The sequence below is a fragment of the Sebastes fasciatus genome, chromosome 1 (assembly GCF_043250625.1).
Source record: "Sebastes fasciatus isolate fSebFas1 chromosome 1, fSebFas1.pri, whole genome shotgun sequence".
NCBI classification, from domain to species: Eukaryota; Metazoa; Chordata; class Actinopteri; order Perciformes; family Sebastidae; genus Sebastes; species Sebastes fasciatus.
The window spans coordinates 15,240,389-15,292,277 of NC_133795.1; the positions used below are offsets into that span (position 1 = coordinate 15,240,389).

General features: G+C 39.6%; 4 protein-coding genes across 6 annotated transcripts; 1 reads left to right on the plus strand and 3 right to left on the minus strand.

Annotated features, from left to right (window-relative positions):
• The first annotated feature begins 297 nt into the window (after nt 1-297).
• LOC141765785 (transmembrane protein 198-like) lies at nt 298-16,706 on the plus strand. Of its 3 annotated transcripts, none has more exons than XM_074632025.1 (5): nt 298-739; nt 13,132-13,373; nt 14,147-14,722; nt 15,358-15,447; nt 15,694-15,978. In XM_074632025.1, the coding sequence occupies exons 2-5, from the start codon at nt 13,220-13,222 to the stop codon at nt 15,744-15,746; spliced, it is 873 nt and encodes a 290-aa protein (XP_074488126.1). In that variant the 5' UTR covers nt 298-739; nt 13,132-13,219; the 3' UTR covers nt 15,747-15,978. The 3 variants fall into 3 exon arrangements, with proteins under 3 accessions (XP_074488126.1, XP_074488136.1, XP_074488116.1); XM_074632035.1 differs by having other exon boundaries at nt 15,358-15,435; XM_074632015.1 differs by having other exon boundaries at nt 299-739; nt 15,358-15,506; nt 15,694-16,706.
• Nucleotides 16,707-16,955: 249 nt separating this feature from the next.
• Nucleotides 16,956-22,470, minus strand: mmp19 (matrix metallopeptidase 19). Its single transcript, XM_074632004.1, has 9 exons — nt 22,294-22,470; nt 22,061-22,146; nt 21,776-21,906; nt 20,649-20,861; nt 20,308-20,553; nt 19,989-20,114; nt 18,132-18,296; nt 17,914-18,041; nt 16,956-17,804 (listed from the first exon to the last, which is right to left on the minus strand). Exons 1-9 carry the CDS (start codon nt 22,384-22,386, stop codon nt 17,574-17,576), a joined length of 1,419 nt encoding a protein of 472 aa, XP_074488105.1. The 5' UTR covers nt 22,387-22,470; the 3' UTR covers nt 16,956-17,573.
• A 5,836-nt stretch (nt 22,471-28,306) lies between these two features.
• Nucleotides 28,307-39,248, minus strand: suox (sulfite oxidase). The gene is made up of 5 exons (XM_074632047.1): nt 39,072-39,248; nt 34,123-34,193; nt 33,601-33,775; nt 31,928-32,200; nt 28,307-30,480 (listed from the first exon to the last, which is right to left on the minus strand). Exons 2-5 carry the CDS (start codon nt 34,179-34,181, stop codon nt 29,260-29,262), a joined length of 1,728 nt encoding a protein of 575 aa, XP_074488148.1. The 5' UTR covers nt 34,182-34,193; nt 39,072-39,248; the 3' UTR covers nt 28,307-29,259.
• Nucleotides 39,249-44,186: 4,938 nt separating this feature from the next.
• mcrs1 (microspherule protein 1) lies at nt 44,187-51,199 on the minus strand. Its single transcript, XM_074632058.1, has 14 exons — nt 50,964-51,199; nt 49,065-49,219; nt 48,796-48,934; nt 48,525-48,689; nt 48,298-48,407; nt 48,086-48,194; nt 47,834-47,972; nt 47,189-47,264; nt 47,038-47,066; nt 46,826-46,918; nt 46,639-46,721; nt 46,407-46,494; nt 44,703-44,830; nt 44,187-44,614 (listed from the first exon to the last, which is right to left on the minus strand). The coding sequence occupies exons 2-14, from the start codon at nt 49,217-49,219 to the stop codon at nt 44,528-44,530; spliced, it is 1,401 nt and encodes a 466-aa protein (XP_074488159.1). The 5' UTR covers nt 50,964-51,199; the 3' UTR covers nt 44,187-44,527.
• Nucleotides 51,200-51,889: the final 690 nt, after the last annotated feature.

A 51,889-nucleotide genomic window follows, 5' to 3' on the forward strand; every position in this document is an offset into this window, starting at 1 on the left:
ACTACAGGAGCTCAGGTATAGCTAGCTAGCTCATTGTAGCTAGGGCCTCATCTGTTGCTAGGTTGCTATGCCCCCCTCGCGCTCGCCCCTCCTCTCCCTCCGGGTTCCAACGGCCCAACTGACGAGTAGACGGAGCAGAAAGAGAGAGAGAGAGAGAGAGAGAGAGAGAGAGAGAGAGAGGGAGAGAGGGATTGCCTCGGAGGGAAACTTTTCCTCCATTGTGTTTTTTTAAGTGCCGTTTACTTCAGCGGAGAGAGAAAGAAGAGAGGGGAGGTGTGCGTGTGTGTGTGAGGGAGGATCGTTCAGATTTTCCAGAGGGAGAGAGAGAGAGGAGGACTTGGAGTAGTTTGGAGTCACAAGAGGAACTTCAACGGTTAATTTATCCAAAGTTGTGTGACTGACTGAGACTGAGGCAGAATGGAAACTAGCTAACTAACCTTCACTATCTGTTGTCTCTAGTCGCTGCTTTACATACATTTACATGAGGTAGAGGCAGAGGTAGTAGGAACTAAACGGTGCCGTTGTTGTTTGTCGGTTTAATGCAGGCTGTGAGTTTTTAAAAGAGCCTAGAGGAGGAGAAGTTGGGAGAGAACCGGTTTTCCCTGGTACCCTACCGACGCTTTGTGTTACTGAGTGTTACTCAGTGTTACTGAGTGTTAGTGGTGGTGGAGGGGTGTTTTTCCTGTTTGACAGAGCCGATTGTCAAAGGAGAAGTTACAACACACACACAGGCTCATCGGTAAGTTTCTTTAAATCACTTTCATTTAAAAATAATGTGTTGCAGATGTCTAGCTACATCATTCTCCTTTTAAAGTCTGTGTCTGTTATTCTCTGTGGACATTTTAATTCAGTTAACTGTTGCTGTATCCTTGGCAACAATAACTACTGTACTTCAATACCGATGATAATTGATTATAGTTTTGAGCCCAGTCCATCTCAGATCCCTGACTGATGATCAGAGCCAAAATCTACAGCTGGAAATGTTTGTAATAACACGTAGCATGAAGCTTGTTGGCTGCTTCCATGACTGCTCCCCCATTTTTCTTTTTTTTAAAGCATTTTACACTTGAGGCACATAAATTCATCCTTCAGTCTTTCAGGGACAAAGACATAATGATCCAGGATAACATTTACACCATAAAATCCTCCAGTACTGACTAACAACTCTTAAGTTAGTTATGTGAAAGTGGTGCTATAGAGGAAGATGGTTAAGTGGCCTGCATCTCTTAAAAATATGAATACTGATTTGATTCATTTAAATTCAGTTATATGTTAAGTATAACATAACACAGACACCAAAAAATCCTCCAGTAGGCTACTGACTAACAACTCTTAAGTTAGTTATGTGAAAGTGGTGCTATAGAGGAAGATGGTAAAGTGGCCTGCAGCTCTTAAATATATAAATACTGATTTGATTCATTTAAATTCAGTTATATGTTATGTATAACATAACACAGACACCAAAAAATCCTCCAGTACTGACTAACAACTCTAGGTTTTAAGTTAGTTATGTGAAAGTGGTGCTAGAGGAAGATAAGTGGCTTGCAGCTCTTAAAAATATCAAAAATCAATACTGATTTGATTCATTTAAATTCAGTTATATGTTATGTATAACATAGCACAGATCGTTTGACTCATCTGAAGACTTAGAGAAGCAGAACTTCTTTATTCTTTATATTCACCCATAGTGTCTGCATATGGAAACATAAGGCAAACATTTCTGTCCCTTTATGGCCCACATAGCGTGCAAGAAGCCCTGTGGTTCTGCTGTGTGATCGAGGCCTGGGAGTGCCTCTTGGGTTTTTTGGGCCTGTGATGACCGCCTACAGGTCCTATCTTTACTGGGGAGTGCAGTCTGTAGTTACACCCCCTCAGTGCACCCCCCCATCTACTTGACCTACTCTTGTCAGCATGCACCAGATGGTTTTGCCCCGTTTGAAAAGGCCGAGAGGAAGCCCTTCCCTGCTTTTGGGGGAAAGAGAGAAGGCAGGAAAAGGAGACATGAAGAGCAGGGCTTGATGAAAGTTACACTGCACATGCTGTTTTGCACGGTGCCTTTTAATTAGAGCGGACTCAAGGGTCTCATTTTGGTCTCGTCTTTGCTGTCACAATATGCTAACACTGCATGCTGACTTATCTTCAACTATTAAAAACACAAAAACGTTATTGAAAAAGCCTTCAGGAGAGAGTGTGCACAGTACTAGAGCAGCTGACCCACACAGCTATAGGCAGGAATTCCCATTTTATGAGGACAAGCTTTAATTTGAAGTTTGGGTAATTACTGTGTTTGGATCGGCTTTCTTCTTTAAACAGAAGCAGTCTTTTTTTCCACCCTAAGACAACATGGCCGTAGACTAAGGTTTATTCTTCTAATTAAGGTATTGGCTGGTTGGCCATCTCTGTATCATCCGTTCCAAACTTGGTCATCCGTTGGTTAACTCTATGTTTTGTAGTATAAAGTAAAAATGAAATGAACAATTCTTACTTTTTAGTTTACATAATTAAACAAATGTCTTTGGATAAAGCTACATGAGAGCCCGAAGTAGAAATTTGGGGAATTTGTAGTTTTACTTTCAGCAGTTGTGCCAGCTGAAAAAGACAGACTTCATTGTTTTCTATGCTTAGTGGTACTTTAAAACACAATTATTATTACTATTATTTAGGTGAGTTTACCTCAGAAGTCTTAAGAGTTGCTGGGTTAGCACTCCAGCTCTGTTAGCATATTGTCCATGTGCACTGCACATGGACAAATCTATAAACACTGAGGAGTGACTCTAAGCTTGTCATGATGAATAATAAGTGTTACGAAAGAGCTGTGCTGTATAATCTGTGCAAGACTCATTGCTGTGGTTAATCTAGGATAATAACTCTAATAATCTTCTAGGATAGTGGATCATTTCCTGTTTTATGTCTTTGTTGTTTTTAATGTAGTAAAAGGTAGCTCATTCAATACATCTTTAAATTATCCAACCATAGACGTAATTGCTTTTATCATCAAATGCAGTTTAACCTGTCTTCCTGTATTACTTTGTAAATGACAAGCCCAACTAAAAGAAGCTTAACATGGCTTTAGTTTGTAGTTAGACTCAGCGATGGAAGGATTTGGAGACTCCTGGGAGCAAGAAAAGCCCCATTGTCACATGGAAACCACACAAAAACTGATACCATATCATTTTTGAAACGTCCATCCATATGCTACTTATAGCACTTAAAACATTGGTTATAGTTATGACATGAGAGGGGTGTTGAGTTGGCTTGCAAAATGAAGGACGCACTGGATATTTTAGGCTCGTGAGATCGCTGTAGGAGGTACAATTATTGTCGAGTGGAATTTGACAAAGAGGGTTAAATGGCTGCTCTAAATCATAGAGCTGCAGACATATATAGACACCGCATGGAGGTCTGAACTGCTACTGTGTTCTGACCATGGATGTATAATAAGACCTGGATACGACGCTGCTGCTCAACCTTGATTCCAATTTTTTCCAGTGGTATTGCGATGAAAAATCCCCCTGTGGCCCAAAAAAGCGTTTTCCGCAAAGACCAGCATTGTAAAATGGAGACGACAGTAAAACTGTTGACAGGAAAACTCAAATTGCAAACAAGGTCTATTATGACTCTTTCTATTATGAATTTAGATCCATGCAGTTTCATATTTGTAAAACTTGCTTTGAGCAGAGAAAAGCGATTTAAACAACTGTGACGTCACATCACAATGTAAAGTCTATGCCAGCGGGAGAAACACTACTGCACATATTCAGTGGGCCGCATACCACGGAAGTAAACGCGGAAGCTAGTAAACTTTTTTGGCGCCATCCTGGGATCTGGTATCCAGTTCTGATTATACATCCATGGTTCTGACTGACTCCCCTTTCTGCTGTTACAGCAAACCTATCTACAAAGTATCAGAACTCAATCAGTGGCCCGATGTAGTGGCCATTTGTCTGACAAAAAATCAAACTTAAATCAAAGGGCCACTGATGCACCATGGGTATGTGGATTACAAAGGCAAAAGAGTCCATTATCCATGCAAAATGTATGTATTTATTTAACCAAAAAGCAAGCAAACGAACACAAAGAAAACATGGATGTCGTTGCCTCTTTTGTTCTGGTAAAAAAAAACATAAGCCCACCCAGGTGCATGCTGGTCCTATACCTGCCTACCTATCTTTATTGTCGCATGTGCCCACAGTTTTACCCAATTCATAAACAAAAGAAACCAAAATACTAATTACGCAAAAAACGAAATATACCAAACAAGAAAATAATTACACTAAACAAATAACTAGCAAAAGAGAACACTATCAAAAAGCAAATGTAGATAAACATGTAGAATAATCAATCAAATAATACTACTTATTATTAGTAAAACAACTACTAAATACTAACAACAAATAAATAGCTCCTACACCCAATTGATTTTACTTCAGCAGTCTGCCTAAGCAACTCTGTTTCTTGAACACCACCTCTCTTTAATAAGAGCTAAACAAAGTTTCAATATACGCTATAATAATATCATCATACCCCACTGACATGTCCCCAGCTCAACTTCATACAGAACACATCTCGAACTGGTCAGACGTTGTCTTGCTCAAGGACTCTACGCCAACCTAGCGTTCATCAGAAGCATACATTATCTCATACACACAAAGTGCCACACTGTCATGCTCTCGCTAACATATGGATATCAGACTCCACCGCACCGCCTACTAAATGCTGCTCTCCACCACAAACCCTAATAGAGCGTTGTGGAGCTGCCCCTCCTTGCTGCACACACTGTACGCTCCTTCCACTGCTGCTGGATCACAACTTCAACTTACTGCAGCGTTTACTCGGTGTATGGATATTAGTCCTAACTATGTTAATGACCATGTGTATTTCTGATGTAAAGGCTACATGCACATGCACCAACGACATGTGACTTTCTTCAAAAGGCTCCTCATTGTGTTTCTGATCTTTTTGCATGCCTCTCTATAAGTAGCTTTCAAGTTGAAAGGCCTCTATTGTTTGGACTAAAGTCAGGCATGAGAGTAAGAGATTATGAGGGGAAAAGAAGTTAGATACTACTAATGATAAGCAGCCACAAGTGACCGTTATTGGGGTCATCCGTGGCCAGAGGGCAAATTATTTGGCAGTGAGAATTATATAGGAGAAATAGGAGACTTCAGTTTAAGTCCTACAGCTGCCAGTGAGATTGTGACTGACAGGTTGTCACTTGAAAATCTGCCAATTTTGTCTATAAAGCTATTAAGTGCAATCAGATATTGCAAAATGATGTGAATTTTTATAACTCTGCGTAGTGATCAAGATGTTGCAACTCTAACTGTGTTGTGTGCAAAAAATAAGTTGGTTGGCCTGAATCGAGACAGCTTTAAGAGGCAAATAGTTTGAATACAATTTTACAATTTTGGAAACTCTTTGGTCATGAATATGTGGAATGTGAGGACTAAAGTGAACCATCTTTTCTTTTTCTTTTTTTGGTTCAAGAAAGATCCAAGTAGGGCGGCTGGTTAGCTCAGTCGGTAGAGCGAGCGCCCATGTATTGCCAAGGCTGTGTCCTAGCAAGCGGTGGACCAGGGTTCGAATCCGGCCTGTGGTCCTTTCCGCATGTCATTCCTCTCTCTCCCCCTTTCCAACACTCTATCCACTGTCCTATCAATAAAAAATGCTTGAAAAATCTCTCCAAAAAAAAGAAAGATCCAAGTGCACATTTTTGTGTCACATCTTGTCAGAGAGTTGCATTAAAGTAGTTACATCCCAGATCTGCGCGGGGGGAAATGAGCCTTTTTGACACTATTCCTGATCACACTCCTTAAAAAAATGGCACCTCAGTGATATGATAAGAACTGCAAAGCTGTTAATACAGTTGTGAATGCACCCACAATGCAATGAGGGTGCACTGGGATACAGTTGACAGTCAAGACACATGCAAAGGTTGTTAGAGACGCATGTCCACATGAGTATTGTGCATGCAAATGTATCCCATGGGTGACGTATATTCAACTTTGTAGTGTGCGCATAGCACAATAGAGCTTTTCAAACACAGCTGAATTGCCTATGGCACTCACTCTAAGGTTTTGAAGCGAGGGCTCAAGTTAAGGTACCAAATATCTATCGCAATGCTCTAATTTTATAGCTATATTTATTTATTTGTGTGTATGTGTGTGTGTGAGTATTTTGTTTTTCAGCTGTAAGGAAGTGTGAGTGGGGAAGGATAAATCTGGATTAAAAAACAAAAGGTCTGAACAGGAGCGTGACAGTAGAGGCGTGTGGCACTGGCGGGTATTTATTTGTCGATATAAAGTCTGTATAGATTTGTACATTTGCATCATATTGGTTTGAATATGGCTGCATGGAGCTCAGACTGAGAGTGTATCATTATGAATTTACAAAACTTCTGAACATTCAAATTCTGGGAAAAAACGTGTAAACTGACTGTCATGTGGTGCTTTGTTCATTATGTAAGTCGTTACAGCACACCAAGCACAAACTCTGTGCTGAAATAGTTCCAGTCACGTAAGCAGAGACACAATAGCACGTGTTATGTAGATTAGCCTGCGAACCAGACAGATTACAAGCTTGTTTTCATCATATTGCGAGGTTGCCTTTTCTGCTGTTTCCTAAGAACGAGCAAATTGCCCAGGTCCTGCTGTTTGTGTTGACAGTGCTAACATTCGTAGCAGTGCTAGGCAGCTGCATCGTGTTTCCCAGTCCCAGATTCTCATTTGAGGCAGTGTTGTTGTTGAGGTGAAGTGATGTTTCAGTGTTGGGGATCCAACGTTTTGTTCCTGTCTGCTCCGTGTCACAAACACAAGGGTCAGTTCCTGCTGAAAGCTGATGTTCCACTTCCTCATCTGGTCCTGAGCTTCCTGCTACGGAGAGACAGGAAGCTCAATAGCGGCCCATAGGATGACTTGCTCAATATGATTTTAGAGTGAATGCAAATGTTATTGTGACAATGAGCGTAAAAGTATCCATGTTTATCCCGTTTTATGCTTAGCACAATATGGCATCCGTTTTAATAACCCCGCACCATGACAGTTAGCTTTATTCCCATGGTTCCTGTCATCTAGACCCCATCAGTCTCTCAGCTGGTTGGGGTGTTCAGCTGAAGGTGCCATGATTTATGGCTGCAACTGCACCGGTACATCTCACATCCTTGGTGTCTTCCAAGTGAAGTTGTCAGACAGCCAGGTCATAACACTGCAGGTCTTCAGCTTCTCAGCTGGCCCTGGCCATCAAGTTGGAGGAGCACTCGCAGAATCCTTGGCTGTGATCACACCCACCCACCCCTTCATTAAACACACCCAGATTAGCTATGTGGGGAACTTGTAGTCAGCCCTGCCTGTTTCTCAGCAGCTGAGCACTGAGGTCTGCTCTACTCAGCCCCCCTGCAGTGTTTGTTCAGGAGGAGTATACTCCTGGGCAAGTATTTGTTTGAGGGGCAACATAATATTCCTATAGCTCATCTGCAGCTGATGCTTATTGTGTGTTTATGCACAGTTCCCACCTACTGCCTCTTCAGTAAACGTAAGTGATACCTTTTTGTCTTTTTTTGCCATTGGAGTCCAAGGAAAGGGGTTTGGCACTTTTCAAACCTCTACTGGTCAAGCTCCACCAACTATGGGATGGATTTCCATAAGATTTCATACAGACATTTATGGTCCCCAGAGGATGAATCCTACTGACTTTGGTCATTGGTTGACTTTTTAGTTTTTGATGGACTGTCATGAAATTTACTACAGATATTTAAGGTCCCACAAGGACAAATTCTAATAACTTTGTTGATCCTCTGACTTTTCATCTAGCACTAATTTTGTCCAATCCTTTGCTTTTTGACCAAAAACCTGAAAAACAGACATTACCAGCCGTCTCAACAGTACTTTGTGTTTAGTGCTAATTAGAAAATTTTAGTATGCTAATGGTGTCTTCAAATGGGGTCGTGTTTACCGTGTTCACGAGAAGAGTCCATACAAACGCCCCTCTCTTGTGGTATTCACGACCTTGTAACTGTGAAACTTTCTGAAAGCTCAGACCTTACAAGTTGTGATGTGTTTGTTGACGTTATCAGAAATGGCCGCGTCCATGAAAGTACATTTTTCGGTGCATAATAAGTTAATATATTGTAATCGAAGTCGTATATTGTTTATCTTCGGAATTTTATAATAGGTCTGAGGAAAATGTTGATATTCCCAACGGCCTCATCTTCTTCCTCTGTCATTTTGCATTTGCATTTCCTGCATTGTGTTACCCACTTGTTAGCTTGCTAAATTGTTAGTGTACGGCTGTAGACTCTTATTCTTGTTGACTTGTATTGAATTAGTTGCCAGGCGCCTTTAGCTTATCGAAAATTCAGCTGGGAGGAAGCATTAGGAGGTTTTTGGGGGCCTCCAGAGAGCTCAGTCATTAAGATAGATAGTTGTGTTTCTAGTTAGGACCCCCTCCCTCCATCACTCACCAGCCCTCTGAAGGCAAATACTTGGCACCCATCTTACAGCAAACACTCGGGATCTACCAGTCTCCTTGGTGCTCTCAGCCATCTTTATGCAGTCTCCCTTTTTGGTCCGCATGGTTTCCTCTGAGTGCCACTAGAGGTCACAGCATGGGCCTCAGAGTCTTTGTTTTGCCCCATAATGGCTCTATTCTCCCACAGCAGCAAGGACTTCCAAGCCTGCTAGACATAGGACACCATTGTGACTCACGGAGGGGTAACATGAGGCAGACCACAGAGACATGGCTGTGCGTTTAGAGTTAAGTAAATTACTGTTAAAGTGGTGTTGAAATATTAAACTAGTTCACACATAGTGCTGGCGTTACTGTTAAACCCCAAAGAGTTGTTTTACCAGTTGCAATATAAGATTTAACAGTAGCCAAATATTCTATGTGGTAGAAGGGAGGAGACTGGACTTGTTGACTTATTATTTTCTATTAGCACTGATGACTTATTATCATGGTTTTACTTAATTCAATAAGCCAACCAGATAACATTCATTCTAAGTCCTGGCTCACTAGAAGCAACAGAGGAAGTTGTGGGAAGATCTTGTTAGTGTCCAATTACAGAGAAGATGACCCTGATGAAGGCCACAAGCTGAAACACGTTAAAGTTGTTCTATATACTACAAGACAGGTGTTGCTGGAGTCTTGACCTCTTCACACTTTTTCCCTTCTCCATGCATCTTGGAAGTAGATGAAGTTCTGCCAGAAACCCCCATTCTGCTTCTATAGTGTCCAATTACAGCAATTACTGTAAAAAAAAAAATAAGCTACTGTGTAATGTGATGTGTTACTATTTTATCTAGTTCCTACAAAATGTAGGTACAACGCTGTATTCAGATTTGACATGCTGTATGTAAGGACAAGACACATCACATCACTTTTTTTCTCTTACGTTGAAAGATAAAACTACAGAATAATTAGATTAACTTGAAAGAGACCCTTTTTTTCACTGAAGTGGTGTAGATTAAGTTAATTATCTTTGTATACCCAGTAACATACGCTGTGTCTGCTTTCTATTACAAAATATTTCGTAATTGCAATATCAACTTGCGTAATAAACACATCGCGAAAGACTATGATATTGCACTCTGGGAGTTTTTTTAGTTAGTTGAAAGAGAGTATCAATGAAAAAAGTGCACTTTAAAATGCAACTATCAATCTTATATTGTGTCTTTTGTGTTCAGTTCAATGTTCAATATAACAATGTTTGAAATAATTTCCTTAAATTCTTTTAACTCAACAGACAATTTGTTGTATTTTAGTAGAATACTGAAAACAACAGGAAGGCAGAACTAAGGACACTTGGACACATCTGCTTATTTATCGCAAGTAATATCGTTATCGCGATATTCAACAACGTTATCGTATATCGCATATTTTTCTCATATCGTGCAGCCCTACTACAAAAGTACATGAGGTAGTTTGTTAGAGGAATGTGTAGCAGAAGATGACCTTAGACACTCATTTTTATTTCACATTTCTCACAAGAAAAAAAGCAAACAGTAAAAGGTCACAGAGCAGGTGAACAGGGGAAGCAGTCACAAAAAGCTTTACAAATGAAACTCCCTGTAGGAAGCTGGCTGGTGCAGGTGTTTCATATCCAAAACAACCAGGTCGCTTAATGCTGCATTCATGTCATATAGGACAAAGGCAGACGGGGGTAAAATGCTCTGGGGCAAACCAACATCAGTCAGAAGTAAACTATCTCTACTGAAGTTTGTTGGTTAATTTTTAAAACAAATGTGTTTTTTTATGTACACGTAAACATTTTAACAGTTCCACATTGCAACTCCTCTTCTTCTCATTAGACTGCATCAACACCAACTTGGAGAACCAGATCAGAGTAATGTGACAAAAGCCGATAACACTGAGCTTCCTGTGTCTGTCAATCCATTTTTTAGCTATTTATGCTGGTCAGGGTCAAATGGGGCTGGAGTCCTTGTTTATTGAGCAAAGGGAAGCCAATCTATCACAAAACATCTTTTTAAATTTTAGAGTTTAATCTGAGTGTTTTACGACATAGAGGTAAGATATTTAGAGAATATGAGAATTTCAAATGGAAAGCCCCACAGCCAGCCGTCATATTCAAACCCTTCTTGCTTCACCGCTGAGTTTTATATTATCCTGCGATACGGTTTGGTTCTTCATTTTAAGTCAGCTGAGGCTGATGTGAAGATTATAGTCTGTGATTGTACACAGAGATCTCTCCAGCAGTGCTCATTTTGTTTGAAAAGTTACATTTTATTTTGCGTTTGACTCATTCTATCCAGTTTACTTTTTGTCTTTCTATAGTCAACAAATTGTAAAACAGTTTTCCTCACATTCACTTTAGGCATTTTTTTCCAAACTTTACTTTAGCTGATATCAGGATAGTTTGCACATAAGTTCATCTATGAGATTCACAAGTCACATTTTATAAGCAAAAACGTTTGTTACAGAGTATTGAAAATGATAAATCGGTAGTCATTATGGTTTGTGGTGCGTTTATTAGAATTGTATATATATTCACATTACTGCACCAACATCAAAAAATGTACATAAGTAATGTACATATTATCGCAATTTCAGCTTTTTACAAAAATCCTCGAAATTGTAAGTTACTCTATAATGTAACCTACCAAAGTCTCCAGATTTGAACTGGCCACATACACATATTGGACATATTGCTCCTAAATTTTGTGTCTTGTCTTTCAGTGAAGAAATTAGATATTGCAGTTGTCACTGATGGAAAGCAAAAAGAGGGAAAGAGGGAGAGAGGGATAGGTACTGAAAAACTGCGAATGACTAAAGAAGAAAAGAAAACTTTCCAATGGGCTCTCACTTTTTCCATGTAAAGTAATACATAGACAGGAGGACATACCCATCAAGGCCTGACTAATGAGGCATATTTCAGTGTAAAAGAGGAAATAGATTTAAGGTGTGGAAAGTTCCAGTTAAAGAAGAGACTAGGTCGTGGATAGACGGGACGGAAAGAGAAAGATCTGCCAAGTAGCACAGAATAAAGGCAGGAGTGACTGTTCCCGACTGTTTGTCTTGAGTAGAAAACGTGAGTGAGCTGTAATCGGATCTCAGCTGTGGTGAGATCATACAGGAGGCCTGCCAGCAGCCTCAGAAAGAGCAGTCCACCCATAAGCCTTTAGCCCCACTGCAGCCCTCTATGGGCCTGCCAGCTTAAATATCATATATAATTTTCCAAGAGTACTAGTTGGTCCTAGAAATTACAGAGGTAAAATGAGAAAGAACTACTAAAAAGTGTTTTTAAGGATCCATTTTTGCATACAATTTGCATAAAAAAGGTGGGCTTCATACCATAGTATATAAGCTGAATCAGAATCAGAATCAGAAAGGTGTTTATTGCCAGGTGTAAGGGGTATACACGAGGAATTTTCTTTGGCTTATTGGTGCGAGGCAAACAGTATAATAACAAAGAATAGATAAACGTTAGAATAAAATAAGAATAAAAAATGTACAATTTACAAAATAAGCTATAAAATAAACATGGTATAAACAGATAGTGCAAATATTGTCGGTGTGCAAACAAAACAATCAGGTATCAGAGGGAGAGAGAGGGAGAGAGAGGGATACTGTAGGGGGTGGTATTGAGAGTGTATGAGAGAGGAGGAGAGTCAGTGTCGGGGTAGGGGGGTAGGGGGGGGGGGCCGTAGTGTGTGTGTGAGGGAGAGACAGTCACAGGGGGGCGGATGGGTTGTTGGAGAGCCCCACTGCCATGGGGAAAAAACTGTTTTTGTGGCGTGAGGTTTTGGTCCTGATGGACCTTAACCTCCTGCCAGATGGTAAAGTCTGAAAGAGATGGTGCTTGTTAGTATAGCTTGTTGCTATCCTGTGAAAACTTTGTATTGCTGAATTCGGTGATGTTTGGTGATTAAAGTATTACTTATTCCTTTATGAATTGGAAAAATGTTCCTACTTCTTATGCTAAATAAACCACTTCACAGAGCTGTAAACAGGTTTGCTGTTCTTAGCTAATGAAAAGTCAACATTATGGAGATACATGATTTTCACAGGACGTAACATCTGCTGCTCTGCAGTAATTTTGGACATAGATACTGTGTCAACTAGTTGTTATCATAATAAATGTATCAATTAACTGTATGTGTGTGTATTTTTAATAAGCAAGGGTGCAAAGTAGGGTAACATCATAAAAAAGCTAATTTAACATGAACCTAAAGTTGCTAAATTACTTACAGAAAACATTGCTCAACGGTTTTCTCCTTCCCATGTCATTCTAAAAGGATAGTTAAAACTAGATTATTTTAAATGTGTTAAAATCTGATAAAGTAAATCCAATTAGTCTTCTCAGATGACCGACCACTTACGACTGTCAGAGGTCATGACCCTAATGATTCAGGGGGGTACAGAGATCAACAGGGGTCTCGGCACATGGATTATAGTGAGTGAATGAGCTGCCTTTGTGTATGCCCGGGCGTACAGGATTGTCGAGTTGCATAGTCTATGGCAGCTGCACATACAGAGCAGCTAGGAAGAAGTCACAGTTGACCAAAGTTGACACTTAACATTTACCCCCTGGAGTACTTCAGTTTTCTGTGTTGATCAGGATACGCCACACTTTCTTTATTTTTCCATAATTCATCCACATTTCCTCTCCTTTTACAGACACCAGACCTGCTCAGATGGACTTGAGATAACGCCACCAGAAGTTCCCACCCTTGTCCGGAACTCCAGCCTTCCACATTCACCCAGAATGGAAGACCCCACCGGGCTGAGCTCTGAAGGGGCCGGGGCAGGCACGGCCGAGGTCGACGCCTGTAGTTTGGAGATAGAGAGGAAGTATGACATCATCCCTGCCGTCATCTGCTCCATGTGTTGCCTGTTTGGCATCATCTACTGCTTCTTTGGTGAGGATCCCTGCCGGCTCAAAGACCTTGACATCAAGGAAGCTGAAACTGAACGTTATATCATGTATCAGCACATTTATGCTACACAGGAACAACAACACGTGTCACTCGCAAGGACCCGATCCGTACATCCTGCTCGATCGGTACTGCGAATGTGCACCTCTCAACAGAGATTAGAAAGAAGCGAGATGGCTCACTCATTAGCTACTTCCATAATCAGCTCTCAAAAAATGATCGCTTTGTCCAGAACTAGCGAAATGTCAGAAATTTGGCAATATTTTAAACTGGAAAATCTGTCAAGCGAGATAATAAAAGAAAGTTCTATGGCATTAATTCTCTATATGTATTTGTTCATGTTTTACAAAGGGTTTAACCAGAGCCAGGCCACACAACAATGATAGCAATCATATCATATCCATACAGGGTTAGTAGTATACAGCTGTTAAATAATAATAATAACAATAACAATATGTATTTTTGTTTTTAACACACCGGTATTGGATCGGTACTCGGTATTGGCCAAAACGTAAGTTCAGTTAATTGGTATTCGGAAGGAAAAAATGGTATTGGAACATCTCTAGACATAACACGCAATCAAAATTCCACTTGTAACTGTAAACTTACTATAAATCAAGTTGGATAAAGTGTCCAGAGTGACTTTGTTGAGCTTGTACCTTGTGTATTATATATTCATATAAAAGAAATTGCTTACTCACTGATCCTTCCTAATCCTGATTCCTCATTGTAGATCTCTCCTGTCTCCCCTGTTCTAGGTTACCGCTGTTTCAAGGCCGTCATGTTCCTGTCTGGTCTGATGTTTGGCTCCGTCATCATTTTCTTGCTGTGTCACAAGGAGCACGTGCTGGACACCCAGCTGAGCGTGGAGGCCAGCGCGGGTATCGGCCTCGGTATCGGCCTGCTGTGCGGTCTGGTTACTATGCTGGTGCGAAGCGTCGGCCTCTTCATGACCGGCCTGCTGCTGGGCCTCCTCCTGGCTCTTGCCGCCCTGCTGGTCACTCACCAGTTCTACACTCCAACGACAGTCTGGGTCCCACTAGGTGCACTTCTGGGAACGGGCATGCTGTTTGCTGTGCTGACACTGCAGTGGCAAAAGCTCTTCACCATGCTCTCCACAGCTGTGTTCGGGGCAGCTATCATGACAGTGTGTGCGGATTATTTTGTGGAGATGCTGGTTTTGGCCAACCATGTGTATGGATGCTTGCGCCTCACACCGGGGCCACCTCTGTGCTGGTACAGCTGGGTCATTCTGGGCATCTGGCCCGCCCTCAGCCTCATAGGAGTACTGGTCCAGTGGAAACTGACGGATGACAGCTTCTCACACACTGAGGGTAAGGAGGAAATATCATGTCCCTTTGAGTTGTGTTGTAAGGGCAAGTCAGGGCCCGTATCCGTCCCACTTTTAAGAATTATTTGCATAAGAAAGGAGGAGAAAAAAAATGTGTCTTCACAGTTATCAAGCAACTTATTATTCTGCATTCACACCAAATCAGGAGTTGTAAAAGTCAAAATTTCAAGGTCATAGTATAGTATGTCATAAGAAGTCATAGTTAAGTATGTCATAAATAATGTCATAGTATAGTATGTCGAAAAAAAAGTCATTGTATAGCATGTCGAAAAAAAAGTTATAGTATAGTATGTCATAAAAAAGTCATAGGAAAGTATGCCATAAAAGGTGATACTATACTATGACTTTTTAATGATTTTTTTATGACATACTATATTACATCCGACTCTGATGAACTCAGGAACGCTATGAGAGAATTTCTTAAAATTTGACACAAACCTCCACTTGGATTCAAAGATGAACTGATAAGAATTTGGTGGTCAAAGGTCAAGGTCACTGTGACCTCACAAAACACATTTTTGGTCATAACTCATTCATGAAGATGATTAATGATGAATTCTAGTTTAATGATGAATTGATGTATTAAAAACTGCCTTTGAATTTTCCTTCTCCTTGTAGTCGTTATCAGTCGGAGACAGAAGAGAGTCCAGTTGATGCGGATTCGAGAGAAGGATGCCAAGAAGCGACAGCAGGCAGGTGGGCAGGAAGGCACGTACCGCCGTAAACCCACCCCAGTGAAACGTTACGCTGGGGATCTACTGGCACCGGTCAGTGTCACCCAACATGGCGTGTGCTGTAGATACTGTAGCTACTGTAGATACCGTAGATGCTGTGGATCATTGTGTTTTAGTGGCGTCAGTTGTACCACTAAGCCTAACTGATGCAATAAAATCCAATAAAAGCCACCATTTTTGTGTACCTCACTCATCTCTCCCCTGTGTTTTTTCTTCTCAGAGCTACCTGCAAAGTCTGCGGGACAGACAGATGGGCACAGGCACTTCCCTTAGCAGCCTGGGCACTGCCAACCACACCATGATCGACATGGACTACGACACCGGGTCCACTGCGCCCCTTACAGCTACAACCCCAGTTGTCAGGGTCTGAGCGAAACAGAGATAAGAAGGGTCTAAATAATGCTCTCTGGTTCTCCAACTGTGTCTTCCTAACGTAGACTAGAACCAACAAACTGCTCCCCTCAGCTAAGGGTTTATTGTGCCATTAAACTGATTTTGGCGCGAGGATGTGTGTCAGTTCTTGGTGTTCAGTGAAAGAGAATGCTGCTTTTTGGGGAGAAGTAAGAGGTGTCACCTGTTAGGTGAAAGCTATAATATAACCACTGCAACCACTGTGTTTCTCAGAGAAACACTTAAAAGACAGATACTAACAAAGTAAGGTCCTCCATTTCCTCTCATCATGTATTAAATACATAAACAGCAAGTACGAGCCTCAATAACGGATGTATTTCTGTTTTGGTAGTGAATATGACAAAGCAATTTGTTTCACATTACATGTACTGTACTTAAAAAGTTAGTCATCGCCATGAAGTGTTGTGTTATTTACCTGTCTTACCTTTTTAACTGTGTGCTCGTAGGATTTACATTGAAATGACTGTGTTTTTTATAGTTTGGTGAGAGAGTAAAATATGATATGCAGATGGATACATGGAGTATGACAAAGTGAAGCAAAAACTAAATGGTGCAAATAAAAAACAGTTTGTATTTCTTGTCAGAATACAGTAGGTGAAGAATTTAGACTTGTGTATGCTTGTGGAGTAAACTTTTTTTAATTTAATTTATAAAATGACATGGTAGGGTTGAAAAAAGGACAAAAAACAAAGCATGTTTGTTGTTAATTTGTAGATTTTTAAATAATTATCCACTGTGTTTGAATTGTGCAGGGACAATGCACTTGTTACCTGAATCTGTACATACCTGTTGATAGAAATTTCAAAAGATAAATAAATGTGTTTGATACAAAACCAGTTTTTTCACTTATTGATTGAGTCAGATGAATGACACTGTTTGTCTCTTTGGGCTCTTAGCAACACTGGCAGTATTACTCACCAGGTTTTCATGGGCAATAAAGAGGTCATGGGGAGGATTTCCTACTCTAAAACTGGTTGGCGTTGCCATGGCGCCACCAACGTTTTTTTGCTGACAACACAATGAAGGACAGACCAGCCTTTCATCATAATGAATGTTGAATATTTTCTATCCTTTTTGTGGGAATGTTGAGCCACTTTTCTGGTGACAGGGAACTACAATCAAAGAGCCAATTTTACAGCAGACATTATGTCTTGTTTAATTGTAGAAAATGTTACATTTTCACAGGACACATGACTATGTCACATGATTCCTCACAGACCAGTGTGATTCATGAGATAATGGAAGTGTTTAGTAACATTTAAGAGCACTGAACATACTTTTTAAAAGTGTTGCATGATAGGTTAAACAAAATGTCTGAACAGAAAGTGCACACTCCCATCATCATATTACATCTTACTGAAAGTATTAACACATAATCCAACACATATGTTAGAGAGAAAAACAGAAGGCCTCCCTTGATTTCTCCCTGAGATCATACAAAAGCTTACACAATTCTTGCAGTCACAAAAACACACGTATTTGCTCAGGGAGTAAGCCTCACAAAAAATCACCCTAGCTTGGTTGAAATCAGATCCAGTGAAATAAAACATTTTTTTTTTTTAACGTGATAAATGATGATTCACAATCAATCACTGCTGTTGAGGTTGCCTGGTTGTCAATGCCTCTGGAGTGGAACCAGCACCCCTGCTGTAGACCTCTTGATACATGCTGCCCCCTGATGGTTGACCCCTAGCATTGCATCCAGCGCTCCTTCTTGCTCAGTGGGTATCCTCTTTCGACACTGAACAGCTCATTCACACGCCAGTAGTCATCTCCTTTAAAGAAGAAGATCTTGCCATTGGTCCAGGTGAGGGCTGCATCCGGACTGGACGGCACTCCGGTGAAGAGCATAGAGAGCGGTTTGGGGTAGACACTTAAGTCAGTGTACTTCAGCTCATCCCACTGCCAGTACTCTGAACCCTACACAGGCAGACGAAAGAGAAAGAGATAACAAACTGAGGATTTCTGCAAGAAGAATGATAAATGAGGATTGCTCTCGAATGTTTAAGTGCTGCTCATGTTTTGATACCTTGATAAAGACCAACTTCTTGTTCTTCTCCAGGTACAAAGCTGCATCAATATTATGAGGGATCCGTTTGACCAGTTTGGGGTAGCCCCAGTCCAGCGAGAACATGGTGTACCTCCACACTTTACTGTCTGTGACCAGAAACCGTATAAATATTCACACATTTAAATTCTGGACTCACAGAAGAAGAAGACACAACAGAAGTACTGGACAAACTGTACCTTTAAAAAAGTATGTCTTGTTGGTTCTTGGAGAGTGCACAGCAGTATCCAGGTTCCCAGGGAGGGTGGTCCACAGCCTGTCGATCTTTATCGGTGTGTTGTGTCCCAGATCAGTGATCGTCCAGACGGAATCACCACTGAAAGCAAAGGTTTTCCTCCATGGACCTGATTAAACATACAGTGAGGCACTAAAGTCTTTGTGACACATTTTGTGATCCTCCTGTTGTACTCAAATGTATTTGTATGATGGTACAGAAGATTAACATAACCACCTCGTCCTCACACGTACAGGAGGCGGACAAAATAATGTAACCCTTGATTATTTATTTTTTGAACTAACTTTAAAATGTAGTTGAATTTAAAAAATCAATGCAAAAATGTGATTTTTCAAAGTGAACTAATCTTTTTGACTGATGGACCTGTCGTCTCATGTTCTTTTGAAAACTTACATATCAAAATACAACATTTTCAGACCTTTATTGTGGCTCACAAATGCTGCTAATTTGAGTTTACATTATTTTGTCTATTCCCTGTAAAGCCAGGGTGTTGTGGTCTAAGGTAAAGTCAGGCTATAATGCACACAGGTGAAGCTTCTCCTGTAATTGACCCCATCGCTAAGCCCCGCCCACTCCCTTCATAGATAATTATCTAATATCTAGAAAAACTTAAAAAGCAATTTCAGAGAGAAGCAGACAGAAGGATCTACAATGCGTTTGGAGGATATATCAGCATGTCAAACTGATTCAGCAGCGAAAACAGGCTAACAAGATGAAGATAGAAGGTAACTAAAGCCTAAAGATCACATTATAAAAGTGAATCAACACATCACCTGGCGATCGAGACAACAGACAATGAAAGTAAGGAAAACCAATGGGACAAAATTCCGTAAACAAACAGGAGGTGAGTTACAAATGTCATGTGGCCCATAAATCCACAGGAACCGATCTGCAAATGCGCAAATATCATTCCACGTGTAGAAATAGATGCACAAATACGTATATATCACTTTACATGTAAACCTTAAAATACGTATTTACAGAGTAAGTTATGCGTATTTGCAAATCGCCTTGTATTTTTGTGGATATGACTTTACACAACACAAATACAAAACTACATGTTTGTCGATAGTGAAATATTTGGAAATCATGGTACACATTTGTGGAATGTCTTCTGTGGGTTACAACTAATAAGGTCCAATAAAAACTTCCAGAGGAACAACACTGTTCCTGTAAAACCAGGTAGGTCTTTATAAACTGTTACAATCACTAAAAAAGCAAAAGCAGCATGTGTATACAATCAGTAGCTAGCGAAGTAGTAGCTTACGTACCGTTTTAGAAACGTATTATCTCGTTCCAACCTGTCCGGTATACTACTATCATTATTACACGTGCCACAGGCACAAAGGTTAACCATTACTAGTTTGAAATACACAAAACCAGCCTGAAAATGAAGAAAATCTGAAACAAATTTGTGACAGTTTACGGAGCAGAGCCGTGTAATTGTCAGTTGTCCCCGGTCAGAGCTGGCTGATGGCCAGTCTGCGTTCGAGGGGCGAGACTTAGCGAAGGGTCAATTACTCTTTCAACAGCTAACAGCCGCTGCCGCCAATAAGCATAACGCTTGTTATATTTATAATAATTTATTATTATAATTTCGGTAGAATATTTCATTAGAATTTAAATAATTTTGTTTTACTTTTGTACGGCTCTTTTTAGGCGTCTGTTTTACTAGCGTCTGGTAGACGCTTTCAGTCCAAAATGGCGGAAGCAAAGCTTTGCTGCTGGGTGCTGATGTTGCAATGGAACAAACAATTGACTTACACTTCTTGGCAATATATGTTCTTTTTCTATAGCTTACCTAACATGATGGCATCCAGTGTGGCAGTGCAGGGGTTAGGGTTGTTCTCAGTATCAGGGCTGCTCTGTGTTGGAAACAGACTGCCTGGGCTTGTTGGACTGGCTAAAGTGCTGGTGGTGCGTTTGCCTATAAAACAGAGAAGTTTTAGGATGAATGCATGCTTTCCTTATTAAAAAACAGTGAATCTAAAGTCATACACTCACATGAAGTGTCAAGTCACAGGTACTGATTTATGGAAATTCACAAATACTGATACAATACAGTCAATACCAAACTGACAGCTCTGATCTAGTCCAGTGAGCCTTCTCGATGCACTCACCGTACAACATCTGGATGCCTCTGATATCATCTGAATGCAGCCTGAAGTTGGCACGGTAACCAGCGTAGACAGGAGCCATCAGAGCGCTTCTGAACTGAGAGTGGCCCAGGCCGAGGGCGTGGCCGATTTCATGGGCAGCCACAATACGCAGATTAGTGCCATAATATGTTCCCTCGGTCCAGAACTCATCCTCATCAAAATGGACAATACCAGATTCTGGTGTCTCAGCATGGGCGAGTACATGACCTGCAGATGGTTCACATAAACACACTGAGTTAGTGTTTCAGGGGACAGTAGGCCCAATAGTAGCTATATTTATATATTCAGGAAAAAAAACTGACCAGGGCCATCAAATGGGTTGGCGCAGTAGCGATCGTTTGCATGGAAGGAGATCTTTATGTCTGGTCTGCCGTAGTCGACCTCTCTGAAGGTCAAAGGCGCCATGTCACTCCAGTACTTGAAGGCAGAGCGGACGGCCGTCTTGACCTCTGCCTTCTTCATGTCAGGTGTGTAGTTGTAGATGCGATAGGTCAGACTCTTCTTTCTCCAACGACCTGTAAGAGAAGAATCCTTTTTTTTCTAAGTCACCACAACCAAACTGTCTACCTCACTAAAAGTTAACACTTTCTATATTGGTCTGTGAGATCACAAATGAAAAATAAGAATAACATGGACCTTTATCAATTTATTTTGTATAGTTCCTAGTTTAGTAGCTGTTGTTTTTTATCATCACATAGTAAAGATCACATATAATGATTCATAATACTTTGAGTTTACTTTAAATAAGGAACTTAATACTGCTACGTGAGTTGAGTTTAAACAAGTGCTTTTATTTCTTCACCAGTATTTCTACTCTAGTACTCTACTCTAACATTTCAGCAGTCTTTCTAAAATCAACAATCAAAGTTGGTGCCTTTAGAGATCCAACGATTTCTCCAAAGCTTTAAAGGTTTCTAAAAGTCTGAAAATTGAAATAACAGAAAGTCTAATCTTTTTTAAATATATATTTTAATACAATTACTTTTTATGACTTTTTTCGACATACTATAATATGATTTTATTTTTACATTTTAATGAAATACTATGACTTTTTATGATTTGTTTTCAACATACTATACTATGAATTCATTACTTTTTTTTCGACATACTATACTATGACTTATTAGGATTTCTTTTAGATACTATACTATGACTTTTTAGGATTAAAAAAAAAATAAAAAAAAATTAATGGCATACTATCAGTCCTTGCCAGATTGTGACAACATGCCTCAGAGTTTTCAAAGTTAAAACTACAAACTCTTTTAATGTTGTTTACATTGTAGGACATGTGGACAGAGTAGTTAACACGGGCTGTTTAAGAATTTAACAGATCTATAACTATATCTTCAAAGCGTATGTAAAGCAAAAATAGATATAACATTGTTGACAGTTTTGTGAAAGTGAAAATCAAGATATTTCCTTAACTCACCCATCACTCTGTATCTGTGATGTTTCTTGTTGAAGGGGTCCTCCATGCCACAGCGCGGCTGTCTCATCAGATTCAGAGTAGCTTCATCTAATTCTCCAGTAGGTGGCAGATCATTCACCCTCTGGAGAACCCTGGAGACAAGAGGTGATCAAACATCTGCAATCTGAGCGCTGCTCACATCCTCCTCCACTGTATCTGACCTTAATAGAGATCCAACATGTGCTATGACATTAACTTATTGTAAGCAACTGAGTTTCCCCTTGAAAGGACATCAGTCTATTTTACCTGAGAGCTTCAATGACTTCTTCCAGGTAATGAGGGTCCTGTGGATCAGCGGGGTCATTCAGGTAACCATACTGCCTCAAATAGGCCTGTGAATGCAGAGACAGACATTAAAGCTCATTTAAAAGAATCAAGTTATTTAGTCTATATAGTAGTAGCCTATATATACTCACTGTGGAGATTAGTAAAATTGTGAATGCATGTTTGAAAAGTTATAAAGCAAACTATCATCTTACCTTTGCTTCATCTAATTCTGTCCATTGCACCACTGCACAAATAGCTCCACTGAGGTTGAGCAGCACCAGCAGCAGCAGCCATGTGTAGTCCATATTAAAGTTTTCAATAATCCTGGGCCGATGCACGGAGCCTGAGAAGTGCTCAGCAGAGTCCCACAGCAGACTGTGTTTGTTCTCCGAGCGCTCCAGCAGTTTTTAAACCCAGCACATGAGTCAGACCTGTGGCTACGATGATCCATCCCTGAAGAATGAGAATTACAAGAGCAGCCAGATGACATCAAGCCAAATTGTCTGCTGTTGAATAGTACAGCTGTTTGGAGGGGAAGCAGAGCTGCAGCAGTGGTCTACACAGTCGACCAGTTTATAAGGTCAAGCTACCGTTTAACTTGATGAAAAGAGATCAATCACCCTGAACGATATTCTTCCCTCAAGGTCAAAGCCTTCTTGTTGATTCCCAGGTGTTACTACACTGTATGTAGGTACAGGTATGTATTACAGTGTAATTATGGGCCTCCACTTCCACATTCCTGTTGTACACACCTATCCCATCTGAGAAAAATATTTATGTTTACTACTCTATTACTACACAAATTGATCCATGATTATAGGTTTGGTATGCTTTTACATGTTGTCAACAACAATGTTTCCTTTTATGTAAAACAAATGGGATTTAAAGGGTTTTAAGGCCCAAATCCAGGTTTCAAATGCAAATTGTCCCCCCATTGACGAGTGTTTTAATAGACCAGACAACTAAATCTAAGCTATTATCTTTTCTGACAATTTTGCATCACTGCTGCGTATAAACACAAGAGCAAATGTCAGTCATTTTAAATATCATTAGTTCATTAACAAAATAAATGATGTTTCATTATTAAAGCTGCTTTAATCAATACTGTATAGATTAACAATGTCTCACATCACTATGTGGAATAATAATAATAAGTCAGTAGCGTAGATTCGCTCTCAGGGGACCAACAGAGAATTATGACCCAACTTTTAGCCTCTTTTAGCTCATTGTTTTGGTTAGCAGCCCACAAATGTGCTGTATGGTTCAGCCCTCAACAAGCTAATAAAAGCTAGCTCCCAGCTAACCCCAGCACTCCTAACACTAGCTGCCCAACACCAAAGACCAGCTAGTGAAAGTCGAGCATCTAGCAAGCGAAACACACAGATATAGAGCTGACAGAGAGAGTATTTGGTGGCATCTAGTTGTGTGGTTGCAGATTGCAACCAACTGAGTACCCCTCCGCTCACTCCTCCCTTTCCAAGTCTGCGGTAACGTGAGCCGCCGAGTGCAAAACCTTGGTAACGTCGTTCACCTCGCTCAGAGGCCATCCTTATCATAATAACACTACTTTAGTAGCAACGGAAGTAAGACGGCTGCTGGCGGTGATACAATTTTGCACTCTGCGGAAGCGTGTCAGAGAACTACGGTGGCATTCAGGTAACGTAAAAACGTGAAAGGCTCTCTCTAGAGTCAGTGTTTGGTTTGTCCGTTCTGGGATATTTTAGAAATATGACGGAGCAACATGGCGGACTCCGTGTAGAGGACCAGCTCCCTATGTAGATATGAAGGGCTCATTCTAACCTAACGAAAGAAAAAAAAACGTTTTTTAGTTTCAGGTGATTATACACTAATGAAAACATAGTTATAAATGTTATATTCCATTTCTGCTAATAGATCCCCCGAAATGTTACACACTGTTCCTTTAAGTGGAATTCTTTAATTAAATTTATGTGGTCACAGAAATTAGAGATTTTTTAAATTTTTTTATTTGGATGTTTGTGTATTATGTAACCTTTTGTTTTTAAATAACCAAGTCAGAGAGGAAATGAGCTAATACTTTCTGAGGAAATTTGTCACCAGGAATTTTTGTTACTATTTCTGTTTTGGCCGACTCAGCCAAATTTAATTTCCGCTTGTTGCAGTGTCGTATTTTTGATAAATTTAGATCAGTTTGCAACTGTGTAGAATTTATCGAAACTTTTAAACCCAAAGCAATGCAAAAGCCTACAGAATTTATAATTATCTAATTGTGGATGACTGAAGGTTGATATTGTCCTTTGAAATTCTCACACTGGGAAGACTTAAAACTTTATTGGGACATTTGTGCGGCATCTTTACAACATTTGGGATAAGACGATAGCAGACAGTTGTGTGTGGAACTAGTATAAATGTTACAGTATTAGCCGACCCAGCAGCTGGTCTCAAGATGTGAGTGCATGGTGGATGGTTGGCATCATACAGCCTCAGACTTAAACGTGAGGCAACACACTAACATTAATGTCTTTGTATGCCAACGGCAGAACTTAAATCAAAATTTTCCAGCAGGGAGGAGAAATTATTTTGTCATCTGTCTATAATATGGGAACCCGACTCCTAACGGGCTGTAGATAAATTCCTAGCTACAGTAGGTGTTGGGATCTATTTGCAAATTAGCATTAAGCTAAGAATTACTCATACAATTAGGTTTGGCTTTTTCTTCTATATACCCTTGATAAGTTCCACAGTCTAAATGCTGCTCATTCCTCACTGTAACACAACTTACCACACAGAGAAATTTAACCAAAGCTTTAGTGCACTGGTTTGCATTTACCACCAATGTGACACAAGTCTTTATTTTTGCTGAACTAGAGAGGAACTAAGAGTCAGCTTCATCTGTTTCCTGTCTAATGTACCTGTCACTGTTGTGACACATTTTTTATTACCGGCAACATAAAGAAAGAAAATGAAAGAAGGAACAAGCAAGAAGTGTGAGTATAGTATAGGCTTTTTTTGGACAAGGCTGCTTTCGACACCTAAACATCTGTATCTGACACATCACACAGCAGCATAATACTGTCTCATCTTCTACTGAAGTGAGCTGATATTTGTCTCTCTCTTTTTGGGAGGGGGGGGGGGCTGACTTTGCTTTCTGTCATTTCTCCTAAGGCTTTGTGAGTAGTGCATGGTTGGACTCCACTGCCAGCCGATTAGACTGTTGTCAGGCTATTAAATAGGTATTATCAGTCGCTATAAGCCCCATAGATGTGGGTCAATAGGGGCCTACTGCACCCACTTGTAGGTTTAATCCTCTATTCACATGGTAGATCACTGAAAGAAGGTATAAAAGAACACAACAGCGACGTCTGGTGACTGTAGTCATTATGACAGGAGCAGAAGCGGAAGTCAGGCGCTGTAGTATAGACCGCATGAAACACCATTAGAGGTGGAGGTCGGGGATGGTTGATAGGACACAAAAAACAGGGTTTTCACCTGTTGCATCCTGTGTGAAACCAACAATGTGTAGATGTCTTTGCCTAAACCTAAAGAAGTTGTAGTTTTATTGCCTAAACCTAAAGAAGTTGTAGTTTCATTGCCTAAACCCAAAGAAGTTGCAGTTTGTTGCCTAAAACTGAAGTGGCAGTTTTGTTGCCTAAACCTAATGAAGTTGTTGTTTTGTTGCCTAAAGCTAAAGAAGTTGCAGTTTGTTGCCTAAAACTGAAGTTGCAGTTTTGTTGCCTAAACCTAATGAAGTTGCAGTTTGTTGCCTAAAGCTAAAGAAGTTGTAGTTTTATTGCCTAAAACTAAAGAAGTTGTAGTTTTGTTGCCTAAAACTAAAGAAGTTGTAGTTTTGTTGCCTAAACCTAATGAAGTTGTAGTTGTGTTGCCTAAACCCAAAGAAGTTGAAGTTTTGTTGCCTAAAGCTAAAGAAGTTGTAGTTTTATTGCTTAAAACTAAAATAGTTGTAGTTTTGTTGCCTAAACCTAATGAAGTTGTAGTTTTGTTGCCTAAAGCTAAAGAAGTTGTAGTTTTGTTGCCTAAAACTAAAGAAGTTGTGGTTTTATTGCCTAAACCTAAAGAAGTTGTAGTTTTGTTGCCTAAACCTAAAATAGTTGTAGTTTTGTTGCCTATTTTAAGCGTCCTTGGGTTTCTTGAAAGGTGCTATATAAATCCAAGTTATTATTATTTTTATTATTAATAAACCTAAAGAAGCCTTTTTGTTTGAGTTCAAAACGTGACGTTTCAGTTTTACAACATGTTACGCAGTAGGTGTAGTAGGCCCCTAATGACCCACATCTATGGTGCTTTTAGCGACTGATATCGCCTATTTATTGGCCTGATAACAGTCTAATCGGGTGCCACTGCACACATACTCATTACAGCGTCAAGAGCCTGAAACCAACAGAATACATCAATTCTCACAGTCGGGGTCGACTGCAGAACCATATAAACGTGTTTTCTTTATCTGTTCTACGCAATTCAGCTGACTCATTTAATTTATGACTCTGAGTCAGATCAGAGAAAACTTTTTAACAAACATGATTTCCAAAGAAGTCAGTAGCCCCAGGATACCAGTAAACAAATGAGTCCCACGACATTTATCATGCACGGAAACTCCCTGAATATTTCTGGTTTTATTATACAAAAAAAAAGTCTCTTGCGTCAAAGAAAAAACAATCTTTATCCTTTTAATCCTATTCAGGACAAAAGGCCAGACTCGTCATCGTGACAGCATCATGACTCCCAGTTCATTAAACAGACAAACAAATTATGGACTGTGACTTGAATACAGGATAACTAAGTAGGATAACTACTACTGTAGTTTTGGACTACTCAAATTACTTCAGATTAGACTACACATTTGATCCTTTTTTCTATTCTTTTATATCTCCAATCGTATGTCCTGACATGACATCTCATCTTTTATATTATTAACTTGCCCTCCCTTCCTTCCTCCTGCTCATCTTCCTGCCAGCTGCAGCATCTTTTTTCATACGGCTGTCTGAGTCACGTATATCCTCTTTGCTCTGTTACCACATTCAGTCAAGTCAATTTTATTTGTATAGACGAATAACACAAATCACAGATTTACAATGTGTACAGGATACAACACCCTCTGTCCTTCATGATGCTCTGCTCATCACACACACCTGTCTGCTATCAGCCAATCATCTCTCCCAGTCTGCACACCTGCTTCTCATCAGTCTCATCAGCCTGCAGTAGATTTACCCACCAGCCTGTCAACCACTCCTGGCTGATCATTGCTTCAGCTACTGTGGTAGTTAATGCATCAGGCTGCTCTCATGCTCCTTGTGATTGTTTCTTGTGTGATATCTCTGGCTAATTGCTGTCTCTTTTCCCTGCACCCCAGGACCATTACCTGCCTGCCTGGCAGGCTAGGGACCCAAGATTTTGGTACCCACATGTACAACGATTTGATTTCTGCATAATTAATCAAATCTGGTGATTACATTCAATTATTTGAGATTTTAGAGTTGTCCTCAACAAATATTCAGCATCCTGATGTTGACAACTACTGAATTTAAGCAGAGCAAAACTAAAGCTTTCAAAACAACAAAGTATAATCATCACCTACCTGTGAAAGTGGAGCCATCTTTTAGGTTATAGTGAGGCTTTTGAATATCCCAGAGTTCATAGTGAGCAAACAAAGAACAACAGTAAAGATGAAAATTTATGAAAAAGCAGCTCCAGCAGTTTTCTAGGTTATATGCAAAGCTTCAAGTGGAATTGAAATGTTAACCATACCATAGATATGCACATTGTAAATTAATTTGAAACAACTGTAGTTATACAGTAAATGGTTCATACAATAAAACTTAACTGTAGATGATTTCTGTTTTGAATATTGTGCATACAAATATATTCAAACTGTGGAAAAACACTACTTAAAATAATATATAATATATATATTATATATATTATATATATTATATAATATATATATTAGAATTAGAAATATTCCCAAAGCATGTCTTATTAAAATGCAGAAAAATAAGATTACATGTATTTGTCTTTCATTAAATATAAAAACTGAAGTTTGACTGCCAGTCATGATCTCCAGTTGACTTATTTGTTGGAAATAACACAAGAACTGCAAAGCTGAGTAACACATAACACTATGTTATTTTTAGCAAATGTCTTTAAATAAGAATTCAAATTTTTTCATTTCCTCTGATCTAATTTAACCAGTTTTTGTCACTAAGCAGCAATTGACTCAGCAGAAATATGTCAGTGTAAAATTAGAGCTCTTTATTTATCATCTTCAACGATAATGTACATTTCACACAAAACACAGTGTAGTCATAATAACTGTGGTCAAGAAGTGCTCTGACATCTGCAGTGTGGTGTAGTGTCGTGGTATTTAACCACAGCTGAACCTCAGGCAGGTCTCCACAGCGAGGTGTTGTACTTCATACAGACTTTGAAACATTGGAGGGCAGCTCCACAGACTGAAGGGTCACAGTTCAACGCTGATCTGCAGACTAAAAAGAATTGATGATCTACGCCACAGACAGCGGCTTCTGATCATTTTCCTTTAAGCTACTCAAACTTTTTACCTAAAAAGTTATTTTAGTATTTTCTCACGTACAAAATGTTGTTAATCAGCGAAGCAACAGCTGCAGATAAACAGATGTTCCCAAAGTTTCAAAACTTCTGAGTTGATTCCAGTCTCAGTAAACTCCAATTCTAGTCAACTCCAGTAACCTTCATTTAAAGTAATGACTATATAATAAAACCTATTTCAAATTAAGTTTTTTAAATTATGATGCATGTTAATCACACAATTAATTCAACCTTTTTGATATACTGTGCACATCTGCTGCATTGAGAACGGCAATAGATTACAAAAATAAATGTTTTCTTTTCTACAAATCAGAGATTTGAGACTGAACGGACTCACGTGTTCACTTAAGACCAAAGTGTAAGTAAATCAGCACTAGATAAAACTGGACATGTTTTGGTCATTTACAGCCGTTAGCTTTGTTCTAGGTCTCTCAAATCTCAAAAGGCAACATGATTGCATAAATACTTCAAAGCTGTGTGTCAGAAAATCCTAATGTATTTTCTATGGAACTGTTTTTTTTTTCCTGCCGGGTCTAAGTGACAGATTTAAACCGCTCTCTGATGACTCTTTCAGGTGTAAACCTTTTGGATTCTGTATGTGGATCGACCCACTGAGTCTATTCCTCGCTCTCATCCTCTCTGACCTTCACCGTCACTCTGTGCCAGGCGTTACTCAGCACGCCCCTCAGATTCCAGATGGGAGGAACTGTGTCCGGCTGCATGTTGTAACTGTTATCAACCGCTTTGCAAACTATCTCCAGCTCCTGAGCCTCGGCGGGAAGAGGAGCCGTCACCTCCCACAGCTTCCAGGCCCAGGCTCGTCCCGGTGGTGGCGAGGGTTCGGGCGCTTGTCCCTTCTCGCTGCTCCTCATCTGGGCCACCTGCCACGTCTTTCCTCCGTCCAGAGAAACATCGACACGCACCACCTCTCTGCCCCCGCCGCTCCAGGCGTAACCCTTCACCGTCACCTCTTCCAGACTGCGATCGACCACAGCACCGTCTGCCGGTGTGGTGATGGCGGACTGGATGGGCAGCTCCTGGATGGCCGGAGCAGACTTGAAGTCCACCGTGTCCCAGTCCGTCCCGGGGGAGAAGCCCTTGTAGTCGTTCTGCTGCCAGTGGCTGCTGCTTTCTTCTGCACTCACTATGATCTTCCCCAGCCATTTGACATTGCGTGCACCCACTGTGCCTGGTACCACGACGCGGACGGGGTAGCCGTGGTCGGCAGGGAGATCCTCGCCATTCATTTCATAAGCCAGCAACACATCGCCTTCCTCGCTAACTGCCTTGTTGAGAGGGATGGAAGCACCGTAGGTAGTCCCGCTCACGTCTTTGTCCAGTCCTTCAAACTGAACATGGAAAGCCCGCTTGGCCACATCAGACCCGTAACCAGCGGCCAGCAGCACATCTCTGAGCCTCGCACCGCCCCATGTAGCGTTACTGATCGCAGCGATGCCCCAGTTCAGTCCTTTCACCTGCTTGACCTTATTCATCTCAGAGCGGCGGTTACCGGCACACTGCAGCGTGGCGGTGACGGTGTGTTTGGGGAATCGAGTCTTCAGCTCCTCTAAAGACAGCTTCAGCACTCCAGGTAGTCCCTCCACCTGCAGCTGATATGAAGCCGGGTCCACCCGAGGAACCGGCAGGTGGTTTCTTTTGAAGAAGATAGCAGAGGGGGTGATGAAGCTGTCAGAGAGGATCTCCGTAGGCGGCTCAGCATTGAAGGGCTTGAGGTTGTTGATGCGCAGGGCGGGGTGACGCTCGGGGTCAGAAGAGTACGGGTCCGATGTCTGAATAGCCCTCTGCTTCTTCAGGTCTTCTGCACTCAGTTCACCAACCTTGTATTAACCACAGACACAAGTTTTGTTTGACCTCAAGCATGAGACTCACATATTTTCAGCTGAACTTTTCTGTTCATGTCAAACGGCCTAAAATGCAAATCAAAGGCAAAAAAGGACAAATAACTGTTTGTTTTCAAAGACAAGAAAAAACATCAGAAAAAGAAGTGGGTTTTTCTCGCTGACCACTTGAGGAGAACGAGTGTTTAGCCTACAGCTGTTCCTTAGTATACAGTACGCAGTAGACCTTTATATATGTGTCTTCAGAGATCAAGTGCAGGACAGACAAAATAAATGACAAGTTCACTAAAGGATAAATTCAACTGACATCGCCCGCTAAACAGCCGCCATAGGTTCACATTAATCTGTTTCTATTTCTCAGAGATAGAGCAACATTTTTTAATGGATTTGTAGACTAAATAGATGCTTACGGAGCTGTTATTGTAAATTATTACACAGCTTTGATGAATACTCGATTCTGATTGGTCAATCACAGCGTATACAGTCTGTTATTTCTTTATAACAGACCGTTGCTATGTATAACAGACTGTTGCTATGGGCACAGTTCTGATGCCGGACTCTTGTGGACCATTTTTGTGTCAAATTATTGATTTCTTAAGTAAGTAGCTGTGTAATAAGGGGGATAATGTACAGCTAGCGGGTCATTGTTGTGAAATAAACCCCTTCAGGGCGATGCAGGACCCTGTCGCCCTGTCGGGGTTTATTTCACAACAATGAATGTACATTATCCCTTACGTGTGTTGTGACCGAATTGCACTTAATTGTGCTAAATTCGATATCCACAACATTAGTATAGCAGCAAACAACTATTGTCTATATAAAGATATAGAGAAGTAATGTCTACCTGAGCAGAGAATGAAGTCAATCTCCCTCTGTGTGTGTTGTAATCAGACCTTTTCCTTTCTTTGTTGACATCGCCGTTGGCCGGCCGTGCGTGCCTTTCAGTGCATGTGTGTGCCCCACTAGCTAAGGCAATAAAAATGCCCCCCAATCTCGCATTTAGCACCTTTAAAGCAAGTTAAAGCTGTGTTAAAGCAGCTCTACAGCAAATACAGTAGATGTTAAACCAGCTTCAAACATTAGCTACAGTGTTTGGTGCTTGCGGCCAATTCTGGTCTCATGTTTGTGTTTGATGGAACTTATTCCACCCAGTGAAATCTGCTGAAAACACTTTTTTTCCCCGAGGTACTCCGCAATATTCCAACTATAGTTGGTTTCATAGTAAATAATCCTTTTATTTTTAACTTATAGTCACTAGACATTTTATCTCTTTTATCTTACTCAGGGTTTTAGAGGATAACGTTGTGTTGTTTTTGCAATTTGGTTTAAAAAAAACTTTTAGCCAGACCCAAAGTGAAGCTTATCCTTATCAATCTTCTACTGTCATTTAGTTAAATTATCCAAAGAAACCAAGAAATCGGCCCACCTTATACTCTGAGAGCATTTCCAGCACATGTTCCTGGTTGTGTACAGCATACAGCGCCCAGAAGGGTTCCAGGGCTCCACCTGCCGCCAGCAAGATTTTATCCCCGCCAGGGTGCATGGCCACAAACTCAGTGATGTCATAGACGCCACCTTTGTAAGTGACCCACACGCCGTCTTCCAGAGAGCGGTGACTGGTGACCTCTTCCTGGCTGAAGATGGGAAACGCTGAGGTCTTCTCTATGGTCTGCACTCTAATGGCATCTTCCTGCTCAGCCTGCAGCGGAGAGAAGAGAGGAGGCAGTTTTATAATCCAGCATAAAGGAGATTTAAAAGAGAAAACCAGGAACCAGGAAATTATTTGAGGTGAGAAATAGGCATTAACGTTACATTATATTGATTCATATTTGATCAGCGCGGCCTAGTTTGACGGTTTGGTCGGAGTTCGCGAGTGATTGACAGCCGGCTCTCATAGACAGCATACCTCAGATCAGCTCTTACTGCTTGTTTTCCTCCGGTCTGTGAAATCTTGCAGTTGCCATTAGGAGCACCGGAGGACACAGAGGCCCATGATTTTTTTTCAGGCTACCTGTTTCATGTACTACTGTCACGACATAGCGACCGTTTTATAAAAATAACTTTTTAAATCATATTTGCTCCAATCTTGCCAACTTCAGCTTTAATGGCCTGATAACAGTCAAATTGCATGGTAATAAAGTTCAAGTGCTCAAGTTTTTGTTTGTGAAGCAGCAGCAACAAGCTCAGGAGTTCATGACTGGAACAAATACATGATTTAGACATTAACCACTTTTTGCAGCATCACTGTGTTAATTATTCACACAAAAATAAAGCTGAGCTGTTTGGAGTGGTTAATATATTCTCAATGTGCATGTGAGCGCTTCATGCATCTGTAATGTTACTGTTTGAGTAGTTTTATTTTTAAGAAATTAATTTATCCATCACTTTGAGGCGCAACAAACTCCACAGTAAAAGTTTGGTGTTTAAATTTAAATTTATAATTAATAACAAAAATGAAAAAAGACATTTCGGCTTTTGCAATGTGCAGTTCCGGGAGTAGATGTCATAATCCGTTCTACGGTTACTCAAGTCTGAACTTCTCTTTCTTTTTTCTGAAGAAATTAAGCAGCTCAAGATGTATGTATTCATGTTGAGTCACATAAGATGTGGGAGTGAAAATTGACAAATGAGCTGACATTGCAAACCGACAGATGAGACAGGTTACCGCCATCGCTGTAAATAGAAGAACACTATAAAAGGGAACACAGCAAAGTATTTTTCTAGATTGGCCAGATAATCCTTTTATAGTTAAGATTGTACCATATGCTGCACATTTACACCGTTCTGTTCTATCAACACTTGATCCATTTTGAGAAACAGACTTTTCAGATGAAGTATCTGGCAAAGAGGTGTAATCACTGTCGGTCTGCAACTATATTTCATCTAAATTAATCTATTGATTTCTTAATTGTTTAGTCTAGAAGATGTAAAAATAATATCAAAAGCTCATCACAACTTATCACAATCAAAGTCATGACTTCATGTTGTTGTTTTGCTGGACATCAGTTAAAAAACATGTTTAATAGACACAATTTCGCCTCGGCACAACTAAAGCAAATTAAACATTGACTGTCTTTACAGATCTTATCTCCTCCTAACCTTGTGGTGGTGGAGGCCATAAGCCAGTACAGCCCCAGTACCAGCCAGCAGTCCTGCCAGGGCATGTCTCCAGCTGGGCCCGTTGGTACGCTGGTACGATCTCTGGTCCTCACTGCTGCTGCTGCTGCTCCAGAGACGAGCTGCACACGACGCCACAGCAGGTGCCACTTGATGCCTATGAAATGAAAAAAAATGAAAATGTAACGTCGATGCAGACCAAGCTGAGCTCTGAGTACAAACTGTATGTTTAAGAGTAACTAGACAATTCTGATGTATTCACAAAATGAAAAGTAAAAGATAAAAAGGGGATAAAAAACACTAGTCAGGTTATGTTGTTCACAAAAATGCAAGACAAGTTTTTTCTTTGCCAAAACGCAGCTTGAGTTGGCTGTTTTTAGTATCCATCATTAAACTGAGACCTTTGCCTGGGTGGAGCTCAGAACAGACAACTAATCAACTGATCCGTCAGTGCAGGCCAAGTAAACTGCAGCTATAATACCTGTTTGTTACACAATGCTGTACCTTTGAGTGTTGAGAGGGCCAAATCGAGTCAGGCTGTGGCAGCGTCTGAGAAGCAGCATTGCACTGATGTTCTGGGAAGAAAGTTGAGAAAAAAAAAGTTAATTTCACAGTGAAACAAACAGAAAGCATCTTGCAGAGAAGTTTTTATCTTTTTGCCAAGCAGACTGTGAATTAACATAATTCTTTGGAAAGGCAACACACACCAGCAGTCCATGACACGCTTCAAAACACCTGCAGCCATTGATTTCTATGCAAACTCTCATACTGGCAGCGTCTTGGCTTCAGGATACGCCACTGTTTTACTTCCCAGAATTATTTGTCATGCGTCAACTTTTCAGAAAAGCATCAATTTATTCCATACTCTCCACAGATTGGCACATGCCAGCTACTGCACCTTGACTACGATTTCTGTCTGTATGACATGTTCGGTGTTTGCTATGGCCGTCAATTAACCTGCATCTAATGACATGATGCCCCCGACGTGGCCTGTTTGTGTTGCACTTAGTTAGTTTTGCTGTCTACAATTGTACTCAATATTCAACGGGATCTCTGAGTTGGGATGAAAATGCCGACCATCCTAAGGCTGCAGTGGCTGATAGATGAACTCCTTATGATAGAGCAGTGGTTCCCAAGATTTTTGACATGTGACTTGGGTTGCAACTTGAAAGGATTGAAAAGTTTCTTGTAAATTTCCAATGGAAGTTAAGCTCTGGAATTTGGGGATTTTTTAGCACAATTTCAATTTAAAAAGCATCTTATGGCATGTTTTGGCTAAAAGTATGCCCATTTAATTGAATTGTAACCATGCATTGCATTCAGCGCAGTCTTCCATCACATGTACAGATAATTTGCCAGCATCCCGTTAAATGGAGTTCACTTGTAATTTTTTACAACCCTCTGCACTGACAGTGCATTTTCCCATCACATGTGCAGCCCACACTACGTTACTGTCTGAGCCAAAGGACTACATGCCTTCACCTAAGTTTTGATTATATAACTAGAGTGAATATGTTTTATATTTTTTATTGATATTTCACTGTGATAGTATGGCGATCTGTCCAGGGTGTACACAGCCTTCGCCCTATGTCAGCTGGGATCGGCTCCAGCCCCCCACAACCCTGAATAGGATAAGCGGTTACAGATAATGGATGGATGGATGGATGGATGGATGGATTGATATTTCAGTTAACCAGCTGATAGTAGCCAAAGTAGCAAAGCACAGAGTTTTTGCTAGCTATCTGTTACCATGTGGGACGTAGCTTGATTGAGCTGGAGCTAATTGAGGAGTTTTAATGGATCTATTTCCATTCATTCTTTATTGTAAAACATTTATTTTATGAGTTAGATGTTCATATAAACCAGATGGTACATTTCATACTGTAAGTATTTGACAAATTGATGTATTTATTTAACAAATTAATGGATAATGTCTGTTTATGATATGGTAAAAGTTTGTTTATATCTGCATATAAGTAATACTTAATATAACCCACTGATGTGTTTGAATAAACACTGAATTAGAAAATACGGTAGATCAGGTCTGACTAGAGGAATGTACAAATTGTACAAGTTAAGATCTGCTTGCAAAGACCTGGAACAGTCCGACTGAATACCGGCTCTGTCACTGCAGTGTTGGGACACAGTGAGCGTAACATGCTGGTGAAAACAAACATGCTGTTGTGAGCAGGATGATTTATCTGAAGGCTTCGTACAGTCTGATAAGCAGTTATTTTCAGCATAAATCACCAAACCTGCTCTGTCTTTACAGACAACATGTGGTCCTGTTAAAATGACCAACTGAACCCTTAACCCCTTACACTCCTACTGAACAAACCAACCAGCAGCTATTTCAACCTTTAACAGGAGCCAACCAGCTCAGGGGGAGTGAACAGAGAAGAAGAAGAAGAGGGCTGTTCTTCACTGCTCTCTAACCACAGAAATGTCAGTATATGTGTAACTCCATTATAGTAAATCAAGTTTGAAACATATTGCCATTTAATTAGAGGACTTTGTCTTCTTCTGTTGACAATACCTTAACACTTTGGCAATAAAGGAAAAAAGTTATGACTCCAGCCTGAATCAAGGAAGCTTTGGAAAACCTCTTTGGGTAGGGCTGCTTTACAAGGAATGATATGTGACTGACTAACTGGAAGGATAAAGTATAGAGATTAGAGGTAGGCACAGATATGACGTTTTACTAACTATCGTTATCAGCGGAACTAGGCTCTGATAGTGGCTGATGGCTGCACAGCTGCCACAAGTCACACGGGGATGTACATCACCGGTTTACATCGAGGCTCCATACACAAAGCCAAGGTAGAAGGGGAGAAAACAAGTTATCTCTCGAATATATAACGCAGCAGCTCTTTATCCACAATACAAGACAGGCAGTTGGGGAGGATAGGAAATAATTAACTGTTACTTTAACTTTCTTGCTGTACCAATTTGGTGTTCTCTCTTCCAAATAATCCAGCCAAGTAACCATCTATTCATGAAATGAAATCGCACACTTTAGGATGCTCCGTACCCCGGGAATATGCAACAACATTAATCGTTTGCAAGAGTGGCATTTAACAATGTAAACCGAAGTAATCCTGGCCAGTCATACTGTAAGCCACAGAACAGCATCGGCCATTGTAAATAAATAGGACATTTTCCAATGATGTGATCCATCAAATCACACTTCAGGATATTCTCTTACACATTATTTAATTCAGAGTGACAAAAAACTGATTTATTAAAAACGGCGTATGCAAAAGTTATCCTGATCAGGGTCGCGGGGGGCTGGAGCCGATCCCAGCTGACATTGGGTGGAGGCGGGGTACACCCTGGACAGGTCGCCAGACTATCACAGGGCTGACACATAGAGACAGACAACCATTCACGCTCACATTCACACACCTACGGGCAATTTAAAGTCAACAATTAACCTAACCTGCATGTCTTTGGACTGTGGGAGGAAAACATGCAAACTCCACACAGAAGGCAGCCCTTATTATTCCATTGCATAAGGAATAATCCCACAACATTATTCATATTCAACATGAATTATTATTAGTTATTCTTATATGGATATCGCTGTTTGTTGTGTGTAGAGGTGTGTGTATGTAGTGCGGCAGCAGCACTGTCCCGGACACTGAAACGCTGGAGATGGGGACAGGCAGACAGAAGAACATGTCAGCCTGCTGCACTGCGCCATGAAGCAAAGCTTCGAAAATACCTTCGAATATTTTTCACCGAAGCTTCGTAGCCCAAAAAATGGTATTTGGAACAGCCCTACTCTGAACAAAATTAGAAGCACAAACTTTCCTTGGAAAAGAAAACAAGTAAATCATTTTAAAAAATGTGTTGTAAGTTATGTGGTGAACAAAAAAAAGCATTACTCACAGGTCAAACAGAGAAGGAGCTCTGCTTTATCAATCAATTACACCTGTCTTATCACGGTCAACAGTGGCTCTAAAGATTACTCAGGGTTATCTGTTAACTAGCTTTCACAGAGGCAGCAAGCCCGCCAATAGCCAGACAAACACTTCGTAAATTCCTGGAGTTTAGTGGGAGAAAAGGCCAATCACCTCCAACTGTTGCTCAATGTGCCGACTCAGAAATAACACAGGAATAACTCACATGTTCACAAAAAAGTCAGAGTAAGAAGACATTTGAGGTTTTTAAACATGTAAATAAATACCAGATAGAGTGAATTCTAACACCAATGTCACAATTATATTTCAGTAATATCAGCATACATTACTACTTTTAATTTCATTGGATAATATTGGGCTTAGAGAACAATTAAAACCTGATATTTCAGAATATGTTGTAACATTTACCTTGCCTTTGTTCATTTGAATTCAATTAGCAATTGTATGAGGTGTCCAACCTGTGGTTAGTGGACAAGGACTAGCTGCATGGTTACAACATTCCTCTGTGAAGTATTGAACTTCTGCTATGTTATGAACCATCCAGACCTCTCAGGTCATCTGGATCAGGTCTGCTTACAGCAGAGGGCTGATGGGGGTCTGGGTGGAAGATGGTGAGCAAGCTTTCTGTATCTGTGTATTTGCAGTGTATGTTTGTTATGTAATGCTGTTTTGTCTGTATGTGTTTTTGTATTTGTAATTTGTTTTTAAAGCACTGACCAGAAGTGGCAACTGTGAATCTCGTTTTATTTAATACAATGACAATAAAGCTTTCTATTCTATTCTATTCTAACCTTAGTAACCTTAGTAATTAATGAATACACTGAATGTGAAATACATTTGTCTGTGCAATATATCCTTGATGCAATATACACCTCAAGTGCAATTACCTCTGTTTACATTACATCTATTTTTTTATATTTTTTACCTCTAGTGTAACACTTCTGTTTATATTTATTTATTTATTACATCTACTTTACCTGTTTTATTTGCTTTATAACTGTGTGTTTTACCTGTTATATGTTTTATCTGCCTCGTTTTTGTTTTAAAGCACTGACCAGAAGTGGCAACTGTGAATCTCTTTGTATTTAATACAATGACAATAAAGCTTTCTATTCTATTCGTTAGTAACCTTAGTAACCTTAGTAGCCTTAGTAACCTTCGTAACGTTAGTAACCTTAGTAACGTTAGTAACGTTAGTAACGTTAGTAGCCTTGTAGGATCACAATCAATCCTAATAAATCAGTTTCCCTCTCTGACATACTGTACATGTTAGCTTCACATTCACAGTGAGGGAAAGCACCGAGGTGTTACACATTTAAGAGTCAATTTAAATCTTAAATAACGAAACGAAAGAGCAAACACAACGTTAGCTAACACACATCATCATCATCATCCTCCATGTGGCTAACTCAGCTAGCCATAGCAGCTGATAGCGACTTCACCAACTATATTCACATACTAATATGCTATATAAACAGAAGAAACGTTAACATTAGTGTCTGTTTGTTCATATAAACCAAACCGACTCACTTCTGTGGTGTCAGTCCGCCTGCTTGTACTCGATGATGCTCTCAACGGAAGAGGTAAACCGGTGTAAACACGTTGCTCTCTCAGCTCTGAACGTTACACAAACACCAGTTGACCGACCGAGAGGCGTTCAAGACAAGCTCGTTAATGTCGGAAACCACCAGAGCGTTTCTACAGTACAGGGCGAGGCAAATGAAAAAGCCTATAAACCCGCATGAAATAATGATCTCAAAGGACTTAAACACTTTATGATGAGTTGTGTGCTTCAGTGTTGTCTTAAGAAGAAGATTTAACTTATTTATTATGGATGAACACCGGTTTTACGAGAAATCGATCTGACAACTGAAACTTCCTACTGCTGCAAATGATTAAGCTGTTGTTAATTGTTATCTATAACTGCATTACATTAAAGGACCATTAAGGATGGATTATTAGAAAGTTGTAAAGTAGTAGTAGAAAGTCCTGCACCTGTACCAGTGTCTACTAAAGCTGCAGTGAGTAGAATTGGAGCAAATATGATTTTAAGTTTTTTTTTTTAAAGGGACTGTTTGTAAGAATCAGAAATTGGTTGTAACAGCGACACCTGTGGCCGTTAAGTCAACGAAAGTCGGTGTCCTGTTGCTCGCGCTCGCCCGTGTGAACGCGCTACCTGAATGTGAGCGTGCATCCGTCAAAACAGTGAGGTGACACACGTCAGCTAAAACCACAATATCACTATATTTCACTCTATATATTAGCTGACCAGACGAAGGTCTCTCCATGAATCACTGCTGATCCTAGTGTTGGCTTTTCCTGCTTCAGCCTCCCGACCGCGGTCGGAGGGAGACTCCGGCAGCCGGTCGGAGACGATAACATTTCTCGCTGCGGAGTCCGGTCACTTCACAAGTTAGTCTTGAGGAGCTGCAGCAGTTATTTCTGCACAAACGTCCACTGTACATTTACTAGATATTCTCAGAGCTAAACTAACTCTTCTGCAGTGTGTAGTGTGCGCGCATGCACGTGAGGTGGAGCGAGCTGAGTGAAGGCAGGCAGAGGAGCAGAGGAGCAGAGTACAGCAGAGACTCCGGCCATGGAGACCAAAGCTACGGTCTCCCCCGCGTCCTCCGACCGCGGCCAACACTGTTTAACAGACGGGCTTCACTAGATATAACTTTGTGGTTTGGTGCTTCCGTGTAGTTTGTGTTGAAGTCTGAGTCTGAACAGCGTTGCCACATGCGAGCGCGCGTGGGACACCGACCCGGCTTGATTTATATGTGTAAGAAGTTACAAACAGTCCCTTTAAATGATCACTATATCCTGACAGTAGTGCATGAGACAGGTAATCTGAAAAAGACATCATGTTCCTCCGTGCCCACCGGTGCTCCTAATGGCATCTGCAAGATTTCACAGACCGGAGGAAAACAACCAATCAGAGCCGAGCTGGAGCCTGCCGTCTCTGAGCAGCTGTCAATCACTCGCAAACTCCGATCAAACAGTCAAACTAGGCAGAGCTGATCAAATATTAATCAATATTCTGTTACTATAATGCCTATTTCTCGCCTCAAATGTTTTCAGAAACATCTTGTAGTGTACTGTTTAGCTGTAAAATGAGAAAGTTTGTGACCCGGCAGCCATGTTGAGATCAGTTGAGGAAATACCAAGCACCGCCCACCAGCCGGAGCACAGCCAATAGGAACGCTCTCTCTCTTTCTGAAATAACCTGTGATTGGTCAAAGTCTCCCGTCACAGGCTAGACTTTTTAAAGCCTGAATACAGAGCCATGAGGAGGTGCAGAAGTCTAGTTTTCTCTCAGAACACTTGAATTACAATGTGCTGAAAGGTTATTATGGATTTTTTTGCCCAATGATGCCAAAAACATTCTGCCTACTGCAGGCTTAAAGGGCCTCAAGAGTCCTGAAGTTCCCAAGGTGTCAGATGTCATCTGGTAATTTGATTTAATTTGTTTGGGAATATGCACCGATGAAAATATGTACCACCACGGTACATTTTTGCCCCAGGGCTTCCCTGTAGGTTAATACAGCCATGCTCCAGCATATCTTACTGTTTTTTCAAACTCTCTGTCTCTTCCAGGTGTAAACTCTCTGAGCGAACCCTGAACGCACCTTAGTTTAAATGGTAAACATGCAGAGGGGAAGGGTTGAATAAAACACACAACATGGCAGCAGATAAGGGAATATTGTATAAAGCAACAGCTGGGCTGCAGAGCGGGGGTGTAGTCGAGCATAGAGCCTGCATGACAGACAGACAGACAGACTGAAATCAGACACCCTGATGACATCAGACAGACCAAATGCAAGAGCAGCATGAACAGTCTGCTTGCAAGAGGGGGTGTAGATGTCTTCTTCTAGTTTGCCCTCTGAAAGGAAAGAAAGTGGAAAATACTGTAGAAAATCCTCAGTGAGTATTTCTTATCCTCTGAAGAAGCATCTTTTTAATTTGATTTATTTTATTTGTTGAGGTCAAAGTAGATCCTCTGTAATCTTGCTGGCTGGCATCCCTTATCAGCTGGAGTTAAAGAGGAAGTCTTTATCAGGACACTTTATTGTTCCAGTCGACTGCAGATCTGTAGATAGGGTGTGGGTGTGTGTGTGTGAGTGTGTGGTTATAAGTCATATATTATGTCTTTAATGCACATATTTGTACATATTTCTTATATTCTAATTTCATATCCTTATTTTTATTACTTATATTTCTCTACATAATATAGTGTTATGTGTTATAGCATTACATACATCATTTACATGTTACTTACTCTTTTATTTCTATTTTCTTACATTTCTTTATGTTTATATAAGAGCAACTGTAACTGATCCCCCGGGGATCAATAAAGTATTTCTGATTCTGATATATTACAACTTCACCAGGTGTGTGTGGGAAAAGTGGAAAAAGTGTTTAACAATAACAATACTAAATCAGCAGCAACAAAATTAAACTGGTGTTGTGTGTAATTAGATAATTTCAACTGTCGTTACATAAACATAATTAAGTTTTTTTCTAATTGTGAAGCCTTGGGAAGAAATTAAAGAATAAGCCTATTTGAGACTAATGGTTGATAAACTATATTTTACATTGTTTCTCAAAATTAAAACCAACATTTCCCATAAACCCCATTACTTTCTGTTTCTTTCTCACAGAGATCACCACGTGTGCAATTCTTTCTCTTTTGCTTTGCTTTTGCTTTTTTTTTCTAGGTGTATTTTTTGTGTGAGAAACCTAGTAATCCTTTGCCCCATTTCCACCAGTGAAGTGTTCTCTTACTGGTTTGTGTCATTAAGGAGTTCATCTTAATCACACCAGCTGTATAATACAAGGAGCTGCTTCTGCTCTTCTTGGTAATGGTGTTTTTTTTTTTTTTACAGTACAGTAAATATGCTCTCTTTAAAAAAACAGTATTATTTATTAATTCAAGTTAAAAGTTTCTTCTCTTTCAATGCAACATTTTTTAGGCATTTACAACTACTAACCTGAAACGACACATATTTGAGAAGCAGAATGTTACAAAAGAAGTGTATATCTAGTTTTGACCACTGTTGTGTAAAATGTGGCTGATTGTCTGTTTCTCTTGTCTAAACTTTGCTTGTGTGAGCCGTGCCATGTTTGGAGAATCCAGTAAAAACATAACCTGTGGGTTAGAATGGAGTTTCCATGGCAACAACAGATCCACTGGACTGCACTGTCTGTGTTTTGATGACAGTATTTCCAACATCCCTGGTAGATTTTTTTTTTTTTTTTTACACATGCCCTAAGTTATCCAGGTCATTTCTGTGGGTGTTTAGATTGTCCAGTGTCCTTATTTCCACCTGACACCTTCATTTCAGTGAAATACACTTTGTGAAATGGACCAGAACATCCTGTTGATCAGTGACACATTTTACAGACAAAACAAGTTATGGAACAGATCTGCCTGACATTTCCACATCAGGTCACAGTCACACTCTACACACACCTTGAATACATATTTGTCTAAGGAAAATGGTATGCAGGTGGGTGCAATCTGTTCATGTACTAGAGCTGTAAATGCCAGAAAGATTTCCCCTAACCAAGTGTAGTTTTTGCATCTTTTATGGATTTTCATAAGTTTTTTTTTGTAGTTTTTAAAGTGTAACCACCTGCCATGAGATAGGTATGATCAGTATTTCAGCCTGATCAGAAGTATTAGAAATACATCTCAGAATAGTACTGTTCAAAATATGTTGAGTATTTGCTTATATTGTAGAGAAACCCTGTCACTTACATTGTGTGTGCATACTGGGCTCTCTAGCACTACCTGTTGGCAAAGTGTACAGAATCAACACTGCTGCAATAAACAGTCAAGAGCTACAGTTATACAGTACTTCTACCAATTCTTGCTTGCCTTTGATTTCAATATTTATTCAAATTATTTGTATTATCTTTTGTATGTTTTGGTCACTGGTTTTAAAAGAATATGCAAAAAAAAAAAAGTTTAACTTGAGTATTAATATAACATTTTCCCTCAAGTAAGTAGTTCTCCCACATCCCTGTCATATGCTACGGAGATTTCTTAACATTTCACTGTGATTTTGTTTCAGTGTTTGATGATGAAAAACATAAATAAAATCACAAACAGACAGTTTCCCCCCCCATCGTTCCCCATCCCCACCTTGATAACAAAGTGATCTATTTACACCAAACTGTTCTAGTTTAGTGAAGTCTTTTCAAAATAATTTATAGCTGATGCATCAATATTTACTAGATGTGACAGTATGTGAGGTTTAAGAACATTGATAAAAGGATCCAAAAGCCATAAAAACACATCACGTTTTACTATTCTATTAATCCATTGCTGGTTCATATGCGAGTCATTCAAGAGGCGAGTTACCTGCTTATGTAAGTGTAGGAAGTAGCTCACTGGTCCTCTGTGGTCAAGTGTCTGAGACATACATTTCCTGTTACCATTTTCTGATTTCTAACTGATCAATCATTCTAGTAAAAGAAGATATGGACAAACCTTTCATAGCATATAAATATTCTCATATTAAAAGATATACTATGAGAGATTCGGGCCACAGATAACAAGCCAAATGATATCTAAAGTCCTTTTCTCACATCTCCATGTATTTCATTTTTTTTGCAGATTGGACTCAGAACGTCAGAACAGCGTGTACACAAGTTTAATATTTTGAAAAAGCTTTACTACAGAATTTAAATACAATATTCTGAAAAAATTGAGGAAAAAAAAAAAAAAACGTGTCTACATTACAACATGGAAACTGTCCAAACAACAAGTAACATTTGTTACTACCTTTCTCCAGGATTGAGCTGTAGTCTGTTTAGAATTCACATTTCAGGTTAATGTGGCCGTTGTCGGTCTGATTCGTGGTAGTACTACTGCGCTTCATGAGATAAACTGTTAACCACTGTTGGACATAGCAGGACTGACCGGATCGGATTGCCTGCCAGTTTGCGTCCAGTATGTTCTTCTGCCGGATGGCTGACATTCACTGCGGCGTCATCTTGGCTGCTTCAGCTTTTATAAGTGAGATGAGTTCCAGGTTAATGAGAAACACAAAGCGAAGACCTGCAATCTGAAGAGACAGATACAGTATGTTAGTGTTAGGGCCATGTCCCACTCAATACCACTCAGATAGATCATGGTTGACACCCTCCACACACCTCCACCACTGAGTTGTTGTTGAGTTTCCACTTGTTGCCCGACAGGACCGGTCTGCCATCTATGTAGATGGGTCGTCTGCCCTCATTGGCGATGAAGAAGTCTCCATTATTCTTCAATTTAATAATTCCTGCAGACATCAATATGATATGATAATTAGTTTAAAAAATACATCAAGATTATTGACTGATAATTAGTAGTTTGGTTACTTTCAGCAACATTAGAGAGGATCAATTGATGCCAATTGAAACAATTACTAAGTTTTAAAGGGATTTAAAGGTGTTTTGAAGTGGGGTTGTATGAGGAACTTATCGATAGTTAGTGTATTACCTACAGTAGATGATGGTCGGCACGCCCCCAGTTTGGAGAAGAAGAGTTACCGCACGGGAGCAAAGTAATGTACTGCTGTGGACGGGGCTGAAAGCGAAACCTATTTTAGCACCTAAAATAAAGGCCCTCCTAAAAAAAATCTGTATCAGTTTAACCGTACGCTATATTTTTAATATTTTCGCCGGTTTACCTTGCAGTGAGACAGCTACACAGTCTATGTTTACGACGGGGAACTGAAGCCGTTATGCACGCTCTCGCCAAAGCAAACAGACTCCATTTAATTTTCCCTTGCAGAACACGAGAATGGTCTACCGCTGCCTGGATCGTGAGTTTATTTGTGTCTGCGAGGTAAAATAAATTTTTTTTTCAAGGGACTCTGGTGGCTTTGGCGAGAGAATAGATGGATACAACAGCTTCAGTTCTCCGTCGTAAAGCTGTGAAAATATTTAAAATACAGCGGACAATATTGTTTTTTTAGATGGGCCTCTCTTCTAGGTGACTAAAATACATTTTGCTGGTGACCCCGTCCACAGCACTATATAGCTTTTCTCTCGTGCGGTAACTCCTGTCTGCTTCTCCAAACTGGGGGCGTGCCGACCGTCATCTACTGTAGGTAATACACTGATTATGGATAAGTACCTCAAACAACCCCACTTCAAAAACACCTGAACTATCACTTTAATATGAAAATAAATCAAGAAAATAAATATACAGGTATAAAATCAACTGTTGATTCAAAACTATTAAAAGGCCTTAACCTTTTGAGATACAAACGATGACACAAAAAATTATTGTGACACTCTAATGCAATTTGCACAGGTTTTGTTTCCATAACTTGCTGAGGACAAAGCAGCAGCTAAGCTGTTATAAGATGAAACAAAGCACATAAATATATATTCCCCCGACCAGAATGCTGTGAAGAATTAGCCACGTTCCAGGAGAGTACTACACCCAGAGACGGGACCTTTTGCAGGAACTACAGCAGAAGTAAGTCTAGACCTTGGTTCCTCTGGTTGAAAATGCAATTGGGGGCCTGCGACGAGCTATATTAATTTGTGTTTCAGTTGCAATATCCACGCTTACTTTATACAAGCCTGCATTACTCAAATGTCACATATTTATGTTCAGAGCAGGTCTTGGCCAAATACAAATGGGGTGACTGGCAGTGTTGTGTTGACTTTAAAAAATAGAACATATTTGGTAATCATTAGGCTAAATAACCTCAACATCAAAAAATTTAAAATATATTATATAAGTAAACCATAGCTCAAATGTTCAAAAAACTTAAATTGTGGGAATGTTTCACTTAATTCTGTTTTTTAAAAACATTGTTTTGTATGTTACATTGCAACCTGACAGCATATGAGTTTATTCACCTTGTTTTCTTGATATTTTCCAGGCAGGTCCCTCTAGCGATAGATCTACATCTATTGGTTTATCCTTGGTCGCCCTGCCCAACGTAATCTGTGTGAACAGGAATAACAAGATCATTAGCATCATAGCGAGAATACATATTCGCAGATAGGAAATTCCTCTCACCGTTTCCTTGTCACAAACATAATATCTACATTGCTCATCTGTAACAACTGTTTCTGAACGATTTCTTACCTCTCGTGATCTCATGAGGTAGCGTACCATTCTTCCTCGTAACGCTGCCAGAGTCTGGTTGTCAAAGTCAGGCATGCTCATCCCTGGTGACACAAATACAAATTAGTTCCACTAAACTGAATTTCTCAAAAGAAATATACCTATAAAAGCCATCTGCTAGTGCTTGCTGTGTGAAAAGTTTACATACCTGTAATACTGTCCACGAGGACCTGCCAACGAGGCAACTCCTGCTCCAGTTGTCTGATCTCTTTTTTTTGGTGGCGATCGGAAATCATCAGCTCTGAATGTCCAGACGAAGGTAAATCATAGGTAAGGATATTAATGTAAGCAATATCAAGATTATCAAAGATTCAATTTATGCTGTGCAAGATGAATTGTATTCATAATCCAATTTCTCACCATGTTCCAACACCTCATCTCTACTCTCCCTGTGCGAAAAGAAACAGAAAAATGTATCAGCGTTGAAAATTACAATAGAAGATAATAAAATACTTTCTTATCAGCAACAAACACATGACATGAGTACTGCAAAAATTAAAGACCATCTTACTTTAACTTTACATCATCGACCATCTGCTCAGCATCAGAGAAGTTGAGGACCTGGTCACCTTTAGGGAGAGGCTGGACTGAAACACACAATCAAAGCCAACAAGACGATTACAAACAGAACTGTTCAACGCTCGCTCTAGGAAAACAACACCCAGGGATTCCTCATATCACACTAAAGACTCACACTTAAGTTTTCACTTTATATGACTATTCAAAAAAATATATGGTCTTTATTTGCTATCCAGATTTTTATTAATAATTTCAGAGAAGCATAGTTAATTTTTTTACGTTATCTTGAATGACTTTATAAACGTCACTGTTTTTGTGGACTTTACTTATCATATTCTGTATGTTCTCTTCGGCCCAACCTGTCGTTTACCTGTGTCCATCTCAACAAATGCCAGCACAGGCAGCCTGCGTTTTGGTTTGTTGCGCTGCGTTCACAACTGCCCAAACAAACCGCACCAGAGTTCGATTAAAATGGTCTACATGTTGGCTTGTGAAAGCCCCGTAAGTCTCACAGGTTTATTCATAATTTGATGTGCATCCGAGAACATAAGGCATTTTTTTATTTTTATTTGCCCAAATACAACTACTAAATGCTTTGAAGTTATATTGGTATAAATGTGTAGGCAACTCAACTTACCGCTCTGGTCATCCAGTAGGTAGTACTGCTTCAGCAGCTGCCAGTGTACCAGCAGGCTCTTAGGGGTGCGAGATGGGTGAAAGACACCGGGGTGTTTGCTCAGAAGCTCCTGGAACACGTCCAGTTTGGGCTGACTAGTCTGTTCAATGACGAATGTAAAACAAAACTACTTGTGAATACATCAGTCAAATGTGTACATTTAACAGTAACTTTAAACTGATTAGATTGTTTGGTATTTTATGTTTCACTTACTGAACCAATCTTAGCCAGCAGTGCCTCCTCAGCCTGACTGAAGAGAGCTTTGCTTTGGATTGCTGCAATGGCTTCTGGGTGAAGCTGACGCATGGCCTGCCATGCCAGCCTAAACAGAGAGACAACAGAGAGAATTTAATCTCCTAAATGGGTAACCAATATAGAAACTTGGAGGGGAAGGTAAAGCTGCTGTCGGGTGGGTCTCTTCTTACTTTGAGATGACAGGATCGTAGAGAAGAGCGTACCACCTCTCTTTAATTTCCCGCAACGTGAAACGACAGCTGAACTTGACCCCCAAATGAACAGAGGTTAGGTCTGTGGTCTAGAGACAAATACAGACTCATTAGAACTGACAAAATGACTCACACAGACAAACTGGTCACATTTATTCCTAAACATTATCCTTTCGGACAATGATTTTAACTTTTATACTACTCACCTGCAACACTGCATTTATAAGTAGCAGGTCATCAGTGGGTTTCCATCTTCCCAAGTCTTTAGTAATATGTAGAGGCTGCTTGCTTTTCTTGACTCTTTTAGTGATGGGTGCAGGGTTTACTACCATGCTGAGAGGCAGTGTGAGAGAGGTTCCTGATTTTGTCACCTGACAGAGTCGCATAAAGGCACAGAAAATATCCATCAAACGTCTGTAAGCTCATCATCTTTGCTATGAGATTCTTCAAGAATGTGGGGGTTCAGGTCTTTTGTACCTTTTTTTTCTCGCTAGATGAAGGTTCGCTCCCTGAACAGCGGACAGGCTCTATGACAGGAGGGCCTTTGACTCTACTGGAAGACTTCACGAGACTGCTCTCCACCAATTCATCATCAAACTTCTTCCTCTTTATTGACCTAAGGACAGTATTGAGCACCACAGAAACACACCGTAAAATATTCATAGCAGCATTAAACAAGAATTCTAAATAAAAGTGTATAGATTATTCTGCTGGAATAATGCAATATACAGGAGTATAACTCAAACCTGGAGGAACTTCTGCGCTTGGGAACACCACTGCCAAACGCTTGTGTTGCCGTCCTTTTCACATCTTTTACTCCGAGTGACTCTTCGTCCTCTGACCGACTCTGAGCACCAGCTACTGCCATCGGTGCACCAACCACAGGGTCACCCGATTGCATCTGTTCAACGATAACATGAAACACATCAGGAAATAATCCTCTGACATTTCTCAGGTCAGAGTAGCATGACTAAAGACATGGTGAGACCAGACATCCTTTCTATGGCACAACTTCACAGAGTTGCAGTTTCTAAGGAGCACAAACTTTATCTTACAGGTTCTTCTTCTTCTTCTTAGATTTTGTGTTTTTGGAGAGCTGGGGCAAACTCAACAAACTCATCTTACAGGTTGTAAACAGTAATTACAATCCAACAGCAGTTTGATCTCTTTTGAAAGAGCAGTAAAGGTTGTTGACGTGAGCAGGAGGTCTGTGTACTACAGGAGTATCTCACATTGACAAGCTATTTTTATTGGACTCTAATGGGTAGTCAGTAAATAAATCAGGAATACATTAATCTTAACAACCCTATATGACAACATGATATTAACGTTACATCTTTACATTAACTCGTAATAGGAAACATAGCGTCAAAGTTATAACCAGACAGACGGATTTACACCTAAAATTAAAGTAGTGTATCCACAATGTTACTTCAATTCAATTCGCTTTATTGATCATGACTGTCAGGTGAACAATATTGCCAAAAGCATCAATACAATAATAAATAAAAATTTAAAAAAACAAAATAAAAACAAAAATATATATATATATATGTATATATATATATATATACATATATATATATATACATGTATATATATATATATATACATATATATATATATACAATTCATAAAGCAAATTACAATATATAGATATTTAAAAAGAACATGCATGTAAATGGAAGTAAACAAAAAAGAAGTAATTCATGTTTGTTGTGTCAATAAAACAAAAAACAAATACAAAAAACAATTAATAACAATATATTGCAATATCAAAGGATAAACTCTGTTAAATCCACCCCTGATCTAAGAAACAATCACACGGTGTAATACACCTGCATGAGTCTATGAATGTCAGATGAATAAATGAATAAAGCATTATAAATAAATATAAAAATGACTAAATATATAAAAAAAATGTATTATAATAAATAATAAATAAATAATGTATTTCAAATGTTTGTGTATTTATTTATTATTTTATTTATTTAATAATAAATAAATAAATATAAATAGCATGTTATATTAATAATAATAATAATAATAATAATTAATAAATGCAAGTCAACAAAATGAATAAAGCATTATAAATAAATATAACAATTACTAAATATATTTTAAAAATGTATTATAATAAATAATAAATAAATAATGTATTTCTAATGTTTATGTATTATTTTATTTATTTAATAATACATAATAAATATAAATAGCATATTATATTAATAATAATAATAATAATAATAATAATAATAATAATAAATAATAATTAATAAATGCAAGTTAACAAAAATGACCACCAGCTCTATGTGGAGTATCTGTGTGTTTGTTTATGGGAGTCAGAGTAGCTAATGAACTTAGCTCTACCTTTGTTTACATGTAATGTTAGCCACAGTGCCTCTCCTTCTGTCTTTAATCTGTAACATTTAACATGAATCTAATAAGTGTTGCGAGCAAGATATCTTGCAAAAACAACATTGCACTTCAGTGTGTTTGGTTAGAAAACCTCATTTAATGAGAATAACGCTCGTTTATATCGGCTAGCTAGCATTAGCTTAGCTTATCTTAGCTTAGCACAACGTTCGCTAGCATTAGCTCGTTAGCATTACAGTGACCGTTAGCTGCTCCGTCTGGTGACTCACCTTTCCTCGCTGTTCTCCGTCGTTGTGGTGTCTGATCCGTTACCTGGAGTCTGTATAAGCGATGTATGTCTTTTGTAAACGCCTCGCTGGATAGCTACATGGCTAACTGGCTACATGGATGTGACATATGATGCCTGGTTAGCAGGTTAGCATTAGCTAGCTGCTAGTCTGTTTTCTTCCTGTGAGGTTTTTACGGCGGTTGGTCGCTTTACGGCGCAGAGCAGCAGCGCCTCCTGCTGGACTGGAGCGTCTGGAGCATCTTCATTCCTCTAAAGCAGAGGTCTAAGCAACATGCGGCTCTTTAACTCCTCTCCAGTGGATCCCTGTGGATTTATAAACATGGAAATGAATAACTGTTGTTTTTTGTTTATATTTTCATTTTTATTTATCAAAAAAGTCATAATATTATGAGAATAAAGTCAGAAGTTTACGAGAAAAAAAGTCGTAATATTATAAGAATAAAGTCATAACATTATAAAGTAGTAATTTTACGTGTTATTTTCTTTTTTTCTCATAAAGTTATGACTAGTTAAGTTATTATCGTAATATTACAACTTTTTTCCTCGTAAAGTTATGACTTGGTCTCGTAATATTATGACTTTTTTCCTCGTAAAGTTATGACTTTATTCTCTCAATATTCCGACTTTTTTTCTCATAAAGTTATGACTTAGTCTCGTAATATTATGACTTTTTTTCTCGTAAAGTTATGACTTTATTCTCGCAATATTCCGACTTTTTTTCTCATAAAGTTATGACTTAGTCTCGTAATATTATGACTTTTTTCCTCGTAAAGTTAGGACTTTATGTTGTAATACTACGACTTTTTCTCGTAAAGTTATGACTTTATTCTCGTAATATTAAGAATTTTTTCTCGTAAAGTTATGGCTTTATTCTCGTAATATTATGACTTTATTCTCATACAGTTA

Coding starts and splice junctions, on each gene's coding strand:
- LOC141765785 (XM_074632015.1), top strand. CDS start 13,220: ATGGAAGACCCCACCGGGCTGAGCTCTGAAGGGGCCGGGGCAGGCACG. Junction 13,374..14,146: donor CATCATCTACTGCTTCTTTG/GTGAGGATCCCT, acceptor CCCCTGTTCTAG/GTTACCGCTGTTTCAAGGCC. Junction 14,723..15,357: donor CAGCTTCTCACACACTGAGG/GTAAGGAGGAAA, acceptor TTCTCCTTGTAG/TCGTTATCAGTCGGAGACAG.
- mmp19 (XM_074632004.1), bottom strand. CDS start 22,386: ATGGACTACACATGGCTGCTGCTGCTGGTGCTGCTCAACCTCAGTGGA. Junction 20,862..21,775: donor TCACAGATACAGAGTGATGG/GTGAGTTAAGGA, acceptor CTTCTCTTACAG/GTCGTTGGAGAAAGAAGAGT. Junction 18,042..18,131: donor CAAGACATACTTTTTTAAAG/GTACAGTTTGTC, acceptor TTCTGGTCACAG/ACAGTAAAGTGTGGAGGTAC.
- suox (XM_074632047.1), bottom strand. CDS start 34,181: ATGCTGCTTCTCAGACGCTGCCACAGCCTGACTCGATTTGGCCCTCTC. Junction 32,201..33,600: donor ATGGCCTCCACCACCACAAG/GTTAGGAGGAGA, acceptor TCTCCGCTGCAG/GCTGAGCAGGAAGATGCCAT. Junction 30,481..31,927: donor AAATGCTCTCAGAGTATAAG/GTGGGCCGATTT, acceptor GGTTAATACAAG/GTTGGTGAACTGAGTGCAGA.
- mcrs1 (XM_074632058.1), bottom strand. CDS start 49,219: ATGCAATCGGGTGACCCTGTGGTTGGTGCACCGATGGCAGTAGCTGGT. Junction 48,935..49,064: donor AAGCGCAGAAGTTCCTCCAG/GTTTGAGTTATA, acceptor TACTGTCCTTAG/GTCAATAAAGAGGAAGAAGT. Junction 47,067..47,188: donor GTCGATGATGTAAAGTTAAA/GTAAGATGGTCT, acceptor CTTTTCGCACAG/GGAGAGTAGAGATGAGGTGT.